This window comes from Lactuca serriola, chromosome 2 (genome assembly GCF_051521515.1).
Source record: "Lactuca serriola cultivar US96UC23 chromosome 2, Lser_US96UC23_V15, whole genome shotgun sequence".
NCBI lineage: Eukaryota > Viridiplantae > Streptophyta > Magnoliopsida > Asterales > Asteraceae > Lactuca > Lactuca serriola.
The window spans coordinates 41092578-41164666 of record NC_136409.1 but is presented as its reverse complement, the minus strand read 5'-3'; the positions used below and the strand labels follow the sequence as shown (position 1 = coordinate 41164666).

General features: G+C 34.8%; 1 protein-coding gene across 1 annotated transcript; it reads right to left on the bottom strand.

Moving 5' to 3' along the window:
- Positions 1 to 50402: 50402 nt before the first annotated feature.
- On the bottom strand, positions 50403 to 57402 carry LOC145086182 (GDSL esterase/lipase At5g33370-like). Its single transcript, XM_079023929.1, has 5 exons — positions 57054 to 57402; positions 56703 to 56830; positions 55873 to 56115; positions 54869 to 55121; positions 50403 to 50784 (listed from the first exon to the last, which is right to left on the bottom strand). Exons 1-5 carry the CDS (start codon positions 57283 to 57285, stop codon positions 50552 to 50554), a joined length of 1089 nt encoding a protein of 362 aa, XP_078880055.1. The 5' UTR covers positions 57286 to 57402; the 3' UTR covers positions 50403 to 50551.
- Between the last annotated feature and the right edge of the window lie 14687 nt (positions 57403 to 72089).

The window sequence follows — 72089 nt, the reverse complement described above, 5'->3', positions numbered from 1 at the left end:
GTTAAAATTCAACCCTTATACTTACATTATTATGATTTAATAATTATATATATATATATATATATATATATATATATATATATATATATGTATATATATGTATAAGAACAAAGTCGTCTTACCGCTAGTACGCCTCATTCACGAAGCCGGTCTATAAGGTGGGTATAAAGTTGTTGCCTATAAAATGGCAACTTAATGGGTGTCCACTCTCACCCACCGCTTGCTTGACCGGTGGAGGGTCTTTAGCCAAACGGGTAAGACAATGACTTATAAATTCTCATTAAAAGTATGATGAATATTATAAAGTAACTAAATATTTTTATTAAATTCCCAATCTTAGTTACTTTAGGAAAAATGTGAATAAGGTGCTAATCCATGAAATTACACTTTACACTTTGTTTAAGTCGTTGGTGGAGCGTGTGTGGTTAACCGGCACACTAACTTGGACTTAACAAGGTAGGTAAAGGGTGACTTAAGGTTTATTATAGTATCGGTGGAGCGTGTGTGGTTTACTGGCACATCGATTGAGTGATAAACTTTAAGGGTACCAAGTGATTTGCATGGTTACTTTACACCTCGTTTTGTGATCCTCGGTATCCCTGTCACAAAACTTGGAGGGCACACTCGAGATTGAAACATGCCTTTGAAAAGTTCATTGAATCTCAAAGAATCTAGGAATTTATAAGAACCAATCAAAAACCTAATATTTAATATTTCGGTTTTCGTGGTGGAAATTGGTGAATCGTCATTCACCTACCTTTCAAATATGTTATAGCTTGGATTACGGCATACCTCTTCTAAGTTATAATATATTGTGATTGGATCCTAGCCTTAATATTACATTTGGGTGTTTTATTAAGGACTCTTTTAATATCTAAACTAATCTTGTCCTCTTCTTTCAGATGTCTTCAAACAATGCTGCTTCTGGCTCTAACCCTAATGGCTCCTTTACACTTATGAACTTGTGTGGTAAAGTCACCTTTGATGGATCCAACTTCAATGAGTGGATCAGAAACATCAGGATGATTACCCGCTACGAGGACAAAGAATATGTCCTTGACAAGGAGCTTAAGGAGATTGATGAGACCACTGCAAGTCCTCAGGAGATCGCTGACTTTCAGGCACATGAAAGGGATGCTACAAAAGTGGCATGCATCATGATGGCCACGATGACAGTGGAACTCCAAAAGTCTTATGAGGATTTCTACCCTTACGAAATGCACCAAGATATGATGGAAAGATACCATCAAAGTGCACGACAAGAGAGGTATGAAATCATCTGCTCCATGATAACAACCATGATGAAGGACGGGGAATCCGTCACGAGCCACATGCAGAAAATGCAAAGGCATGTGGATCGTTTGCTGAAGCTCAATGTGAACTTCCCTGAGGAGCTTGCAATAGATATCATTTTGCACTCCTTACCGTCGTGCTATGATCAATTCCGCATGACATATCACATGAATAAGGAAGAGGTCACACTCAGCAAACTTCAGGGACTTCTCAAGACCGCAGAAACAAGTCTTAAGGGGAAGTCGGTTGTTAACACTCCTACTCCAAATTCTACTCCGGTTTTGGCAATCGGGAAAAGTCGAGGGAAGAAGAGAAAGAGTTCTTCTAAGGGTATCAAGGCTCGGACCCTTGATGGCTCTTCTTCAAGTGGAACCAAGAAAGGTTTCGTCACTCCTTCTTCTCACCCAAAAGAGGCTGAATGCTTCTATTGCCATGAAAAATCACATTGGAAGCGGAATTGCCCAAAATACCAGCAAGATGTGAAGGATGGGAAAGTTAAACCCAACCATGCAGGTATTTACACTATCATTTCTAATAACTCACCCCATTCTAAATCTTGGGTCCTTGATACCGGTTGTGGTATTCATATTTGTTGTGACTTGCAGGGACTAAGAAGAAGTGAGAATGTGGAGCAAGGAAGAATAAACTTAATCATGGGGAATAGGAAAGCTTTACCTGTCACCAAGATTGGAGTTTATACTTTATCGCTAAGTAATGGGTTTAGTTTAGATTTGAATAAGTGTTGTTATTCGCCAGAAATGGCAAGAAATATTATTTCCTTTCATGCATTGTATAAACAAGGTTTCACCTTTTCGTTTGATAATGAAGTTGGTTCGATTAATGCTTTCTTTAATAATGTTCTTTATTTTAAAGCATTACCTTGTGATGGCGTGTATGAAACAGTATCTGTGGTTGATAACTTAGGAAATAATGTATTGTGTATTGATTCTGTTAATAATAACTTGGATAAAGCATCATTATGGCATTGTCGTCTTGGACATGTAAGCAAGAAACGCATAGGCCAACTCCAAAAGGATGGAGTCTTGGAGTCATTTGACCTAAAGTCAGATGATAGTTGCGAATCATGCTTACTTGGAAAGATGACAAAGTCACCCTTCACAGGTTCTTGTGAGAGGGGTGAAGGTTTGTTGGACCTTGTACACACGGATGTGTGTGGACCATTCAAACATGCCACAAGGGATGCTAATCGTTATTATTTGACTTTTACTAATGATTACAGTAGATATGGATATGTCTACGTGATCAAGCATAAGTCAGAGACTTTCGAAAGGTTTAAGGAATTTAAACAGGAAGTCAAGAATTAATTGGGCAGGAACATTAAGATGCTTCGATCCGATCGTGGTGGTGAGTATCTTAGTTCAAAGTTCCTTGACTATCTAAGGGAATGTGGGATAGTCTCACAATTGACACCTCCCATGACACCACAGTTGAATGGTGTGGCTGAGAGTCGTAATCGAACCTTGTTGGATATGGTTCGTTCCATGATGGGTCGAGCTTTGCTACCAATCTCATTCTGGGGGTATGCCTTAGAGACTGCCGCCCATATCCTTAATCTAGTCCATATAAAGAAAGTTGCCAAAACTCCTCACGAGATGTGGACTGGTAAAGTACCCAAACTAGACCACATCAAGATTTGGGGTTGCGAGGCTTTCGTGAGACGCAAGTCTCATGATAAGCTCGAACCCCGAAGCGAGAGGTGTATTTTCATCGGCTACCCACAACAATCCTTTGGTTACCTCTTCTACAGACCTAGTGAAAATCTGGTCTTTGTAGCTAGGAGGGCTTTCTTTAGAGAGATAGAGAGTTCATAAGCCAAGGAAACAGTGGGAGGCAAGTTGATCTTGAAGAAATTCAAGAATCAAGCAGTGAAGGTACTTCAAACCCTAGCACTCAACTTGAGGAGGAAACTCCTGTTGAGCCAATTGACAAGTCTGTACCTCTGAGGCGTTCCATAAGAGTTAGGAATGCTCCTGAGCATTACTATGGGTTCCATATTACTGCAGAAGGAGATACACTTATCAGTGATGAGACACTGATAGGTCTGGATGAACCTAACAGTTACGCGGAAGCCATGGCAGGCCCTGAGTTAGCCAGGTGGAAAGAGGCAATGGACAGCGAAATACAGTCCATGTATGACAATCAAGTTTGGAACTTGGTTGAGAATGTACCAGGTCGTAAGACAGTAGGGTGCAAATGGGTCTTCAAGAAGAAGACCGACATGGATGGTAAAGTACACACTTATAAGGCTAGACTGGTTGCAAAGGGCTTCTCTCAAATTCCTGGAGTGGACTATGATGAGACCTTTTCTCCAGTAGCCAAGATTAAGTCTATTCGGGTTCTGTTGGCCATAGCTGCATTTCATGACTATGAAATATGGAAAATGGATGTCAAAACCGCTTTCCTTAATGGAAAGTTGGCTAAAGATGTTTACATGAGTCAGCCAGAGGGTTTTGTCAGCAACGAGTACCCGAATAGAGTGTGTAAGCTTGAGAAATCCATTTATGGATTGAAGCAAGCACCTCGCAGATGGAATCTTTGCTTTGAGAAATCCATTTCTAGGAGTGAAGATGAGTCTTGCATGTATGTCAAGGCTAGTGGGAGTATAGTTAGCTTTTTGGTATTGTATGTGGATAACATACTACTCATAGGAAATGACATCCCAACCCTGCAGGAAGTTAAGTCCTGGCTTGGGAAGTGTTTCTCTCTGAAGGACCTAGGAGAAGCTACCTATATTCTAGGGATAAGGATCTTGAGAGATCGGAGTAAAAGACTAATTGGACTTAGTCAAAGTACCTACTCGGATAAGGTGCTGAAGCGATTCAGCATGCAGGACTCCAACAAAGGAGAGTTACCCATCTAGAGTAACGCTAGATTGAGTAAGACACAAAGCCCTAGCACTGAGGCTGAGATAGCAGAAATGAGTCGAATACCTTATGCTTTGGTTGTAGGATCGATCATGTATGCTATGACGTGTACTCGACCTGATATAGCCTTTGCCCTGAGCATGGTTAGCAGGTATCAGGCGAATCCTGGCAAGGCACACTGGATTGCGGTAAAGAATATCCTCAAGTACCTACAGAGGACTAAGGACTGGGTCCTTACCCTTGGTGGGAGTGATGACTTGAGAGTTGTAGGGTATAGTGATGCTAGTTTCCAGACTGATAGGGATAATTTCCGCTCTCAGTCGGGCTGGGTTTTTACCCTAAATGGAGGAGCAATTTCTTGGAAGAGTTCCAAGCAAGAGACAGTGGCTGATTCAACTTGTGAATCAGAGTATATTGCAGCTAGCGAGGCAGCAAAGGAGGCGATGTGGCTGAAGAACTTCATTGGAGACCTTGGAGTTGTACCAGCTATTAAAGAACCAATGGAAATTTTCTGTGATAGTGAAAGTGCTGATGCCTTAGCCAAGGAACCAAGGGATCATGGGAGATCCAGACACATCGACAGAAAATACCATTTTATCAGACATCGAATAGAAGGACTCCTCGTGGCAAAGAGGGTATCATCGGATGAGAACCTAGCAGATCCCCTCACAAAGGGACTGACTCGGGTTAAGCATCTCCAGCATGCTCGGAGCATAGGTTTGAAGGATGATATTAGATTTAGTAGTTAGATAACCTTGAAATTTGTAAAGTGTAATTGACATTAGATGATGAATAAAAGGTGTTTTATTTATGAGTAAAGTGTTGCTATCTCTTGTCGATCGTTTACTATATTTCTTTTGCATGTTTTGACTTCCAGAATAATTTTGTTTGGTATAACATATTATTCAAACCTCCACAGTCGGTCATATGTCGGAAGTAGGTATGAATCAAGACTGTCATGATTGGTTGCAGAGGTCTAAGGTGTTGGACAAGGCTACAAAAATCATGAGTGCTCATAAGTTCTGAGCATTGGACTCAACCCACGCTCACTGGAATCACTTCATGGAATTCTATCTCGAGTGATCATGAGACGGTAATATCATATAAGTCTTCAAACCTAGAGATATGATTTGTTACTTACAAGTTGGTTGTGCATTGATTGTGCGAAAACGCATTTGTAACTCGATGTTATAAAACGTGCTTTTGTGTATAATTCAATGAGTGGTAGAACAAACATATGAGTCGAAGTTTATCTGTTCCTTCTTGGATTAGAAGCTGATATCTGGGCCCCTCGATGATTTTGTTTTGACCTATGTACCGGGCCCAGTCAGAACTAAGTTGATGTGTTAAATTAAGTTCTTTGTCAAACATATCGGAAATCGGGAAACAAATTGTTGGACAATAAGTTTGACATTGTTCCATGTATTTGTCTGGCTGATATCTAGAACATAGGATTATATGATCACTTATCTTAAATGGCGTATCAACATCTTCTCAGTTCCGAGAGACCTTGAAAGAGCTACGATTGCCGCTCGGTTCCTGAAGTACTAGAGTAATAGTTATTAGACTTATCCAAGTAGGAGACTGTTGGATAAGGTGTCTAAGTCCATAACTATTTCTGTTTAGTACTTGACCCGACCCGGCATGGTCCATTTGGGTTGCATGGCACCATGCAATTGGATAGACTAAATGAGAGGAATAACACTTGGAGATTATTAATATATTATAAGTTCTAATATATTAATAATATTATTTGATTAGTTTGATCAAAGAATTAATTTGGAATTAATTAAGTGATCAAAAGATAACTAATTAAATATATGGGTTGATTATGTAAATCATTCATATCTTGTATAGTGGGCTAAGAGGCTCCATGGATTATCAAGTTGGGTTTTACCCATAGGATGCTCCATGGATGCTCCATGGGAGTTACAAACCCATGGGTCATGGAAATGAAGAGTCATGACACATTAGGGTTTACATGGTGTAACCCTAGATGTGTCAACACTATATAAGGATCCCATTCTCCACCAAAGTCGGCTACACATAAGAAACAAGAGGGCTAGGCCGATTTCAAGAAGTGTGTATTCTCTCAAAAGTCTTTCCAAGAGCATTTGGTGTTGTGTGAAGCATTTGAGGCATCACACTTGGGGTGCTAGGCTCACAAGGTTTCTAGGAACATAAGCAACAACAAGGTAAGTTATTCTATCTTTCATTCAAGTTAAAATTGTTCCCCATGTATGCTAGATAGGAATATATAGCCTTGGAATTCAACTTTGCATGATAATTAGACAAACATAGAACCAAGGTTATTAGGGTTGCATGTACACTTAGGAAGTGTTAGAATGCTCAAAACCCATCAAAGTTCACATGGCCAAGGAATACTTGCTAAAACCAAGACAGTTCACGAGTTTCGCTAGTCTTGCACATTTGTGATATAGTCAATAAACTGATTTTATAGAGATAGTTAGACTATAGTCTTACCATTATTACGAGATTTCCATCTTTGTGGTGGATCAAAAGGAATAAACCTAGAATCAATATATTGTCAACTTTTCTGCAACTTGGGCCAAACTAATTATCTTTGTTCCAAGCTAGGTACATAATAAACATCTTGAAATAGTATTTGTTCATCATTGGTTCATTGAAAGAGAATCCAATCTTTCCTCCGATGCAAACTTCTAACCTATCATCAAATCAAAAAATCCCTTGGACTGATTGGTTAAGATTTCAAAACTTGTCATTTTCGCATGTCATGTGATTACTCGCTTCATTATCTAGATACCAAAATATTCATCAAGCTTGACTCATTTCCAATTAATATTAGTTTAGGTAATACTTTGTTTTTTTAAAAACAAAAATCTTGTGACATCCGCCAAATTTTAGTTAACAAAAGTCAAGAAGGGTAAATAAAATTCGATTGTGCATATGTATGGTCAAAACGGCGAAATGTGATTTCCGTAACATCCCTAATGTATTATCGAATATTATAATGCTATGCACGCTATTTTCAAATCCATTATCGAATAAACCCTTTTTATTGTGATCAACAAACTACGGTAATGTAGTAATTCGATAAAACACACAATTATTACTAGGCATTCAGTAATGTCCATAACACGAGGTTTACGTGTTCACAGATCCATAAACACATTTTAAACATCATATAATCTAGTATTTAAGTAAATACTCCGGTTAAATACCGGAAAAAATATCAAAGATCCAGAAAATGGAAGTTATCATGTTTAACGCTCATATTTTATATAATGAACTGAAAAATAGTCAAATTACAAGGTTTTAATATTATTATTAATAATATTAAATAACAATATTTTTATTAGTTATTAAACTTTACCAATTTCTCAAACCTCACCATACTTTTATAAAAATGACAAATTTCTATAAAAAGGGCTAGTTTTTTTTTCAAAAAAAAACTATTTGAGACAAATTATGTCTCTTCTCTCCTAACATATCTCTCCATATCCAACATAATCATATCATCTTTATGTTAAAGAAATCAAAGAGGCTTGCCTTGATTATTTTAATCCAAGAAACCTACCTTCATTAACATAATCGCATAAACCATACCTTATTATTTTAATGGGAAGGGCTTACCTCTTCCTTTCCCCATGCAAACCACCGCCACTCTTCTCTCTCCCTCTCCTTCTATAAATTCGGCCAAGAGGCCTCCCTCCCCGCCATTTCATCTTCAATCTCACTTCTATACTCTCTAAACTCTCCAATAATACTTTAGTTGATTCAAGGCTTTGGGCAAGTGTTTTGCATGTAATTTTGGTAAGTTTTCTTCATATTTTCGAGATCCTTCTACATTATACCATGATCTTTGGGTTGTCTCATTTTCACTCTTGATACAAAAACCCTAGGCAAGATCATGGAGTTTCAAGAAGCTGTCACTCGATTCTTACCACATCTTCCCACCCTTTCTTGCCATCTTCTAGGGAAAGCACAAAAGGTGAGTTCATACCTCTCATTTTCATCTTTATCCTAATTTTAGGGGGAGAATACAAGTAAACTTGTATAATTGTACAAGTTGTTATACATGCTTTACTTTCATGTTGTGTAAAAATGTTATCTACATGAAATAATTTTATTACCTAGTTTTATAAACATTTATGTGTGCTATGTTGTTTACAGTACAAATTTAAGAAAAATGAGAATAAACATGCTATATGTTCTTAGGAAAAAGTCATATAAAAAAACCAAAACTATAAAAAAAAAAAAAAAAACCTATGGTTTTTATGAACATAATATGATTTTTCTAGCAAAAATGGTTATAACCAGGTTATTACACCATTTTTGTGGGATATAAATCAAACTATGTTATTTTGGACATATGTTACGAAACCAGTTATAACTACCAAGGATTTGGTTTTACAAAAAGAAAACTTAAGAATCTATCATCTTATGTGAAAATTAGGGTTTTCTAACAAAAATGGTCATAACCAGGTTATGATACCATTTTGTGAGATTTGACCTAAAATATGTTGTTTTAAAAATATAAGGTTAACTTGACCTAAATGTCACAAAAAGGTAACAACAAATTTTACAAAGTTTATAATTCAATATTTACCGTTTGGTGACATAAAAAGTCAAAAACTAGAAAGCTGAGTTTATCATACTAAAAGTTTTTATACATGCGTTAGATGTATAATATATGTTATTTATGAACATCTAAACATGTTAACCTATATATGTGTATATATAGGAACACCGACAGAATTATAATAAACTATAATAGGTATAGTTTATAGGTCATTAACAATATTATAATATTATGGGACAAGATGAATAATTATATAAAAATATATAATTATTATACACTATATTAATATTATGGAAAAGTGATATTTACACATGCAAGGGTTTTCATTACATTTCATTACACCAAAACGTAAAATTTTTGAAACAATTATGTGAGAAAAAGTCTTCATAGTACCTACCAGAGTAGACACTAAAGTCCTGAATTATAACCAGAATCTCGGTAAGAGAGCATCATACTTGTGTATAGATCTATACGGGACTAACAGTCCCGCACCTAAGCTGCTAGGTACAACTAGACCGTCAGGTCTGGGGTGAAAAATGTCTAACATTTTGATGCATGAAGAACGTCGCAGCAGGCCAACTTCGGTTTTAGCATGATTGTAATAACTCACATTGGAAATCAATGATAGATTTAGTTTATGGGGAACAAACATGATCATTTTACAAGGAAAGAGTTACATTTTTTACAAAAAAAACTTTTATGAACTCACAAACTTAATTGTTGACACTCTTCAAAACTACTTGTATTCTCAAGAAAATGTTAAACAGGTAGTCACAAGGCTTTTGAGGATGGGACGCTACAGCGTCGTACTATTCCTTTTGTCATCATAATGTAATTAGTTTTGAAACATACAACACTTGGAAACAATGTAACATTTTTAATTATATTTATGATGGTTGTGTTTGCTTTGATTAGTATTATACATTATGTTGTGATACTGTTCGTGAAGTCATCCACCCCAAGACATTTCTGCCATCCTGGTTTAGGGGTGTGACAGATTGCTATCAAAGCAATTGTTTATGGCGAACCAAGTATATTCTTCCATGTAATAAATTCAACTATAGATATGGGGACTTATACCTCTGACTAGAAATTCTAACTTACAATTATACTTTAGAAGATAATAATAATTATTATATAAAAGTATACTCATACAAACAAAGGTATTATCGCAATAAAACAAAATGAGAACATCAATTTTTAGGTTGAACACTATGGCTAGACCTAGTATAACATGTTGTCAAATCATGGGGAAGTGTAGCCTGATCAACTACAATTGACCAAGGTTTTACCAACATGTAACCGGGCCTGGGCATAGGGGACAACCGAGTAAATTTAAGTAATCGACATATCAATACTTCACAACCTCGTCAAATATCTACACTAACAACTCAGTTGCACTAATTAGTTGCTACGAGTCACATAGATTGTGCCCTTATACACCCTCTCTTCTCAGTCATGGTAGGATTTCACCATGGAGACCCCTACTACCCTACCATGGCAGCCAACGAATGGATCGAGGAGGAACTAGAAGAGGTTCATGAGGAGGAATCGGAAGAGGACCCGTAGAGGACCAAGACGTGGATTACGAGGAGGAGGATTCTAAGGAGGGATCAATCGAGGACGAAGGCACTAGAAAGATCATTAATGAACCTTACCCTATCAGGAGCAGGCATGAGCCCCTTCCACCTCCCTCCTTCCAGGTATATAGACACACCAATGGGGTCCTCTTTGGATGAACACTACTTGTAAGAGAGTATTACCCATTCAAAGGCAAACTTCGTTGCTGACATCTGCCTCTGTACAGGATGTGCCCCTAAAATGGCAACTCAGCTGCATGCATGGGCTAGAGAGGACGGCTAACGGTCCACATTCTACATTTACCCACTACACCATGTTTTAGGCCCCAGCACCCCTGCAGATCGAGCACTACCTCTGACTCTACCACGAGTGGCCTGCTTGGACACTTTGGTTCATGCTCTCCATCACGAGGTAATAAAGATCGGTGGTGAAGCCCTAAAGGCAACTAAGAGAATTCGACGCATCCACGAGGAACAAGAACACTATACGGATGCTATGTTGAACCTACAAGTGGAGCAGGAGAATATTATGGACTACCTACACTACTTAGTGGAGGATATGGCCGCCATGAGACAACAAATACTTGCAGCTGAAGCTAGGGTAGTCACAGCGGAACAGAGAGCGGAGGAGGTCACTTGCGAGATGAACGAGATCGTGGGACACCTTGTGCTTCATTTTGGCATATGATAGACTACAATAGCCTAGTGATTTAGTGATTACACCACTCACATCTTGTGTTAGGCTTATTGTACTTCCTTGCGTCTAGTAGTAGTGAAACAAAATATATGTATGCTTTCCAAGAATATTGAAATTCAAGTCAATGGAATATTCCTATCTTATTGCTTTTGTGACGATTGTGCATTGTGTATAAGATACTTACTACTACTACTAATACTACTTACTAACCTAAGTACACCTCTGACAATCTTGGTCAAGACATTGGGCATCATACAACAACAATAACATGACATACTTTAGGCATATGACTAGTAACCAGTTTAGTTACTTACAAACTGTTTCAAAGCTTAATACTTGGAACAAAGTCATGCTACCCAGGCGAAGCGCAAGACTCTGTTCAGGACGAACCCCAACACTAACACCACCACCAACATGAACTCAAATACCAACATCAATGGACACGGCTGCAATAGAAGACATGATCGCACAAAGGGTGGCGACAGTCGTAACAAACTTTAATACCGAAAGGCATGAAGGATCAGGGAACAATAGCCCCAGCTCTTATAGTGACAGTTGAGGAAACTCCCGGATTTGCTCATACAAGGACTTTTCAAACTATAAACCCAAAATTTTCTATGGTGATGAAGGTGTAATTGAACTAAGAAAATACTGAATTTGTATTCGAAATAAGCTAATACGCAAATGACTATAAGGTAAAGTTTGCTGCTAGCACCTTTATGGATTCCGCCCTATCGTGGTGGAAGGGACATGTGAAGACCAACGGCCTTACTACTACAAATTCCATGAGCTGGGAGGAATTAATGGTCATGATGATGGAGGAATAATGCCCGAGAAGTGAGATGCAAGGCCTGGAACAAGAATTTTGGACTCTTACCATGAAAGGTTCTGCAATAGCAGCCTACACTAATCGCTTCAATGACCTGTCAGTTTTGTGCCCAGGAATGGTTACTCCATAGTATAAGAAGATAGATAACTACATCTGGGGCCTAGTCCCATAGATTCAAGGGATGGTTATTTCTTCTCGACCAACCACCTTTGACAGTGTGAAGCGCATTTCTCATCAACTTACCGAACATGCCATCTGACAGGGGATCACGGTTTTGAAGGCCGACCCTCCAAAGGAGAGGAGAGGCAAGAGGAAATTATGGTATAAGAAGAAAGAAAAACCCTAACAAGGCCCATGGAGGAAGCAAGGAACGGGGGGAGTCCTCGCCACTACCACCCCTGCAGCCACCAACCAACCAAAGCAATACGCTGAAAATCTTCCAAAATGCTACAAGTGCCCTTATCATCATGTTGGCGCACGTACGGAGATGTACTTCTTTAACTGTAAACAAATGGGGTACACTACCAAATCCTGTAACGCCCTGACCCAAGGTAACAATGAGGCAACCAACTCCGAGATGACTTGTGCTTGTTATGGATGTGGAGAAATGGGACATCACAAGAGGGATTGTCTAAAGGAAAAAATTTCAAGTGGAGATGGACAAGGTAGAGCATTAGCCTTGGGAACAAGGGAAACAATGCATGAGCCTACTAATTTATCAGGTATGTTCTCTGTCAATAACTCTTATGCCTGCATACTTTTTGACAGTGATGCCAAAATAATCTTCATTAGTCATAAATTCAAAAAAAATACTAAAACAAAACCCTCAACCACTTAAAGAAATCTAGGCAGTGCAAATGGCTAATGGAAAAACCGAAAATACCAAATAAATTTACCTAAACTGCACTCTAACACTAAACGATCACATCTTCCAAATGAACCTCATGCCTATGACTATTGGAAGTTTCGATGTAATAGTTGGTATGGATTGGTTAGAATTCCGTCACGCTGACATCATGTGTTATGAGAAATCCATCCAACTTAACTTGCCAAACAACAAAACGCTCGTCGTGTATGGTGACAAACCAGGTAAGGGCTTTCGAATCGTCTCATGTATGAAAGCACAGAATTATTTGCACAAGAAGTATTGTGCATTACTAGCCCACGTTATAGACAAGAAGAAAAAAGTGAAGGAAATAACAGATATACCAGAAGTCTATGACTTTCCTGATGTAGTCCCAGAAGACCACCCGGGGTTACCACCAGTTCAACAAGTTAAATTCAGAATCGATATAACCCCAGGAGCATCCCCTATAGCAAAGTCTCCATACAAACTTGCCCCAACAGATATGCAAGAATTTTCTAGTCAACTACACGAGTTATTAGACAAAGGGTTTATTAGATCAAGATTCTCACCTTGGGGAGCACCGGTACTTTTTGTAAAGAAGAAATATCGATCCTTTAAAATTTCTATTGACTACCGGGAACTAAACAAGCTAACCATAAAAAACCGGTACCCACTTCCCATAACTGATGACCTATTTGACCAATTACAGGGATCCAGCTACTTCTCAAAGATCGATTTGAGATCGGGGTACCACCAACTTAGAGTTGAGGAAGATGATATTCCGAGGACATCATTCAGGACTCGATATGGGTATTACGAGTTTGTAGTAATGCCTTTCAGACTAAACAACGCTCCAGCAGTGTTCATGGACCTTATGAATCGCATATGTAGACCATATCTGGGCAAGTTCATGATTGTATTCATCGATGATATATTGATATACTCATAAAATCAAGAGGAGCATGGACAACACTTAAGATCGATACTGGAGTTATTACGAAAATAGGAATTTTATGCAAAGTTTTCTAAGTGCTTGTTCTGGTTGTGGAAGGAAGATTTTCTAAGGCATGTGGTCAGTTTGGACGGAATACATGTTGACCCATCCAAATAAAAGCAGTACAAAAGTAGGAAACACCATGGATGCCAACAGAGGTACGCCGGTTCTTGGGTCTTGTTGGCTACTATCGGAGATTCATCTGTAACTTCTCCAAAATAGCTAAACCCTTTCAACATTAACCCAAAAAGGGTGAGTTTTGACTGGGGAGATAAACAAGAGAATGCCTTTCAGATGTTGAAGCAATCATTGTGCAGTGCACCGATCATATCCCTTCCGAAAAGCACAAAGGACTTCGTTGTGTATTGTGACGCTTCGAACCAAGGGTTGGGATGCGTACTCATGCAAAGAGGAAAGATCTTCGCCTATGCTTCTAGGCAACTCAAAGCGTACGAAATCAACTACACCACCCATGATCTTGAACTTGGGGTCGTAGTGTTCGCACTGAAGATTTGGAGACATTATTTGTATGGTACCAAGTGTATAGTATTTACTAATCACAAGAGCCTGAAGCACATCCTTAGCCAGAAAGAGCTTAACATGAGGAAATGAAGATGGGTGGACTTGTTAACAAATTATGAATGCGATATTCGTTAACATCCAGGTAAGGAAAACGTTGTGGCATAGGCCTTGAGCCGGAAAGGGTACTCAGTACGAAGATTAAAATAGTTAAAAATGATCATACACTCACATCTACCCGTGCTAATCAAGAATGCTCAAATCGAGGCTCTGAAAATGGAAAACGCCCCGAATGAAGTGCTTCGAGGAATGGATAAGAACTTTTAACTCAGAGAAGACGGAATCCTGTACTTCCGGAACCGAATTTGAACGCCAAAGTTCGGTGGCCTTAGGGAATTGAATATGAATGAGGCACATAAGAACAAATATTCCATTCATCCTAGCTCGGACAAGATGTACCAAGACCTGAAATGGTTATATTGCTGGCCAAACATGAATGTTGAGATTGCCACTTACATGGGAAAGTGCCTAACATGTGCTATGTTTAAAGTTGAAAACATGAAACCCTCAGGACTGTTACAACAACTAGAAATACCCAAATGGAAGTGGGAGCGGATTACCATAGATTTCATAACAAAATTACCCAAGACATCGGGTGGGCACGATACCATTTGGGTGATTGTAAATAGACTAACCAAGTCCGCCCACTTCCTACCAATCAAAGAGACTGACAAAATGGAAAAGCTAATAAGGACGTATCTCAAGGAGTTCGTGAGACTGCATGGTGTGCCACTGTCCATTATCTCAGATAGGGATAGTCAATTCACCATCCGTTTTTGGCAATCATTACAAAAGTCTTTAGGAACCTGACTCGATATGAGTACAGCTTACCATCCCCAAACAGACGGTCAGAGTGAGTAAACCATCGAAACACTAAAAGACATGCTTCGTGCTTGCATAATAGACTTCGGCAAAGCATGGGATGCTCACCTACCCTTAATAAAATTCTCCTACAACAATAGCTACCACTCAAACATCAAAGTTGCTCCGTTAGAATCTCTAAACGGATGCAAGTATATATCACCATTATGTTGGGCTGATCTTAGTGATACTCAGTTAGCAAGGAGTCAAGTAATAAATAGCACCCTCATTGGCCCAAAGATCATACAGGAAACAATAGAGAATATTTTTCAGATACAAGAACGATTGCAGGCATCTCTGGATCGGCAAAAGAGTTATGCTGACAAGAGACGCAAACCCTTGGAGTTTTAGGTCGGCAACCGAGTACTGTTGAAAGTATCGCCATGAAAAGGGATGGTATGTTTTGGAAAACAAGGTAAACTAAATCCATGTTATATAGGACCTTTCAATATCCTTGCAAGGATAGGCCTTGTAGCCTATAAGCTTTGATTACCTCAAGAACTCAGCAATGTACATCCCACCTTTCACGTATCAAACCTCAAAAATGTCTATCCAATGAAACCCTAGTCATCCTATTGGACAAGATCGAGGTTAATGAAAGCTTAAATTTCATCGAAGAATCAGTTGAAATCATGGATAGGGAGGTCAAACAAACAAAAAACAAGTCGCACACTACTAGAAAAACAGTCTTTTACGACGCGCAATCAATGACACACGCTGATAGAGGACACGCATTTGTGCGTGCCCTAAAAATTGATGTCAGTTTTCAAAAGTATGAAGAATAGAAGACACGCATTTTTGCGTGCCCTAAAATTAGTGTCTAATAAAATAAAATAAAAACACGGAGGGCACCTTAAATAAAATGCATGTCGTCTAACTATGTCGTTTTATAAATTTTAATGAAACGCGCGTTTCATCTAAGAGGGAAATGAAATCCCAAAAATTAAGAAGCCTGCTTTGTTTACGCCGGGTGAAAACCCTAGCTCATCCACGTCGAAACCCCCTTTCTTTCTTCTCTCTCGATTCTCAAACCTCCACCGCTTCACTTCTGCACATCTTCTCTCCAACTTTGCGTCTCCAGCGCGATCCTCCGACAACTTCGCATCTTCGTCGCTTGTTCCCATAACTTCTCTACATCTGGTTTGCAACTTCTGGTCAACTTTATCTGTACGTCCGGTTCTTGTTCGACGACCAGAGATAGAGAGACTGTTGGTGGACCAAGCAAGTCCATCCACCACTAGGTAGACCCTTACACCACCCACCTCTAACGACAACTCCTTCTTCCATTCTTCCTGCCCTCTATGATGAACCTCTCCTAACCTGCAATATGTGAGAAATGGTGGGTAGTAAATCGTCATGGACGCGATCGAGAAGCAAACTCAGAACCGCGTTGCTGGTGGCTACCAGATCGACCATGGTCAATCAGCCAGTCTCTGTCTCAGGTTCGTATTCTTTTTTTAGGTTGTGTTTGGTAGAGGGAAATCAATGGGGAGAAATGGAACACTTAAATCGTTGTTAGTGTAGATGAAGCACACAAACTGTTTGTTAAAATGCTCGATAGAAACCATGTTTCATAGAACACTTAAATCGGTGCTTTGATTTGTGGTGGGTCAAAATAATGCTTTTCAGTTTAGATAGTTGCGACATTTGAACAGTTGCAGCTCCAGATGTGAGATCACAAGATCACTGGTTATGTTCTTCATTCATCTTACACAACTAGATGTGTTAAATCATTGCTTCAAGTTCTTTTTTATGAATGCAAAATTAAAATAGTTGATTTTGTTTATTAATGGTTTAATGGTCTATAATGAACGTGTTTAGCTTTGATGACACTAAAGTGTGTGGTTTATACCTTTTATATTTAGTTGTTTCAGATACTTTATCCATTAGTATATAATAAAAATATAACTTAAATTAGTTAATTATCAATTTAACATTTTCTTTGAACGTTAACCTAAACTGTAATTTTGTTTGTTTTTGAACAAGTAATTCATTTGTTAATGGGGATGAAGAACACCCTGCTCATAAACTTTTACTTAATCATGCCTCTTACCCTTTAATCGAAAGTAATCTAACCTTTGTTGGCTTAGCAGGACTTCGGGTAAGCAGTTAATTCGCTGGCTTAGCGGGACTTGTGATGGTGTGAATGATGCACCTGCTTTGAAATTGGTTGATATTGGGATTGCAATGGGGCTGGAACTGAGGTATGTGTATTCTAATAGAGATGATGAATGTAATCCATTTGTAGGCATAAATTTAATGCAAATCTTTTTGGGGTTTTTTTTTCTCCAGGTTACAAAGGAGGTTTTTGACACGGTTCTGGCTGATGATAATTTTAGCACGATTGTGGCTACAGTTAGAGGAGGCAGATCCATTTACAACAATATGAAAGCCTTTATCCGGGTACTTAACCAAACACTAACATAGTTGAACGTAGTGTGAAACTAATTGCATTTTGTCCATTTGTGTCTGACAGGTATATGATTTCTTCCAATATTGGTTACTAGTGTCTTTTTAACTGCTGCCATTGGGATTCCAAAAGGCCTGATTCTAGTTTAGCTTCTATGGGTGAATCTGGTTACGGATGGCCCAGCTACAATAACGTTGAGTTTTAAACCACCAGACAAATACATCATGAAAAAAGCCCCTCATAGGAGTGACGATTCCTTAATTAGTCCATGGATTTTATTCCAATATCTCATAAGTTTTTAAAAACCTAAGCTTGCATTTGGTTTGTAGCATGATTTTGAAAAATAATGGAATTGTGATAAAATTATCATCATTGAGACATAATATGAATCTGTATTAATACAACTCCAGATCAACGTTTTTTTTTACTTTTCAGTTTATCTTTAATCCTTAACTCACTAGCTTATATTACAGATCATATTATGTCTCATTCAGGGACAGAACTGAGCTATGTAGACTTGTTTTTTTAATAACTGGAATTAGTTGTTTTATGAGGTTATTATGCATCAAGGTGATTGAATTTAGTAATGAATTTTTTGCAGTACATTGGAGAGGTTATTATGCATTAAGGTGATTGAATTTAGTAACTAATCATCTTTTTGTGTGACACGGTTTATGTTGTATATATTATTTTAAGACTACAAATTTTACAAATTTGTCCCCATTCATGTTTCCTTCCCTTTCCCACCTATGCCCTCACTTTCTCAAATATTTTTCAAACATCATGTATCCATATCCAAACAAAACATAACTACAAAAAAAAAAAAAAAAAAAAAAAAAAAAAAAAAAAACAAGGACTGAATATATTTTTTTGTTAGATTGTACCCCTTCGCATTAGGCAGCATTGAGGGACAAAATAGGAATTAATGGTGAAAGATACTATTGGATTTACACATGCACAAATTGCAACAGATAGAGGCCATCACCATGTTTCTTTGATCCTTGTATGTTTCCTTTTTCTTTCTCATACTTCTTTTACCATTTATGAAAATTTATAATAATTATCTTTTTGTTTTTATGAAAATTATGCAGTCTAATGCACATCGTGCATAAAACAGTTGTTGGAAAGGCAAATCTTGGATTAAAAAAATCGGGGATATAGGCTACGCCCCTATTTTGTTCTGTTTAGTATTTGTCAGCACTTTAATCTTCATCAAATCCATTCTTTGTGGTAGGTATCAATAATTTATATTATTATTTAATCATGTTAAAAGGATTTATTTGACTATATTAAATTACGAGTCAAGATCTTCCCTCTTTCATCTATTTTAGCTTCTAATCTTGTTAAGGTCACTGCTGTTGTTGGGCTTTGGGGATGGACAACTGTTACGCTTTCAATCGCGTCTTTATTGATGGTCATCCGTTGTAGCAGGTATATTTTTTATTTTTTATTTTTTGAAATATTTCAAGAAATACAACAAATTTAATAGTGTTGGTTAATGTTGACTATTGTTTTGTTCATAACTTTTCCAGTAAAGATCCTGGTTATGTGAATATGTCGGGAGGGATAAAGAATAATATTGATGCCGAGGTACGCTTTATTTCTGATTAATTAGTAAATGACCATTTTATCCTTACTCAAGAATTAGTGCTAAATAAATAAACAAACTGTTTTATAATTCTTTTTTATGACAACAAGTTGTTAAAACTAGGTTTATCCTCAATAATAATGATAGTTCAATATTAATTAAAAATTTATAATATGGGTTTATTTTCTAATTCTCTAACTTGATTACTTTTTTGTAGCTTATGGGAAACATACTTTACTACTATTGGAGAGCCTATACAATGGTGGTGACTGAAGATGGCATCTGTTGACTCTTTTCTGGAAAATTTCAATTCCTCTGTTGTTTTCCATGAGAGTTTTGTGTCTTTTGACTCTTTACTGGAAATTTTCAATTCTTTTGTTGTAACTACAGGCTTTTGGAATGAATTATCCTTCTTATTTATTGTATTTTATTTTGTACAGGTATGGGCTATCTTGAAGCTTGGATTCTTAGAAAAATGTATGTTACTACTAATGTGTTGATGATGAAAACAAATATCATGTGGAAACAGAAGCATAACATTAAGAAGTAGAAACAAGAAGGTGTTCCTTAATAGCAATGTAGTATTAGGTTATATAGTTAGGGAAAACCTCTTAATAACAATGTACAATCGGATCCCCATAATACCAATGTATTACAATTTTTTGAGATGATGTTATGGATGAAATTGATTTTTTTGGTATATATTTGTTTCCATATTTTTGTATTATGTGTAAATGAGTATCGTAAAGACGCGTCGTAAATGTATATCGTAAATGGTTGCTGAAGTTTATGACACGCAAATGTGTGTCATCTTCATTTATGACAAGGGCTTTAATGATACGCAATGCGTGTCCTAAACGTGCGTCGTAAGGTTACGACATGCAAATGTGTGTCGTCTTCATTTATGACAGGGGCTTCCCTGCTACGCATTGCGTGTCATAAATGCGCGTCGTAAATGCGTATCCTAAATGCATGTCGTAAATGCGCGTCGTCTACAGACGACGCGCAAAAGCGTGTCGTCTCTCTTTATGACATGGCCTTCCTTGACACGCATTTGCGCGTCGTCTAAGCGTTTTACGATGTCACGCCCCGAAACCGATGGCGGAAACGTTCCGGGGCGGAGGACGTCATGAGGTATCGCAACCAATGTACATAGTAAGCATAGTAAACACAAAACATTACATTACATAGATTCATTACATTTGTTGAAAGTGGAAAAGCAAAGAAATACAAGTTATAGATACATAAGATTAAAAGAAAAGTAAAGACGAGAATTCCATCTGTTCCGTCTTCTACAAAAGGACGCGGGATACCTGTCTAAGGAGAACCTGAGAATACAAGCAGTTTAAAAATCAGCATAAAGCTGGTGAGTTCATAATTTGTTTGTTTATGTAAAAGGATCATATTTCCTTTCATTTTCTGAAAATTTGTTATCCAAGAAAATCCCATATTTTCTTATAAAGACAGTTTAGTTAAAGTTCTAAATTTCCATTCGATACAACAGTAGATAATTTAACACATAAAACTATATATTGAAAAATCCACGGGAATACCATCCAGTAAAATTATAGATTAATAGAAGATATAGATTTAAAACCACTAGGAATACCATCCAGTAAAACTATAGATTAGAGAAGATATAGATTTAAAACCACTGGGAATACCATCCAGTAAAACTATAGATTAGAGAAGATATAGATTCAAAACCATGGGAATACCATCCCGTACTAGATATAATTTCTATAGATCAAATATAGATATGAAAATCCATGAATAAACTTTTATTATTATATTAATACATATTATGAGTCGGGTAACCATGCTAATATGACCACGAGACCTCTTTGACGTTCTTCAGGCGTCGGACGATATCCAGAATTTGTCACCCCAGGTGTGCCCGCCTAACTGTAGCTAACAATTAAGGTGTGGGATTGTCAGTCCCGAATAGATCTATTCAGAAATTCCACGCTCTCCTTCTAGGAGACTCTGGTTACACTTTCGGGGAGGATTTACTGATGACCCGAAGGGTTCAATGAAGATAAATATCACAATCTAGTATTTAATTATTCACGGTATACTCGGGCGTTATCAAACATACTAATCATTTTAAAACATAATACAGTAAACGCAATTTAATACAACGAAATTATCTGGTATGATACTTTAAATTAAACAGAGATAAACTGAATCAAACATAGTTTATCTATTAAGATTACATAAAATATGTGTCAGTAAAACAAGAACTAAAGATCCCAAATTATTCCCATAATAATTTAATTGGTTTGATTGTTTCCTTTAATGTAATTGAAATCCACATGACTATATTCGATAAAACATCCCTTATGCTTCGCATAATACATAAGGGGTAAAGATATCTAAAAGTTAAGCCAGATATTTATAGAATTACATCAGTTTTAAGTTTTCAAAACATTTATAATTTGATTTTATTCCCCCCCCCCCTGAAAACATTGAAAAACACGGAAAAAAAAGGCGTAGGGGTATGAACTCACCAGTCGAGAAGTGTGCCGGTTTCATGCTAATTGTCCGTTCGGGGATTGAAAACATGTGAGGTTCCTATGTAATATGAATAGATTTATAATTGTATCTAATTAGACTTCGAACCACTAATTAGATAAGAGTAAACACTTCTAGACGCAAAAACACTTCAATTCATGTGTTTGGAGTGACCCGGGTAGCATCTACGGACGTACAGGACATAGATATGGAGTTTCTATTCAAGAGTAAACTCCTTTAGGATTTTAAGGTCCAATTGACCAACTCCCCATGAGTTTACTGTTGTAAACTCATGGTGGGGGTGTTCTTGGTTGCAAAATGGCCTTATAACACTTGAAGGGCGATGCTAGATTTGGTTTCAAGGCTTTGAAAGGTGACTTGAACATTCTAAGGACCATTTGAGGAGTTTACTACCTTAAACACATGAGTTTACAACCGTAAACTCATGTTTGTCCATGATTCATGGGTTTTAGTGGTTGAAAGTTAAGCATACTAAGTTCTAGACCCATTTCTAAGCCATCCAAGGTGTTAAGGGCACTTTAACACCCATTAGATGAGTTTAAGGTCTAAGATGAAGTGTTTACGGTCCAAGAATGTTCTTGGGCCGTAAACTCAAGTTTGTCCCATTTGTGTATGATTTTGTGCATTTCTTGAAGGATTATAAGGTTTTATGTGTTGGGTTTTGAGCATTCTAACACTCCTAAGTGTACATGCAACCCTAAATACCTTGGATCTATGTTTTCTCTATTATACATACAAATAAGAACTTCCAAGGTATTATCCTAATCTAGCATACAAACACAATGACTATAGCAAGATAGAATACATACCTCTTTGGAGAAGAAAGTCTTCATGAAGCTAGAGTGCCTAGTGCCCCAAGTGTGACACCTCAAATGGAATCACAATCATCAAAACACTTGGAATGACTTGAGAGAATTCTACACTCATCAAAATCGGCTAGCCCTCTCTAGAATCATCTAGTCGCCAATTTTGCCAAGAATAATATCTTTATATAGTGTTACAATTAGGGCAAACCCTAATTGTCATGACTTTCCATTTCCTTGGATCCATGGGTACAAATACACCATGGAGCATCCATGGACCATCCTATGGGTTTTAGCCCAACTTGATTATCCATGGAGCATTAGCCCACTATACAAGTATGGATGATTTACACAATCAACCCATATATTTAATTAGTCTTCTTTTGATCACTTAATTAATCCTAGATTAATTCTTGATCAATACTAATTAAATAATCTTATTATTCTTATTATTAATATACTAGAACTTATAATATATTAATAACCATAAGTGTCTTATTTCTCTCATCCAAGTGCATGATGGTATGCAACCCAAATGGACCATGCCGGGTCGGGTCAAGTCTTACCAAATATAGTTATGGACTTAGACATTAATCCAACAGTCTCCCACTTGGATAAGTCTAAAACTATTATTGCGTATGACTTCAGGAACCAACCGGCAATCGTAGCTCTCAAAAAGCTTCTGTCGAACTCTGACCTTGTAGATGAACTCTGACCTTTGTCAGTGACTTGTCCATTAGATAAGGGATCATATATTCCTCCATTCTAGATATCATATGGACTGAGACATGGATTATAATCATTCTCTCTGTCCATCTGTTGTTTCCCGATTTCCGATTTATGACAACTGACTAATTGAACAAATCAAATCAGTCCTGGCCCGGCCGAGCACTTCCATTTGTCATCATCAAATCATCGAGGGGCCCACAGATATCGCTTTTATCCCGAAGGTAAAAAGAATGGATAAACTTCGACTCATATGGCTTGTTCTACTACTTGTTGAATCATACACAAAGGCACGTTTTATAGCACAGAGTTACCAAATGCGGTTTCGTGCAATCAATGTACTATCAACTCATAGTAACAACTCATATCTCTAGGTTTGAAGAATATAAGATATTATCGTCTCATGATCACTCGTGATAAAACCCATGAAGTGATTCCAATGAGCGCGGGTTGAATCCAATACTCAGAACTTATGAGCACTCATGATTGTTGTAGCCTTGTCCAACACCTTAGACCTCTACAACCCATCATGACAGTCTTAATTCATATCTACTTCCAACATATGACCGACTGTGGATGGTTTGAATAACTTAGTCATTCCAGAAGAATAACCCAGTTTATTCGGGAAGTCAAAACATGCAAAGTGAAACACAATAATAATAGAATCCAATATGGTATCAACCCTTTGAACATAAATAAAACACCTTTTATTTATCACCATATGATTACACATTATTCATTGTATACTGTTTCAACTATCAACTTTATTCTTGAATTTAAAACAATAGTTGTCCCATGCTCCAAGCATGTACACTATGTTTTCTAAACACTAGTCATGCCACACACCAAGTATGCATACTATGTTTGTCTATGATCTTTACTTTGTGAACTAGATCTATTGAATATAACTTCAATGATTCTCTTTGCACACTCCCAAATCCTTACTGCAAATGCAAGAATTCCAAATTCATGCCATTTACTGAAATCTGTTAGATTCTAAACTTATATGCATTGATCCTCTTGTAACGATTATGCACAAACTCCAAAAGACTTGGCAACAATCATTACAGAGTATTACAAAGGAGATCAACTCCTTGGAAACATCCTTCTTGCATTAAGTTTCCTTAATCTTACATAGATTGAAAATTCTAACTTTGAAAGATTTCCAGATTCCATTTTGACCATCACTTCTGAACAAGAGTTGCCTCCTTACAGACTATGTCAATATGGTCCTTCCAGAATTATCACTATACTTCCAACTGTCCTTGAGCAACCAATCTTTGGTAAACCTTAGATTGTCCTCGACAATTGTTTAATCCTTTTAGTCATATCCAGTTCTAAACCTTTTCCCTTCTTAATGCCTCAGGCATTTGGAAAATTTTAGAACGAATGAATATAGCACATGTAATCGATCCTATATACGAAGCATATGGGAATCGATTCATGATGTCTCACATAAAGACTAAACCAGTCCTTTGCTATAACATTTCCATTTCAATTTGCCAAGTTCTCATAATTCAGATTATGAAAAGGGATGCCGTAATCATAATCGAATTTTAGAACGCAAATAATGGACCCATATACAGAATTTCCTTATGTTGAGCCATTCCAACATGAAATTCATATATATCCTTGACTAAATGATTAAAACCTCACGATCTAAGCTTATAGATTTGAGATGAAGCATAATTTCCTCTCCCTTAATTATAGCAAAACAACTTTTTCCCAATTGAAACTGTTGTTTTCTATAATTAACATTGCTAGCTTGCAATACTTAACATAATTATCAAGCTCCCACTAACATGATGATTATTAGCATAACACTTATGCTCCCACTAGCTTTGACATGTACTCAGAAATCAGCTGACTTTCTTACCAAAGTTCAGATTTCTGATACTAGATTGTTTTGATAAGACTTTATCAAAATCATACACCTTCCCTTAGATAGCACACTTGTGTATCTAAACAATTATGAAGATGGATGCCGTAATCATAATGTTTAGACCTTTTTGCCACTTCTCACAAGTCCATGTTAGTGTGCCGGTTAACCACACGCGCTCCACTAACGACTTTGAGAATGCAAATATCACAATTGCTATCTAGCTAAAATCTACTTAGTGAAAGTGTTTCCTCACCATCATTTTCATGAATCGGAGAGAAACCTTATGACACTTAGATTTAATGGTGTATGTGTTCTTATCCATGTGAATTGTCAAAACCATAGCCACAAGACAAGGATAATGACAACTCCAAAACCATATGGATTGAACTCAATCTTAACTTCTTGCCACTTGGCAGCTCAAGGGCCTGCCATTGCTTCCAAGTTGTTATGCAACAAATTGAGAACTCTAAGAACTCATATGCAAAACCAACTTTAACTGGAATGGGCATAGAATATGTCAACACGATAGGTTATAAACCTCAAGTCGTGTGCTGGTAAGGAACTTCAGGTTTTATTCTTGATTAGTTCTTGAGACTTTCAAGACCTTTAAGACTCCCACTGTCCTCTTGACCTATAAGACTCCCTTGTCAAATATCCAAGAGATAGTGTGGATTCTAATCAAGACAAACACTTCACACAATTGGCCTAAGTTGATCTTTGTTTTATCCAAAACATCACAACTTACCAATTTCAAATGTACAAGAGTAGAAAACTTTTACTCTTACATTTGACAAGTGTTTTAAACATTCTTTAAGACAGGTCACTCAAGTTACAATCTTGGAGTATGACTCTAAGACTTGTATTGGAACGAAGTATGACTCATCTTCTTGATTTAACCACTTCAACAATTCAAGTTCCTCTTCTTAGTCATAAGAATGCACTAAGATTTTCTTAGAGAACTAATTGTGCTATGGTTTCTTAATCATTAAGATGATCACAAAAGCTGATACTAAAGTACTCTCCCATCTTTTCAGATATGAGAAACTTTTATCCTTCTGCCTAATTTGATTCTTCTTATTCGCCCTGCCATACATTGGAACCTTTTTCCAATGTCTCAGAGTTACACTTAAGCTTGTAAGTATAATCATATTTACTGAGCTTTAGTAAATTATGACGAATATTCTTATCAATCTTTTGTGGTGGACTTAATCAGTGCACAAGAATGTGTACTCGATCCCTTAGTCCTTTACTTGACTCACACATCCATGTGGCCGAGTAATTAGTCTTAATTTTCCAAAACTTGAAAGTTCTCATTCATCATGCTATACAACTTGCATGATTCCAAGTTCCGATCCAATTGAAACTTGGGTGATGAGAATCTTTCCTTATTTGGTAAATCTAGACATTACCACAAATGAAAGAATCAATTTCATATTTCCACTCTTGCTTTTAATGGAATCATATAAGCAACAATTTATTCCTCAAATGCCATTGTAAGGATATTTTAAAATAAATAAAATCAAAAAAAAATTCTTTTATTTTAAAACTTTGCGGAAAAACTTATCCTTACAATCCATATGAAAACTTGTTGTTATCTATTCCTAAGCAATATCTCATAACTCCTAAAAAGTTGCTCAAGAATCCGATCTTCAAACTATGTGATAGAAATCCATCTACGCCATCAGATTCAGCATATTCTTTCTTTAAGTTTCTTCACTTTTCTTTGATTCTTAAAACATCACCATGTGACCCAGTCACATCATGTATCAAGAATCTCATAATAGAAACTTAACAGAGTTAGATAGTGGAATTTACCTGAAGTAGAGTCAAACTTATTGACTTTAACATCCTTAGGTAAATTTGGCAGCTTCGCAACCAATGCCCCTTTCTTTGGCAATATAAACATATGGACCCTTTGATAAAGGTACACGAGACTATCACAGACTTAGCTTTTCTCTTTACCATTTGGTCAACCGAGTTGACTATGGTCGATCCCTTTCCATTGGGAAGAGAGAGCTTTACTAGATATCTAATGTCATCATTGTCAATGTCCATAAAGTTTTAGGAAGTTGATCTTAACAAATAGATAAGATCATTAAGGGTCTTGTCATAGTCGGTTTCATAGGTGTTCCAAAAGAACTCACTATGTGACTTAGAAAGTGATTGAACCACCAACTTTCTCAAGACTTTGACACCTACTCTCCCGGCTTGTCAATATGTGACTACATCTCCAAGATGTGATCACACCTAGACCTTGCCTTGCCAATAGGGCTTGAGTGACCTTAAACTTTTCAAGAACTTGTGGGTTAGGGAGAATAATTGGAGGAGGTGAAGAAGTATGATATCCATGGGACATCATCTTCATTAGGAAAGCTTGTTTCAAGAGATTTGGGAAGATCATAAATGTCTAAACCAGACATCTTTTGGGAGATATTCAAGATAGTTGATCTTAAGTCCTTAATATGACACCCAATATGAAATATTAAGGCTAGGACCCAACAAACTATTTTATAACTTAGAAGAGGTATGCCGTAATCCAAGGTATAAAATATTTGAAGGTAGGTGAATGACGATTCACCAATTTCCACCAAGATAAACGAAATGTATTATTAGGTTTTAATTGGTTTTGAAACTCCTAGATCTTTGAGATTCATTGAACTGTTCAATGGCATGTTTCAATCTCGAGTGTGCCCTTCAGGTTTTGTGACTGGGATGCCGAGGATCACAAAACAAGGTGTGAAGTAACCATGCAAATCACGGTTAACATACAGGTTTTGTAGCTTATGGGAAACATACTTTACTACTATTGGAGAGCCTATACAATGGTGGTGACTGAAGATGGCATCTGTTGACTCTTTTCTGGAAAATTTCAATTCCTCTGTTGTTTTCCATGAGAGTTTTGTGTCTTTTGACTCTTTACTGGAAATTTTCAATTCTTTTGTTGTAACTACAGGCTTTTGGAATGAATTATCCTTCTTATTTATTGTATTTTATTTTGTACAGGTATGGGCTATCTTGAAGCTTGGATTCTTAGAAAAATGTATGTTACTACTAATGTGTTGATGATGAAAACAAATATCATGTGGAAACAGAAGCATAACATTAAGAAGTAGAAACAAGAAGGTGTTCCTTAATAGCAATGTAGTATTAGGTTATATAGTTAGGGAAAACCTCTTAATAACAATGTACAATCGGATCCCCATAATACCAATGTATTACAATTTTTTGAGATGATGTTATGGATGAAATTGATTTTTTTGGTATATATTTGTTTCCATATTTTTGTATTATGTGTAAATGAGTATCGTAAAGACGCGTCGTAAATGTATATCGTAAATGGTTGCTGAAGTTTATGACACGCAAATGTGTGTCATCTTCATTTATGACAAGGGCTTTAATGATACGCAATGCGTGTCCTAAACGTGCGTCGTAAGGTTACGACATGCAAATGTGTGTCGTCTTCATTTATGACAGGGGCTTCCCTGCTACGCATTGCGTGTCATAAATGCGCGTCGTAAATGCGTATCCTAAATGCATGTCGTAAATGCGCGTCGTCTACAGACGACGCGCAAAAGCGTGTCGTCTCTCTTTATGACATGGCCTTCCTTGACACGCATTTGCGCGTCGTCTAAGCGTTTTACGATGTCACGCCCCGAAACCGATGGCGGAAACGTTCCGGGGCGGAGGACGTCATGAGGTATCGCAACCAATGTACATAGTAAGCATAGTAAACACAAAACATTACATTACATAGATTCATTACATTTGTTGAAAGTGGAAAAGCAAAGAAATACAAGTTATAGATACATAAGATTAAAAGAAAAGTAAAGACGAGAATTCCATCTGTTCCGTCTTCTACAAAAGGACGCGGGATACCTGTCTAAGGAGAACCTGAGAATACAAGCAGTTTAAAAATCAGCATAAAGCTGGTGAGTTCATAATTTGTTTGTTTATGTAAAAGGATCATATTTCCTTTCATTTTCTGAAAATTTGTTATCCAAGAAAATCCCATATTTTCTTATAAAGACAGTTTAGTTAAAGTTCTAAATTTCCATTCGATACAACAGTAGATAATTTAACACATAAAACTATATATTGAAAAATCCACGGGAATACCATCCAGTAAAATTATAGATTAATAGAAGATATAGATTTAAAACCACTAGGAATACCATCCAGTAAAACTATAGATTAGAGAAGATATAGATTTAAAACCACTGGGAATACCATCCAGTAAAACTATAGATTAGAGAAGATATAGATTCAAAACCATGGGAATACCATCCCGTACTAGATATAATTTCTATAGATCAAATATAGATATGAAAATCCATGAATAAACTTTTATTATTATATTAATACATATTATGAGTCGGGTAACCATGCTAATATGACCACGAGACCTCTTTGACGTTCTTCAGGCGTCGGACGATATCCAGAATTTGTCACCCCAGGTGTGCCCGCCTAACTGTAGCTAACAATTAAGGTGTGGGATTGTCAGTCCCGAATAGATCTATTCAGAAATTCCACGCTCTCCTTCTAGGAGACTCTGGTTACACTTTCGGGGAGGATTTACTGATGACCCGAAGGGTTCAATGAAGATAAATATCACAATCTAGTATTTAATTATTCACGGTATACTCGGGCGTTATCAAACATACTAATCATTTTAAAACATAATACAGTAAACGCAATTTAATACAACGAAATTATCTGGTATGATACTTTAAATTAAACAGAGATAAACTGAATCAGACATAGTTTATCTATTAAGATTACATAAAATATGTGTCAGTAAAACAAGAACTAAAGATCCCAAATTATTCCCATAATAATTTAATTGGTTTGATTGTTTCCTTTAATGTAATTGAAATCCACATGACTATATTCGATAAAACATCCCTTATGCTTCGCATAATACATAAGGGGTAAAGATATCTAAAAGTTAAGCCAGATATTTATAGAATTACATCAGTTTTAAGTTTTCAAAACATTTATAATTTGATTTTATTCCCCCCCCCTGAAAACATTGAAAAACACGGAAAAAAAAAGGCGTAGGGGTATGAACTCACCAGTCGAGAAGTGTGCCGGTTTCATGCTAATTGTCCGTTCGGGGATTGAAAACATGTGAGGTTCCTATGTAATATGAATAGATTTATAATTGTATCTAATTAGACTTCGAACCACTAATTAGATAAGAGTAAACACTTCTAGACGCAAAAACACTTCAATTCATGTGTTTGGAGTGACCCGGGTAGCATCTACGGACGTACAGGACATAGATATGGAGTTTCTATTCAAGAGTAAACTCCTTTAGGATTTTAAGGTCCAATTGACCAACTCCCCATGAGTTTACTGTTGTAAACTCATGGTGGGGGTGTTCTTGGTTGCAAAATGGCCTTATAACACTTGAAGGGCGATGCTAGATTTGGTTTCAAGGCTTTGAAAGGTGACTTGAACATTCTAAGGACCATTTGAGGAGTTTACTACCTTAAACACATGAGTTTACAACCGTAAACTCATGTTTGTCCATGATTCATGGGTTTTAGTGGTTGAAAGTTAAGCATACTAAGTTCTAGACCCATTTCTAAGCCATCCAAGGTGTTAAGGGCACTTTAACACCCATTAGATGAGTTTAAGGTCTAAGATGAAGTGTTTACGGTCCAAGAATGTTCTTGGGCCGTAAACTCAAGTTTGTCCCATTTGTGTATGATTTTGTGCATTTCTTGAAGGATTATAAGGTTTTATGTGTTGGGTTTTGAGCATTCTAACACTCCTAAGTGTACATGCAACCCTAAATACCTTGGATCTATGTTTTCTCTATTATACATACAAATAAGAACTTCCAAGGTATTATCCTAATCTAGCATACAAACACAATGACTATAGCAAGATAGAATACATACCTCTTTGGAGAAGAAAGTCTTCATGAAGCTAGAGTGCCTAGTGCCCCAAGTGTGACACCTCAAATGGAATCACAATCATCAAAACACTTGGAATGACTTGAGAGAATTCTACACTCATCAAAATCGGCTAGCCCTCTCTAGAATCATCTAGTCGCCAATTTTGCCAAGAATAATATCTTTATATAGTGTTACAATTAGGGCAAACCCTAATTGTCATGACTTTCCATTTCCTTGGATCCATGGGTACAAATACACCATGGAGCATCCATGGACCATCCTATGGGTTTTAGCCCAACTTGATTATCCATGGAGCATTAGCCCACTATACAAGTATGGATGATTTACACAATCAACCCATATATTTAATTAGTCTTCTTTTGATCACTTAATTAATCCTAGATTAATTCTTGATCAATACTAATTAAATAATCTTATTATTCTTATTATTAATATACTAGAACTTATAATATATTAATAACCATAAGTGTCTTATTTCTCTCATCCAAGTGCATGATGGTATGCAACCCAAATGGACCATGCCGGGTCGGGTCAAGTCTTACCAAATATAGTTATGGACTTAGACATTAATCCAACATTATGCACTCATGGAAGCTCATGGAAGCTTATGGAGGTGTTTAAGGGCAATATAACACCTTAAAAAGGTGTTTATGGTCCATGAATGAGGGTTTACGGTCCAAGCATGTTCTTGGACCATAAACTCAAGTTCACCCCCTAAATGGTAAGATTTTGGTGCTCTAAGTCCATTCCTGCAAGTCCAAAGGTCATAACCAAGCACTAGAAGTGGTTTGGAAGGGTTTTGGGGCTTCAAAACCCCATTTAAAGGAGTTCACGGTTTTAGGAGGGTTCCTACACCGTAAACACAAGTTCTTGGTCCTATTTCATGATTTAAACACGAATTTGAAAGCCAAACATGTTATACTATGAGCTTGGATGGATTTCGTACCAAATTGGAGCTTGAAATGGATGATTTTGGATCAAAGTTGAGTTTTAGAGAGAGAGAGAAAAAGCTTCAAAATGATGCCACTCAATCCCTTATATAGGAGTTGAGTTTATGGCCCGGTGGAAGTTTACCCAATACTGCCCTTAAACGGTGCTTTTGGTCGTACCCGATTAATTTGTCGTAATTACGACTTAGATAAAACTAAAAATTTTCCAAATAAATAACGAGAGTATTTTCATGCGTTTCTAATGGGTTTGGATACTCACGTGTTCAAAATAAAAGTCCCACTTTAATTAATTTAAATCGAAAGTTAACGGAAAATTAGAATACGAACGGTTTTACCGACGGAATGGGTTACAGCGACGGAACAATTTATGTGTTGTCACATTATCCCCCTGTTAGAGGGAATTTCATCCCGAAATTTAGAATTAAGATACAATCATGGGTTTGGAATGAGACGTGGTTATTTATGTTCATTCGAGTCTTTGTGCTCCCAAGTGAACTCGGGTTCTCGCACGGTATTCCAGCTAACCTTCACTATCGGGGTACGGCTTTGTTTCGTACATCTAGTCTTTCGATCTATGATTTTAAATGGTTCTTCCATGAAGTTCATACTTTGATTGATCTCGATCTCATAAAGAAGGGTTACTAGGTTTTCATCGGTCAGGTGCTTCCTAAGATTGAAGACGTAGAATACAGGATGGATGCGGCTAAGTCCTGAAGGTAGTCGGGGTTTATGGGCTACTGGACCGATCCTGGCTAGGATCTCGAAAGGTTCTATGTATTTCGGGTTAAGTTTTTCCGCGCTTCCAAAGCGTACCATGTCTTCCCAGGGCGAGACCTACAACAGGACACAGTTTCCAATCTGGAATTCTAAGCGTTTTCGTAATTTATCGGTGTACACTTCTGTCTGTCTCGTGAAGCTTCTCAGTCGATCTCGGATCTGGATGATTTTCTTGGCGGTTTCGCGGATAATTTTAAGTACCAAAGGAGGCACTGTCAGGGAATTGTCTCTTGGCTAGCTGCGTGTCATCTACCTCGGTCCAACACAGCGGGGATCTCGCACTTGCGACCGTAGAGGGCTTCCAACGAGGTAGTCTTAATGCAGGTTTATGATGATTCAGTCAAGGGTAAATGGGTGTCCTATGAATTTCCTAAATCGACGAGTCGTGCTTTCAGCATGTCTTCCAGGCTCTGGATAGTTTCTTACTCTGTCCATCTGTCTGAGGATGATAAGCTGTGAAGGGATTGCCAAAATCTTAAAGTAAACCTGCTATCTCGATTGGAGATAATAGGCACAGGTTCACCGTGCAGTCGGACTATTTCTTGGATGATTCTATAATCGGAAGGAAGTGAGCAGATTTATCAAACGATTGACCATTACTCGAATGGTATCGTACCCACTCAAAGACCTGGGTAACTTGGTGATGAAATCCATGGTATTCATTTCCCATTTCCACTCAGGTATCTTGGGCTGCTGGAGTAGACTTGAGGGTTCCTGATATTCGACTTTTACCTTGGCGCAAGTTAGACACTTGCCCACGAAGGTTGTGATCTCGGCTTTCATGGTTGATGAGGATCATGCACTCAGTTCCGTAGAGATAATGTCTCCACACCTTCGGTGTGAAGACCACAGCTCCTAACCTTAGGTCGTAAATCATGTAGTTAACTTTGCATGTCTCCAGCTGTTTCGAGGCATAAGTGATAACTTTTCTTCTCTGTTCACATACACAGTCTAGACTCTGATTAGACGTATCGCTGATGACAACGAAATCCTCTATTCCTTCGGGCTGAGACAGGATAGGCGTGATGTGCAAGGCTTGCTTCAATGTTTGGAATACTTTATCTTTCTTTTCACTCCAACAAAAGGGTACACCTTTCTGTGTCAGAGGGGTCATGGCTTGGCCAACTCTAGATATTTCTGGATGAACCTGCAATAATAGCCGGCGAAACCCAAGAATTGACGGATTTTTGTGGGTGTCTTCCATGCCGACTAATTCTCTATCGCCTTGCTTTAGGAAGGCTCCGTGTATATGCCTCTCTTGCTTACTGTGTGCCCAAGGAAAGTGATTAGACAGAAGGGCATCACTACGAACTTGTAGTGATCATATCGAGTCCTGAACGTCGTCTTGGAAACATTATTTTCGTGAACTTGAAGCTGATGATACTCTTTGTTGAGCAGTTCATTAGGCTGATTGGATAACTTCTGCCTTTCTGCTGGAGCTAAGCGATACGAAGACTTGGCTACATGATTAGTTCTAGAAATTAAGTCGATGCAAAACTCAACTTGACGTTCGGGAGGAATTCCCGGAAGCTCTTCAAGAAAAGACACCAGGAAAGTTGCAGACTTCGGGGATGCAACTTCCTGTTTCTCGATGGTCACATAGGCTAGGAATTTATGGCACTCCCTTAGGGGAAGCCTTTTGAGCTTTGATGCAAGAAATGAGACGAAGATTTGAACTAAGACTATTGTCATAGATCATAAGAGTCTGACTAGAGGGAAGAATAAAAAGAGATGGCTTTTTCGTAACAAAGGATATTTGCAGATTGGAACTCAACCAATCCATGTCAGCGATAATCTTCAGAGCTCTCTATGGAAACTGACATTAAGTCGATGGGAAAGGAATGATCGTTCAGGATAAGGGTACAGCCTATGAATCTATTGTTGACGTATTCTTTCTCACCGTTAGCTATCTCGACCGTAAATGATGCGGTTACTAGATGAAGACTTTGTTTAAGAAGACGCTTGAATAAATGATTAATAAAATTTCTTTGGCACTAGATTCGAAAAGGACGCGAGTATAAGAACTTTCGTGAACAAACGTACCCGCGACGTCGGTGGGATCGGCGGCTGCCTCCTCCTATTTTATAGCCAGAGCTATCTCAGCGTTGCTAGCTGTTGCTGCTTTGGGGTAGTTCCTCTTGAAATGCCTGACTTCTCCACAACCATAGCAGACCTGTTCGGCACTCGATCCGGAAGCTTGATTGTTTGGTTGAGTCAGTGCTTTGCAGTTTCGCGCAAGGTGTCCCTTCTTGCCACAATTGATGTAGATTCTCTCGAGGCACGGGCCAGGGGTATAATGGTGATAATTGCACTTGTTGCACCAAGGGAGGGTACCAGCATACCTAGTGGTAGGTGCTTGAACTGTAGACACAGCAACAAGAGTAGTGGCAGCTTGAACTGTCATGCCTCTTGAAGGGTCCTTGTGAACTCTGACCCTTTCACTTTTTCAAGATAACCTTTATACTTTCCTCACGCTCATTTTCTCGCTCCTGATTATCTTCATGGTTTTGGGGGTAGGTGTTACTTCCTTGTCCACTGAACCTGCTAGAGTATAATAACGTCATTGTAGCCGTCACTACAGCAGTGACAGCTATCTGAAACATCATAGGGTCAAATTGAGGAGGAGGTGGTGGTGGTGGAGTGTTGTTGTTCCTAGATCTGGTTCCTTTCTTTGGAGGCATGATGATCTAAAATGATTAGGAAAAAGAGGATGGTAAGTCCTCTGAATTGAATCAAGAGATATGAAACAGGGAATATCTCTTTATGACAAATATAAGGTTCCATAAGCGATAAGCGGGAAGAGTTATCAAAGCATATAAATTATCGGTAAAGGAGGAACGAGTAGCAATACTCAGAATGAATTTCTACAACATACTCGGCTTTGGCTAAAATACTCCCATAGAATTTTTATGTTTCGCTGCGACGACGGCTCGTTGTTTGGGTATTGGGTAAGTTTTAGGCATGTTGTATACTACAGTCACTCCCAAGCACATATTGGTCGTGTCACGAATGAATATATTTGATCAGGCTATATTGACCCTAGACACGACTACATAACTACCCAGGTTTAACCGCAGCACACAACACCTATTTACTTATGTTTTGTTCTACTCGTAGTTACGGATTCTGGCGGTTAGGTATACTTGTATACTTTTGAAAATACTTATATTTTAAAGTATACTTTTAGTTCAGAGCACTTAGGCCCCTTAGTGTTTATAGTCTTATACCATGTAAGGTTTGGTATACTAGTTTACTATAAACAAGGGCTCTGATACCAATCTGTCACACCTCGAAACCTATGGCGGAAACATTCCAGGGCGGAGGACTTCATGAAGTATCGCAACCAATGTACATAGTAAGCATAGTAAACACAAAACATTACATTACATAGATTCATTACATTTGTTTGAAGGTGGAAAAGCAAAGTAATAAAAGTTTTAGATACATAAGACTAAACAAAAGTAAAGACGAGAATTCCATTTGTTCCGTCTTCTGCAAAAGGACACGGGATACCTGCCTAAGGAGAACCTAAGAATACAAGCAGTTTAAAAATCAGTATAAATTTGGTGAGTTCATAATTTGTTTGTTTATGTAAAATGATCATATTTCCTTTGATTTTCTGAAAAGTTGTTATCCAAGAAAATCCAATATTTTCTTATAAAGACAGTTTAGTTAAAGTTCTAAATTTCCATTCGATACAACAGTAGATAGTTTAATACGTAAAACTATATATTGAAAAATCCACTGGGAATACCATCTAGTAAAACTATAGATTAATAGAAGATATAGATTTAAAACCACTGGGAATACCATCCAGTAAAACTATAGATTAGAGAAGATATAGATTTAAAACCACTGGGAATACCATCCAGTAAAACTATAGATTAGAGAAGATATAGATTCAAAACCATGAGAATACCATCTCGTACTAGATATAATTTCTATAGATCAAAGATAGATATGAAAATCCGTGAATAAACTTATATTATTATATTAATACATATTGTGAGTCGGGCAACCATGCTAATATGACCACGAGACCTCCTTGACGTTCTTCAGGCGTCGGACGATATCCAGAATTTGTCACCCCAGGCGTGCCCACCTAACTGTAGCTAACAGTTAAGGTGTGGGATTGTCAGTCCCGGATAGATCTATTCACAAATTCCACGCTCTCCCTCCAGGAGACTCTGGTTACACTTCCGGGGACGATTTATTGATGACTCGAAGGGTTCAATGAACATAAATCTCACAAGCTAGTATTAAATTATTCACGGTATAATCGGGCGTTATCAGACATACTAATCGTTTTAAAACATAATATAGTAAACACAATTTAATACAACGAAATTATCTGGTATGATACTTTAAATTAAACAGAGATAAACTGAATCAGACATAGTTTATCTATTAAGATTACATAAAATTTGTGTCAGTAAAACAAGAACTAAAGATCCCAAATTATTCCCATAATAATTTAATTGGTTTGATTTTTTCCTTTACTGTAATTGAAATCCACGTGACTATATTCGATAAAACATCCCTTATGCTTCGCATAATACATAAGGGGTAAAGATATCTAAAAGTTAGGCAGATATTTATAGAATTACATCAGTTTTATGTTTTGAAAACATTTATAATTTGCTTGTATTCCCCCCCCCCCTGAAAACATGGAAAAAAAGGCGTAGGGGTAGGAACTCACCAGTCGAGAAGTGTGTCGGTTTGATGCTAATTGTCCGTTCGGGGATTAAAAACACGCAAGGTTCCTATGTAATATGAATAGATATATAATTGTATCTAATTAGACTTCGAACCACTAATTAGATAAGAGTAAACACTTCTAGACGCAAAAACACTTCAATTCAACTGTTTGGAGTGACCCGGGTAGCATCTACGGACGTATAGAACATAGATATGGAGTTTTCTCTTCAAGAGTAAACTCCTTTAGGAGTTTACGGTCCAATTGAACAACTCCCCATGAGTTTATGGCCGTAAACTCATGGTGGGGGTGTTCTTGGTTGCAAAATGGCCTTATAACACTAGAAGGGTGCTGCTAGATTTGGTTTCAAGGCTTTGAAAGGTGATTTGAACATTATAAGGACCATTTGAGGAGTTTACTACCTTAAACACATGAGTTTACAACCGTAAACTCATGTTTGTCCATGATTCATGGGTTTTAGTGGTTGAAAGATAAGCATACTAAGTTCTAGACCCATTTCTAAGCCATCCAAGGTGTTAAGGGAACTTTAACACCCATTGGATGAGTTTAAGGTCTAAGATGCAGTGTTTACGGTCCAAGAATGTTCTTGGGCCGTAAACTCAAGTTTGTCCCATTTGTGTATGATTTGGTGCATTTCTTGAAGGATTATAAGGTTATATGCACTCATGGAAGCTCATGGAAGCTTATGGAGGTGTTTAAGGGCAATATAACACCTTAAAAAGGTGTTTATGGTCCATGAATGAGGGTTTATGGTCCAAGTATATTCTTGGACCGTAAACTCAAGTTTACCCCTAAATGGTAAGATTTTGGTGCTCTAAGTCCATTCCTGCAAGTCCAAAGGTCATAACTAAGCACTAGAAGTGGTTTGGAAGGGTTTTGGGGCTTCAAAACCCCATTTAAAGGAGTTCACGGTTTTGGTAGGGTTCCTAGACCGTAAACACAAGTTCTTGGTCCTATTTCATGATTTAAACACGAATTCGAAAGCCAAACATGTTATACTATGAGCTAGGATGGATTTCTTACCAAATTGGAGCTTGAAATGGATGATTTTGGATCAAAGTCGAGTTTTAGAGAGAGAGTAGAGAGAGAAAGTGTTTTAAGAGAGAGAGAAAAAGCTTCAAAATGATGCCACTCAATCCCTTATATAGGGGTTGAGTTTATGGCCCGGTGGAAGTTTACCCGATACTGCCGTTAAACGGTGCTTTTGGTCGTACCCGATTAATTTGTCGTAATTACGTCTTAGATAAAACTAAAAATTTTCCAAATAAATAACGAGAGTATTTTCATGCGTTTCTAATGGTTTTGGATACTCACGAGGTTAAAATAAAAGTCCCACTTTAATTAATTTAAATCGAAAGTTAACGGAAAAATTGGAATACGAACGGTTTTACCGACGGAATGGGTTACAGCGACGGAACAATTTACGGATTGTCACATACGACACGCATTGCGCGTCGTAAAAGGCTGTTTTTCTAGTAGTGGCATTTCAATAGTGAAGGTCCGCTGGAATGCTAAGCGGGGACCTGAGTACACTTGGGAAGGTGAGGATTAAATGAAACAGATCCCCAACTTTTCCTAAATCCCTAGGAACCCAATATATACTAATTTCTGGATGAAATTCCTTTCAACGGGGGATGATGTGACATCTGTAAAATTTTGGTGAACAAAAATCAACAAGGTTCAACAAAAGTTGATTGTGCATATATTAGGTCAAAAAGGAAAAATGTGATTTTCGTAACATCCCTAATGTATTATCAAACATTATAATGCTATGCACGCTACTTTGAAATCCATTATCGAATAAACGCTTTTACTGCGATCAATAAACTATGGTAATGTAGTAATTTGATAAAACACACAATTATTACCAGGAATTGGGTAATGTTCACAACACAAGGTTTATGTAACAACCCATCATTCTCAATTCAATAAGTGTCAAAAATTTCATTTCGATCATTATGTGTATATATATCCTCTATTACCTTACGGGCATATTTATAAGCTAATAATTAAATTATAGCTTGAGTATTAAGTGAACTATGATATTATAACTTAATATAGGTAAATAGTTTAAGGTTTAAAGCAATAGAGTAGACTCCAAAGGAGTTCACGATCCAAGACTTAACTCTATATGGAGTTCACGGTCTAGAATTAACTCCAAAGGGAGTTTACGGCCATGAATTCAATGGAAAAGAGTGTTCATGGTCTAAAATCATATCAATAAGGGAGTTCACGGCCAAGATGAATTGAAAGCAAGGGGTTCACGTCCAAGCATGATCGTGAACACCCCTTAATGGGCTGAAAACCCCATTCTAAGTCCATTTGTGGACCGTAAACACCAAGGCCCAATGCCACTTGAACCGTAAACACCCTATATATATATATATATATATATATATATATATATATATATATATATATATATATATATGCTTTCACCTGTGAATCAATATTTTTAGGGGGATACAAGCGATCATTCAAGTTAACGCACATTTGAGGTGAGTTCATACCCCAACATTTTCAATGTTTTTAATAGTTTAGGGGGGATACAAGCGCTTATTCAATCATTTTTTAAACAGTTTTAAAACATTTGCATTTGTTTCCAAACGAGCATTCACTACATTTCCTAAAAATATTTTATATATTTATAACCCTTTTGTAATATGTCAAGCATAAGGGTATATTGCTTTAATACAATTTAAATTGCAAATGTTTTTCATTACACTACAGGACATTATAGCTAGACTATAATCGGTATGATTTGAGATTCACTACACTACTTTGCTAAGTACAATACATGAAACAAGAACATACAAACAAACTATAATAGGTGTAGTTTGGGAAAAACTACTCTAAAACATTGATACAAGTATACAGTACTAAAATAATTATCTAAGTATAATTATTTTGCTCAATAAGGTACACTAATACATGACAGTACATACAGGTTCTAATATAAGAGAACACTACAATAGTATGACACTACACGTAAACTACTTATTACATGGTTGTGGGGCACTACTTCACTAGTATCCATCAGGGTATGGGACTAAATCCTATACAGTATAACCAGAGTCTCCTGGAGGGAGAGCGTGAGATTTGTGTATAGATCTATATGGGACTGACAATCTCATACGTGACCTGCTAGCTACAATTAGGTAGGCAGGCATGAGGTGACAAATGCCATAAACTTCAGACGCCTGAAGAACGTCTTAGAGGTCACTAGGTCATATCAAGCATGGTTATATGAAACTCATAACAGTATAACTAACACATATGTTTACGGGATTAATACTACTTCATTGGTTTTGTTTAATTTAATAAAACCACAGTACTATATGATACACTGCTTTACACTACTTTCACTACAATTAGTGGTATTCAGGTATACATACAGACGTTTTCAAACAAATATAGATACAATACACTATTTCCTAGTACAAAGTACACTAATACAGTATACATTTAGAAGGAACATACATGACAACATTACATCCACTATAGTAAATATAGGATTTTATGGAGAAACATACTAGCATTTTCAAAGTACAAAGACAAGTTTTCCTTCACTAAAACATACTTATGAACTCAACAACTTAAATGTTGATACACTTTCAAAATCACTTGTATTCTCAGGGAATCAGTAGACAGGTACACCCACAGGATTTTGAGAAGATGGAGCTTTATAGAGTCTCGCCTTTTATACTTTTGATATATCTTTTGATGTCATACAAACTATGTTATGAACAGATGTACATACTATATTCTATCAATGTAATGGTTGTTTTTGCTTTGATTGCTATTTTACAATTTTTGTGATATTGTACATGACGTCCCCCGCCCCCGAACGTTTCCGCCGTTCCGGTTTGGGGGTGTGAAAGTTTACGTGTTCACAAATCCATAAACACGTTTTAAACATCATATAATCTAGTATTTAACTTGACACTCAGGTTAAATACCAGAAAAAGATAATACATCTAGAAATTGGAAGTTATCGCGTTTAACGCTCAGATTTTATATAACTAATTGACAAATAATAAAATTATAAGGTTTTAATATTATTATTAATAATATTAAATAACAATATTTTTATTAGTTATTAAACCTTACAAATTTCTCAAATCTCACCACACTTTTATAAAAATGACAAGCTATTAAAACAAAGGCTAGTTTTTTTTTTAAAAATAAAATAAAATAAAACAAAAACTATATGAGACATATTATGTCTCTTCTCTCCCAACATATCTCTCTATATCCAAGATCATCATATCATCTTTATATTAAAGAAATCAAAGAGGCTTACCTAGATTATTTTAATCCAAGAACCCTACCTTCATGAAAATAATCACAACACCATAAATGGGAAGGGCTTACCTCTTCCCTTCCCCATGCAAACCACCATCACTCTTATCTCTCCCTCTCCTTTTATAAATTCAGCCAAGAGGCCTCCGTCCCCACCATTTCATCTTCAATCTCACTTATATACTCTCTAAACTCTCCAAGAATTCTCTAGTTGATTCAAGGCATTTGGCAAGTGTTTTGCAAGTTTTTTTGGTAAGTTTTCTTCAAATTTTCGAGATCCTACTACATTCTACCATCATCTTTTGGTTCTCTCATTTTCACTCTTGAAACAAAAACCCTAGGCAAGATCTTGGAGTTTCAAGAAGTTGTCACTCGATTCTTACCTCATCTTCCCACCACTTCTTTCTATCTTCTAGGGAAATCACAAAAGGTGAGTTCATACCCCTCATTTTCAGCTTTATCCAAGTTTTAGGGGGAGAATACAAGTAAACTTGTATTATTGTACATGTTGTTATACATGCTTTACTTTCATGTTGTGTAAAAATGTTATCTACATGAAATAATCTTATTACCTAGTATTATGAACATTTATGTGTGGTGTGTTGTTTAAAATACAAATTTATGAAAACTGAGTATAAACATGCTATATGTTCTTAAGAAAAAGTCGTATAAAGAAAACAAAACTATAAAAAAAAAAAAAAAAAAAAAAAAAAAAAAAAAAAACTATGGTTTTTATGAACACGATATGACTTTTCTAGCAAAAATGGTTATAACCAAATTATTACACCATTTTTGTGGGATATAAATCAAAATATGTTATTTTGGACATATGTTATGAAACTAGTTATAAATACCAAGGACTTGGTTTTACAAAAAGAAAACATAAGAATCTATCATCTTATGTGAAAATAAGGGTTTTCTAACAAAAAAATGTCATAACCAAGTTATGATACCATTTTTGTGAGATTTGACCTAAAATATGTTGTTTTAAACATATAAGGTTAACTTGACCTAAACGTCACAAAAAGGTAACAACAAATTTTACAAAATTTATAGTGCAATATTTATCGCCTTGTGACGTAAAAAGTTAAAAACTACAAAACTGACTTTATCATACTAAAAGCTCATATACTTGTGTTAGATGTATAATATATGTTATTTATGAACATCTAAACATGTTAACATATATATATATATATATATATATATATATATATATATATATATATATATATATAGGTACAACAAAAGAATTATAATAAACTATAATAGGTGTAGTTTATGAGTCATTAACACTATTATAACATTCTGGGACAAGACAAATAATTATATAAAAGTATATAATTATTATACACTATTAATATTATGGAAAACTGATATTTACACATACAATGGTTTTCATTACACCAAAACGTAAACTTGCTGAAAAAATTATGTGAGACAAAGTCTTCACAGTACCTACCAGAGTACACACTAAAGTCCCGAATTATAACCAGAGACTCGGTAAGAGAGCATGATACTTGTGTATAGATCTATACGGGAATGACAATCCCTCACGTAAGTTTCTAGCTACAAGCTAGACCGGCAGGTCTGGAGTGACAAATGTCGAACATTCTGACACTTGAAGAACGTCGCAGTAGGCCAACTTCGGTTTTAACATGGTTGTAATAACTCACATGGGAAATCAACGATACATTTAGTTTATGGGGTAACATGTGTTCAAATGGTTTTATATTAGAACTAGGCGAATCCCCGCGCGTTGCGCGAGAATAAAATTATATAGTTAAAATAATATTTTTTACCAAATTATTGTTTAATATTTCTACTTTGAAACAAAATGTTAGTAGTAAAGCAAACATATAGTTAACATATTAGTTTTATTAAACACTATACTTTAATTTTTAAGTCATTTTGATATATACAATTATTTGATAATTTTATAAATCATTTAGTATTGTGTAAATTAAATATGAAATGAATGATAATATAACGGGTAACAAAACGTATGAACAAAAATATGAACTGCAACTTTTAGTAACATAAAAATAGAAAAATATTTATTATAACATTTGTATTCAAAAAGATATATATACAACGAATAATAAAAAAATGAAAAATAAAAATTAAAACTTTTAATAACATAAAAACACTAAAACATCTATTATAACATTTATATTAACTCTTCATATTTAAATCACAAATCTCTTCAAATACATTAATGTTTTTAATGAGCAAAACTTTATAACCTTATAAAAGAAAGGAAAATAAAAAGTTATTAGTGATTACTAATTAATAATCATAAGTTAAAAAATCTTGAGTTGTAAGTAATAAATATACATAAATTAGAAAACTCTTGAATTGTAGTGTGAGCTTCAAATGAATGCGATACTTGGAAATTAATATTTATTATTATTATTATTATTATTATTATTATTATTATTATTATTATTATTATTATTATTATTATTATTATTATTATTATTATTATATTCGTGTAAATAATTGGTTTTGATGCATCATTTTAATCTCTTCAATTATTAAACATAAAGATATTTAAGTATAAATTTATAATATACATAGGTGCATATACATGTTAAACAAATCACATATAATATATATATTTTCGTAAATGTCATATGTAATTTGTCGTAGTAATATGGATAAATTACTTTCATATGAAGAACATATCATGATAAGTTTATCATAATTACATATTAAATGTTCAAAATTATGTTATCTTTAAATATTGTCTTTTAAATATGTTTTGTAGGATAACCTAACAGAAATATAATAGAAAATAAACATAATCAAAATAGAAAAACTACAATTAAATAAATAAGAGCATTGGGTAGTTGAATATATAAATAAAGATGTTACGTAAACATACATTTAAATCAAAAGAAAAAACTAACATTCATCAACTTTGCTCAAACAAAAAAACCTATATCAATTTTATGAATCTTCTTTCTTCATTTAACACCATTCAACCATAGAAACTTGATGACAATTTTTCACTAACCTGCAATCAAAATATTTTTCATGAAAAAGAAGAATCAGAAAGATATTGCAAGGAAAACATTGATGTTTGGAGAGTCACATTCAAGATTGAGTAATACACACAAATCACATATAAAGATTAAATGATAAACCGAATATAAAGAAAGAATAGAAAAGCTTCATTTGTTTTTGTTGAAAGAAAAAATCATATTACAATTACCATCGATGCGACATAACTCATTTCTTCAAATCATCATATTTGGATCGACATAACCCATTTCTTCAAATCATCATATTTGGATATGAATGCTTCAACTACATGAAAACTTTTGAATCACAATATTTTCAAATCCTTCTTACATGTAAGATTTTATATAACACAAAAGACACAAAAGATTTGTCTTTTTATACTAAACTTTTCACTAAATGCTAATTAAACATAATATAAGTTATAAAACTTTTGAGTGTTAAATCATAATTAAGAAAACTTTTGAGTTGCATTAGTTAAAAAGGGGTTTCAAATGAATGTGGTTTGAGGAAGTTAAAAAAGGGAGTTTCAAATGCATGAGATTCAAGAAAAAATGCTAGCTTTATATAAAACTATGTAATGTTATTTTAAGTAAAGAAATACTTAGACATTTTTGGTCTTAGGCTTTTTAAGACTACAACACATTTTTTAGGAAATATTGGATTTTCTAGGAACAAACACTATCATTTTACAAGGAAAGAGTTATATTTTTTTTACATAAAAAACTATTTTGAACTCATCAACTTAATTGTTGACACTTTTCAAAACTACTTCTATTCTCAAGAAATTGTTACATAGGTAGCCACAAGGATTTTGAGGATCGGACGCTACGGTATTGTACTATTCATTTTTTCATCATAATGTAATTAGTTTTGAAACATACAATACTTGGAAACAATGTAACATTTTCAATTATATTTATGACGGTTGTGTTTGCTTTGATCATTATTGTACATTATGTTGTGATACTATTCATGAAGTCATCCACCCCCAGACGTTTTCGCCATCCTGGTTTGGGGATGTGACACTTTTTTTATGTCATACTACATATATTAAATAACAACATAAGTTTGTGGTCATCCTTGTCTTGCACCAGGTGTGCCTTGTATCTGTTGTTGCTACTTCTTTCTATTTTTGGATTCTTGTACTTAGCTACATAATGATCATAATTTAGACAATTATAACATTGATTGGTATATTTATCTTGGTTGGAGGCTCCTCGGTATTCACTGTGGACTGATTTTAACCACCATCACAGTATCCGCCTTTTTTATTATTATTTCAACTTCTTCCCTGCCCTCTTCCATGACCCCATGAGTTAATTTTATTACCACGATAGGTCTTGTTTGATACTTTAGAGTTTTCATCTTTTTCATCATATTTTCTACTCACCCCTAATGGGTTAGTATCAACAACTGATTACTTCTTCGACCATCATTCTTTCAAGGGTCGCAAAATGTTCGATGGTAGATACAATTTTTATGGACCTAGTTGGGGATGGCTCTTAAGAATTTCTACACCATATATTGTTCGTCTGTCAATTCCTTCAAAAAAAAGAATGTTCAAGATAACTTGTTTATCTTGAGCGCGAAGACATTGATTGATTATGTCACCTTCATGGATAAAACGTTGAAATTCTGCCTTTAGGGTTTGTATTTCCATATCCTTCACCCTATGTGCTCCAAGATACATGATTCTAGTTGTTTCCCATAAATCTTTTGCTATTTTCTTCTCTGTGATTGAAAACAAATATTTCTCCAGGATTTTTGATAAATGGTGACCAACACCATCTCGTCCTTTTACTTTAGTTCGACAACCGCCAGTTACTGCCTTTCAGCTTTGACAATTCCTATCACATGAACTCAAATGATACCATCAAAAAATCAAAGACAAAACTTAAGCTGCATGCAAGACTCCACCCATGTAAAACACATCGTCTCCGTTTATGAATCATCACATGCGGAATCACCAAAAAAACGCCACCTCTCAAGGTCCTACCCTTTCCCCTTCTTTTATCTCTCTCCAACCAAAGTAGAGAACATTTTCAACCATCAAAAAAAATTTACTCTACCAGATATGCAACTGCCCATGTGGAACCCAAAAGCAATGTACTCCACCGTGTCTATATGGAACCCACCAGAAATGAGGCCAGTAATCCTTGATTTCGTCAGTATTTACAAGAAGGTAGGTAGCAGTTGCTATTAGAGTTATGAGACAAAAAGAATAAATAGCATATTGGTGGATTTTCTGAGTGTTGATCGGTGGTTGTTATGGTTAGATTTGTCGGCGATCAAAAAAGAGAGCACAAGAAAGAGGAGGGCCCGGTTGGTCCAACCAAAGAAAAAAGGAGGAACGTTGTCGGGTTGTTGTTGGGAAAGTGTGAGAAAGAGGGAGACAAAGAAGGAAACTAAGGAAAGGGAAGGGGGAGGGGTGGGGATTCTTATTTTCTTTTTATTTAATCAAAAAAAAGTAATAACCAAATAATAGAAAACTAAAAAAGAAGTTATTATGGGAAAATAGTCATTTTATGTTCTCAGATGATCAAAGTGATAAAAACTAATACCAGGATGGTTCGAATTAATTTTTAAAAATACATACTAAACGTGTTAATTGGTACATATACGAGGGACAATTCATATAATTTACTATATATATATATATATATATATATATATATATATATATATATATATATATATCAACCAACAATTAAAGTTTTTTTTCAAAACATATTTAAAAAATACTTAAAACCAGCCACTAAGGCACTAAAACTCTTTTTTTTAAATAAATATCAAACAAAAATTTCTTGAGTTTTCGCGCATCTTTCATTTCTCAAATTTCTCAAATGATGTTAAGTCTTTCTCTTTCTCTTTATATATATATATATATATATATATATATATATATATATATATATATATATAGAGAGAGAGAGAGAGAGAGAGAGAGAGAGAGAGAGGTTATAATGTGGATGAACAATTATTTTTCAGACGTGTGGACAATGTTATTATAGGAAAATTACTAAGATAATAACTTCTTTAGTAATGTGAATACGTTCAACCTTACAAAAATATCGTCATTTTCATTCATTCTCACTAATGCTTATTCATTTTTGTTCTCACACATTGTTTTTCAAACATTTTCATTCTGACAGAATACGACTTAATAAATATGCTGACAACATTCTGACAGAATGAAAATAATAATAATAAGTCTATAATAACCTTATACATGATTTAATTAGTGATAATGTGTGATAGTGACAATAGTTATGTAAGATTGAACGTACTTATATTATCAAACAACATATTTTCTTTGTCATGTCACAGAATAACATTTTCCACACGTCCACACAATAAATGTCAATCCACATTTGATCTTAGCTATATATATATATATATATATATATATATATATATATACTAACTCATGTCTTTGGTCCTTTGACAAATGATCCTTTAGCTTTTTAGTTTATATATATATATATATATATATATATATATATATATATATATATATATATATATATATATATATACTAACTCACACAGATGATCCTTTAGCTTTTTAGTTTTCAAAATATAATAACTTTTCTAGTAGTAAACTAGTATAATTCTTTTATTTCACATAAAAAACATTTTATTCGACATCTCTTTAGCAAATGGTCAATGATTAAGTCAACGCTAGTAAATAAAAAGTTTGCTATTTAGTGAAACTAGTGACTTAATATTAGTCTCTAAGTTATTTATTATTCAATATTTATTTTGTTTTTAAGGTATATATATATATATATATATATATATATATATATATATATATATATATATATATATATAAACTATTAGAAATCAACTTATAATTAATTTATAAATTTATTTCTGAGCTAGTTTTTTATTTTTATTTATTTATAAAATTTTAATTTTTGTTAAAAATGGAAATACTCTCAATCCCAAATTGAGGATGTCACATTAGCCCGCTAGCTGTTGTCACTATACTAGACAACTTTCGGACAAAGAGATAATAGTAGTAATGTTTTGACTTCATTCTCATAACCAATATCAACCAAAATCAACCTTTAGATTAATGAATTTAATTTATTAAGACGCTTAGTACCGGGCTATCATCCTTCATATTCATATTTACAAATGGTTGAATCATATAAACCTTATTTGTAGCTAAAGGTTTTTGGTACATGATAGAGTTTTCTTTGATTAACCCATAAGTAGTATTCAAATTGACAATTTTGTAAGTTACAATCTTTTCCAAAGATAATACACCAAGTGCCTTCACATCTAATAAGTCTCACTCATCTTGCTCCATCACCTCTAGTTTTCTTTCAACAGAGGTTAGGTGTAAGTTTTTCTGGTATAAATGGTCTTTGTTTTTTATTCTCCAGATATGAGATTGCAACATTTGACCTTTTTGATCTTAACTTTCCGATATTCATCCATAACATTCAATTTGTTGAGAAATAAATAAAATAAGTTAGACAACTTCAGAAAAAAAGTAAAGATTTCGGTAAAACACGTGGAATGAACATCTAAAAATACAATAATCGAAAAAACTATAAAACTGAACATAAAATTTAACATGGTTCAATCGATATGACCTATGAACATAGTGAACTAGAGAATGAGGATTTTATTAAACTTCCATGAACAACTACAATCACTAACATAAAGGTCGCACATTACTTGAGCTCTCAAATAAAGTAAATTTGTCTTGTTGACAAACTACTCCAAAGGATACACTTTCAACCTCACAACAATTTCTCTTGAAATTTATACGCAAATACATATCTTGCATAGTGATTTTTTATGGAGATGTGAGCCTATTTATAGTCAAGCATAGGGATACCCTAAATCTGATGGTCCAGACACATCCATAATTAGGCCCAAAATGAAATCGGCTAATCAAAAAACTCTATATAGTTGCTTCTAGAATCTTCAATCCTTAAGGGATGTACATGGCTACCTGTCATTCACCTGGAGCGCATTTTCCATGCATCGTGCACATTCATAATACATGGAGCAAATTATGGACCATTTCAGCGCATCCTTGAAGGTCATGGGCACATTTAACAAAATATAACACATTTATAAGGCTACTAACACATTTACCAAGAGTTTGAGCACATTTAGGAAGCTTCAACGCATTGTCTCCAACAATTCATTCTTCCCAAAATCACATTCTACACATAGAACATTCATCATAAGTGCATTCTTAGTGAGTCGGAGTGTGTTCTCCGAAGGCTCCATTGCATTTATTACTTAGCATCACATTCACCAGGGTGCATCCTCTCACCAGGAGGGCATTTTACCAGCAGGAGAATTCTCTCACCAGGAATGCATCGTGATCAAGTACTCAAAAACCAACACAATATTACAAATATTTTTGCTAAATCAATTAATCAATTTCTCATATTAACCATTTATGAGGTCACCAAATTTTGTGCTTTATTATCTGTCGACTGTGCTAATTATACTAATACAAATACACACACACACACACACACACATATATATATATATATATATATATATATATATATATATATATACGCATACATAAACACACAGGTCAAGCAACCAACTCATGCAGGAACTACTATGGAACGAAGATATATTCATCCAAACCTTAATTATGCCTTAAACAATAATTTATGCATGTTATTAACTACAAACATACATGCTTCTTGCTTCAACATAATATAGAAAATACAAACTAAGAATTACTTTCAATAAACAAAGCTAAATACAATGCATCATACATAAAATAAAAGATCAAGCCTTGGAATCCATGGCCAAGATGGTGCTAAGATTCATCGGATTCATGTAGTTAGAAGTGCCACCAATCATTTGTTGCACAATAATTCTATTGGCCCTTTCTGAAGGATGGAAAGGATCCCAAAATGCATAGATGTCTCTGTTTGGACACAAGTTTGACATTGGTGTGCATAATCCAAGTCCATTGTATGGTCCTTGTCCACAACATGCTACTTTTGATGTTATAAATCCTGCACAACAAATAAATTAAGTGGTCATCAAATTTACAGAGGTTTTTTTATATGTATAGTTTAATAATATTTAGTAAATGTTTTATCTTCTATGTAAAGTTTAATAATATCAGATGCTTACAATCATATCATTATACTATTATCTTCTTTCAAGTAAGGTGAGCCACTGAATTAGTTCACAATCATTAAACTTTCAGTTTATTGTGTAATTAACTTATTCAATCTTCCTACACAACTTTATTTTCAAAATTTCAGTTATCATTTTAATATTTTTCTCATTAGAAGCCCGTATTAGTTGCATAATTTGGGGTCTAAGTGATCAACTCCACACAGTTGTGTCTATTTTTGGTTAACCAATATATTGTTGGTTCCAGATGTCCATTTTAGTATTACATAAGGTGAGCAATGGACATCATGTTTCTCTGATTGTTTGAAACTTTTCTTTATTCTCGAAGACTGGTGGGTATGGGCACAGTCGTTGAGGGATCTTGTGTTGCCATATCATCCTCTTCTTGAAGAAAACGATGTTTGAGAAGGAGGAAGAAATAGAGAAACTCGTTGAGGTGAAAAAAAAAACAAAGGAAGAAAAGTAGAGGAATCATAGCCTAAACAGAGGAAGAAACTATGTTGTGGGACGTTCTGGTGGTAACGGGAAACGAAGAAAAGCATAAGGGGCGGTGTAGCCACCGTGGTAATGTCATTACCGACCTGCCAAATCGACAAAAACGACCAAATTGTTGCCCGCACCAAACAATCTAATGATGAAAGAATACTGCAAAATGAGTTATTTCACGCAGAACATTACCCATGGAAGTTAATATCACGTTAGAAATACCAACAAATATAAGTGTCATTAGTTTGTTGGAGGCCTAAAAGCAAGATGCATGATTTTTAAAAAAATTTATAACAATAATTTATCACTTATTCACTTATGTTTATGTAAACAAGTTTATTATTATTATTATTATTATTATTATTATTATTATTATTATTATTATTATTATGTAAACTTACTATCTTTAATTTATTGTTAATTAATTTATTTTTTTATAGTACATATGCATGATTTTCATAAGATAAAATCTGTTTTCGTGTTTTCGCAAGATATTTATGTTTTCGCATGAACCTACCTATATATATATATATATATATATATATATATATATATATATATATATATATATATATATATATATATATATATATATATATATATATATATATATATAATAAAAGCTTTAAAAGTTAAGAACTGAAATAGGTTTTTCCAAATAATAATTGAAATAAACAAATAAACATATTATGGTACTAAGGATTATTTTTAAGCGAATTGCAAGGAAAAATATAAAAAAATAGGACTTGTTTTTCTATTTATATGTTTACATACATGTGTATCTGCGCATATAAACATGTATAGATGTTGTACATACAAAAAAATTAATAAATAAAATATTGTTCTTATTTTCAAAAAAAAAATAAGTATATTTCTCTTAGCGGTATACAAACAAAAAAAAGTAGTATTTATTATTTTACTGGTTGTGATACAAACAAAAAAAGTAATATTTATTATTTAAATGGTCGTGATGCTCATTTATCAAATGAGTTAATTTTAAAAAATAATGTTAAATTAAAATTCAAAATGTTTGAGAACATTAAATTTATAGGAAAATAATAATAATAATTTATTATAATTGACATGTTATTTATCATTTAAATTTAAACAATTAATTTAAATAATGAAAAAAAACTAATGAACTTTAATATCATAAAACTAATGAACTTTAATATCATATGCTTATTTACTTATAACAATAGTTTGTTATTATTCACTTATGTTTATCTAACATTAGTTTTTCATTTATTTGCTAATGTTTATGTAACTAGTTTATTATTATTATTATTATTATTATTATTATTATTATGAGTTGTATAAGAAATATAATATCCATGATAAATATAATGATTTTAAATAATATAACAACGTAAAATCATATCTTTTATATATATATATATATATATATATATATATATATATATATATATATATATATATATATATATATATATATATTACTGTTGTAAAACTGGACTAACTCGGGTGAGTATTCGAATTCAGCTATTTAGTGAGAAGAGTGAAAGCCAACTCGGTCCAAATCGGACCAACTTGTCAAACTCGATAAAACTAGGTCAAATGGTTAAAATTGACTTAAAAAGAGAAAAAAATCAATTTTTGAGATGAATATGTATATTTGTATTTTAACTAACATATTAACCCTAAAACTAAAAGATATCAAATAAATGAATTGTGTATTTATTCTCTCTCTCTCTCTCTCTCTCTCTCATCAACTTAAAAATAGAAAAAATCAAAATTTTATGATTAGTATGTATATTTATATTTTATCTAACATATTAACCCTAAAACTAAAAAAGATACCAAATAAACCAATTGTGCATGTTTTCCTCTCTCTCTCTCTCATGATTTTAATATTTACTTCATTGAAATATTTTAACATTCCAACATATATCTCTTTTATTGATATGTCACATACTTTCTTAGGAATTTTAATAAACATGTGATTTTTGATATATGTAATTTCCCCAAAACTAATTTCTTTATAAACTACCATATTCGACTATTTCCTCCCCGCTACTCCCCGGTTGATTGAACGAGTAACGAATAGTGAATTCCGCAACATTGATATATATATATATATATATATATATATATATATATATATATATATATATATATATATATGCGAAAGGTTATTTGGAAAACAAAAAAACCCTAAAAATCATAAAAATGCATATATATATATATATATATATATATATATATATATATATATATATATATATATATATATGCGAAAGGTTATTTGGAAAACAAAAAAACCCTAAAAATCATAAAAATGCATAAAAAATACTTAGAGATTACAAAACTTTTTTTTTGAAAAAATCACAGCTTTTTTTACAAAATCAATGAAAATTTTTTTTTAGCGAATTTTAACAAAAACCTGCGATTTTTTATAAAAAAATTCAAAAAAAAATATTTGTGATCTCTAAGTATTTTTTTTGATGCATTTTTATGATTTTTAGGGTTTTTTTTGTTTTCCATAGAATCTAAACCTACATATATATATATATATATATATATATATATATATATATATATATATATATATATATATATAAAAGCTTTAAAACTCAAGAACATAAATAGTTTTTTTTTCCAAATAATAATTGAAAAAGAACAAATAAACACATTATTGTACTAAGGATTATTTTTAAGCGAATTGCAAGGAAAAAATATAAAAAAATAGGACTTGTTTTTCTATTTATATGTTTACATGTTTGTGGATTTGCGCGTGTATTATACACGCATGTGTAGATGTTGTACATACAAAAAAAAATTAATAAATAAAATATTGTTTTTTTTTTTCAGAAAAAAATAAGTATATTTTCTTTTAGCGGCATACACAAAAAAGTATTTATTATTTTTTTAGTTGTGAGACTCATTTATCATCTAAGATAATTTAAGGAAAAAAATATTAAATATAAAGGTTAAAATGTTTGACAAATTTGAATTTATAAGAAAATAAGAAAAATAATAATTTATTATAATTGAAATGTTTTTTATCTTTTAAATTGAAGCAAATAATTTAAATAATGAAAAAAACTAATGAATTTTAATTTTGGGAATTTTAAAATTAAAAGGTAAATTTATTAATTAAATTAATATCCATTTATTGCTACAATTATTGTAATTATTACATTAAAATATTATGTAAAATTTAATAAAATAAAAAAACTTATAAAATGACATGTAAAAAAAATTAATTGAAAATAACCACAAAAATGATATTTGACATATTAAATGAAAGTGTAAAAAGTGATAAAAAAAAAAAGCCTTCATTTATTTGAAAAGATCTTTGTTTCTAATAATTATGTAAATAAAAAACTCATCAATTTTTCTTATGGCTACATATAATTCATGTCAATGTTGAATGTTCGAAACCATTGTATAACGTTGATAGATTGCAAAAAACAAAGTTTGAATAATATGAATGAAGTGATTTCGTACCATAGGCTTGAGGATTAGATATGTAATCCATATGCATTTTCATTGTATTAGCGGCTACGAAAATATTACCACCCTTCTCATCATTGAGTCCTTTTAACATATCATTAAGTTGAGGGTTGAATAAATTGGCTGCCCGTTGTAACTCTACTGAACATTCTCCGGCTCTACTCCGTTGAGCCAACTCCGCCGGCACACATCCCATCGGTCCTGTGCCCATCACCAACACCTTTCTGGCTCCCACATCATACATTCTCTACATTTAAGAAAAAAAATTAATTGATTTTGCAAAAGCTTTAATGGATTGTTAGTTATAAATATAAAAAATTAGATTTCCAATATTCGATAGGAAGAAAGGATTATCTAAACAACAAATACCCGTTTTTGCAACTTTAGGATAAGTAACATATTAATGTTACTAAATCAATCATTATTGTTGTTTGTGCAAAACCATTAATATGCACATGAGGTCATGAAGAAATGCAACCAAATATAGATATTCCCACCAACCACAATACACCTTCAAATCCATCATACCACATTAAAACCTATGGCCCATTCATAGCATTTAATATTAAAAATTATATATTCAATACGGTCTATAAATATTAAATGATTTATTTGTATAAAAATTTAACTAAATATTTCCTGATTTATTAGAAATCATATGGGTAAAATAGATGAAAGTAATGTAGGTGATATGATTGTAGAATATGAACTATATATTCTTCATGTATAGAGTTACTATGACCGAAAATATTATTACATATATGAATGCTGTACTTTTTGCTCAAATATACACTTAAATATAAAAAGATATAATGTCTTGATCTATTTTAACATTGATGTTTGCAAAGTACTTCCTCTTCATACAATTAAAATGTTGAATTGTTTCCCCATAAATGCTTAGCCTTAACATGTTTTTAATTTGGTAAAGAAAAATGATTGTTACCATATATAGCAAGAAATTTACGAAAAGAAAGTTTCATTGTACCAAAGAAATTTACCGAAAGAATGTTTCTATATTCAGAAACTACATAGCGAACATAATCTGGTAGAGAGAATTGGCGAGATCTAGCAGATAGTGGAACAAGGTAGTAGTTGTTCACGAAGTCGTTTCCACCAAGGGATATGAGTGAGATCCCATTGCTGATAATCTCACGAGTTCGGTCTGCTCCAACAATATCTGTCAGTCGAACATGGAATTGTTGGAAATACTCTAATTGTTTCCACATCCGAACTATATTTAACTGTGGGACATAAACATATTTATTAGTACAATATTAAACCATGGTAATCTTTTATATTGTTGGAAACTTGGAAATACACTAATTATTTCCTCATGAGTTGGATATGCTACAATGTACATGAGGTCCATTATCATTATTAATTGTCTAATCATAGTAATATTTTTCAACATCTTAAATGACCAAATCTAAAAAAGATTTCTTCTAATGACATGTGCATCATGCAATACAATTATCAAAGTCACTAATGAGTCAAGTTGTAGAAGTTTTATGTTGCAAGTTCAAATCTTTTAAAAAGGCGAATTACAATAAAAATTAAAATATTACTTTCAAAATCGAAAAGCTTATGGTATAAGGATATAATCACCAATAAGCCAAACTCTTCACAAAATAGTTTTATAAAATAAAACCCAACTGAAAAGGTTATGGTATTAGCATACTTATAACAAAATTGTGTTGTAAAATTATAAATTTACTGAAAATATGTTCACTTTATGTATGGTTTATAAATATTAAAAACAGAAACGTATAAATCTGTTTTTTTAATAATTAAAAATTTATAATGTGTAAACGCATATGTGGGGACATACAAATTGAACTCCAGTGTCATTGAGGATTCCAATTCCAGCAGAAGCAAAGTTGGCACCAGCTAGGAGCTTGTCTCCCCTTAGCGACGGATGCAAGTATGGCAATGGGGACTCCATTCCCATATGCTCACCTTTACATATAAAAAAAACATATACAAGTTATTCATCTCATTAAATAAATATAACAACTTCTTAATGTTAACTAATATCTACCAACTTATAGGCAATGTCACAAAAATACACGGATTAATTGCCAACATTTTTACTCTTTGTACGTTTTTTAAACACAATATGAATATTGTAACTTTTTAAAAATAGTCATATTGTAATAGTTACTAGCAATAAAAACGCAACTGATTAGATCTGGGATGTTAAGGCCATTAGAGAACCGGCCAGTGGGACGATGAGTGGGATAGTCAATGCCATAAGGTGGTGAATCGGCTCTAGCAGTAGTGAATAGGAAGTCATTATTGCCATTATCAACTAGTGAATCCCCAAAGACAAAAAAAGCTCGAGCCTCAGCTCCAAAAGGGACACTGAAAAACACCATTATCGCTAAACAACACAAAGAAAACAAATGCTCCATTGAACAACAAAATCTAAGAACTTTTCTCAAAATTGTTTTAAAAATGTATTGATTGATCAAACCACAATGAGATGCCACTTTTTATAGTGATTAACGGTGGCGAACGATGGTACAAAAATTAATGGGCAATTGCTACCACCACCGGAATGATGCCGGCATCGAAACTAGTGAAGTTAAATATGGATGTCTATAATGCATGCTTTTGGGAATTGGGGAACTTGCTTTCACTTTTTAGGCATGGTGTAATGCCATGCAATGTTGGTCCAAATTTGTGAATAGGCCAAAGTTACTCGTGAGGAATTGGTACAATTGATAAGATAGAAATAGTGTCATTGTCGGAATCGGAATCAAAATCGTCTGTACACCACCACCATGTGGTGGCGCAGGACCAATTATATAAGATTTATAGCGGATCTAATATGTATATATTAATGGAGAATGTGCTTCTAATTATACATAATCTCTTTAAGTTTTCAATATTGGTTTGTCTCTCACTAAAAAACCGTTGTATGTTCAAGACTTGCATGTCTCTAAACCGGAATGATTTATAATATTATATCTATAAGTTAAATTGCAATTAATAATATTAGCAATTGCAAGCATGCATTGTTGTGTTTCAGGACTTTTGTGTCTAAATTACGTCAAGATATATTTAAAAACATCAATGTATCCATTTTACTTTAACATTTATGTAATTATATTTATCATGTTTTTGTTTAAATTTAAAAATTTAATTGAATTTGGTTGTATCCATTCCGTGGGATTGAACATGAGTTTTGCTTTCACTGAGTTGCTGTGTTACATGACACGTTGAATGAGGATGGTGATTGATGAGCTACCATTGCAGTTAGTAGGACTTTAAATATTTGGGACATACAAGCCGGAAATTGTATGTGACGGCAGGTCTTCCCGCTGTCTAAGGATGTTTCCGGTGCTGAATCAGATAATAAAACCTGATTGCCAAGTAGATGGGCGCTAACCATGTGTACAGACTGTAGCCAAACACATACATACATACAGCGCATACACATAAAAACAAATATATATATATATATATATATATATATATATATATATATATATATATATATATATATATATATATATATATATATATATATATATATATATATATATATAGACAATATATATTACAGCCCATCTAAGCTTAAGTACTAAATCTCTAAAATATATGCTTATAACATAGTAAATATACCATCTTCGATTTTCATTTGTTAAATATACTCTCTCCATCGCATTTATTTCCTCCATTCTCGGTTAACCATTCATGTTTCCTTTTCTCCATTATCGTTTATTACTTCACCCTATTGAATTTATTATTTCACAGTAGTAAACATTATTGTTTTCCATCATCACGGAGGTCAAAGATAATCAATATTTTTGATTTACTATCAAAGTTATTGGTTCAAACCTGAAGCTACACTTCAAGCGGTAAACGTGAATTACCTGATCGTAATATATATATATATATATATATATATATATATATATATATATATATATATATATATATAAGGTTGGAGAAGAATTAGAGTGGAAAATGGTCCTCGTGCACTTCTTCAACCTGCCTTCACCACACCAGTAGTTTGTTGTTTACTATGGCGGTGAAATGCCCTACTCACCCTATTGTATAGTGTGATGGGGTACTGATGGGTTTTGAGCAATACATTATTCCTATGGTGTACATGCAAACCCTAATAACATTTGGATCTAGTTTGTCTAATGAACATGTAATTGAATATCGAAAGCTATAAACCCTAGATCTAGCATAAAATTAATCATATTAACATAAAATAGGCTTTAGATCTGACCTTTGATTGTTATATAGCAATAACAATCAATTCCTTGCTTTGATTGGCTTTAGAAAGCTTAGTGCCTCAAGTGTTGCACCTCTAATGGAGTCATAAACACCACTAAGCAAGAAGATGAAGAAGAGAAGAGAGGGGAGGCACCAAAATCTGCTGGAAACCCTAATCCAAGTGTTCACCACGTTTTTGGTGCCTAAGGGCTCCTTATATAGGTAGGCAATTAGGGTTATTTAACAAGGAAACCCTAATTTGACTGCTTAAGCCCTAAGCAGCCCATGGACCCCTTCTTTAGAAGCCTTGGACAACTTCTAATGGGTTTCCACATAGAATTCGTCCACTCCATCTTCTATGGAGTCCATAAGCCCATTTATGTAATTATCTTATAATTACACAATCAGTCCCTTAAGTTTAATTAATATCTTTTAGTCACAAAATTAATAATTAATTAATTCTTGACTAATATTAATTAAACAATATGATTTCTCCTTTAATATATTATTCTTATAATATATTAATAAATCATAATTAATCATTTCTCTCCTTAATTCATCCTACATATTGCTATGATGAAGGCAACCCAAAAGGACCATGCTCATTATCGGATCAAGTACATACCAAAATAGTTATGGACTTAGACACTAATCCAACAGTCTCCCACTTGGATAAGTCTAATAACTATTTTTCATATGACCTCAGAACCAGATCAACAATCGTAGCTTTCAAAAGCCGTTGTCAGCTCTGATAATATCAGATACGCGTGTCCTTTAGATAAGGGATCATATATTCCTCCATTCTCAAGATATCGTATAGACATAAGACATGAATTTCAATTATTCTCTGTATACTATTTCCCGACTTCCGATTTATGACGACTGAAAACAGACTACAATTGAACACATCAACTTAGTCCCGGCTTGGCCAAGCGTTTAGGTGTCATCATTAAATCATCGAGAGGCACACAAATATCGCTTTTATCCCACTTTGGGTAAAAGGAAAGGATAAACTTTGACTCATATGCTTGCTTGCATTCACTAATCGAATCACACACAACAATAAGTTTTATAACACCAAGTTACTGGTGCATTTACTTATTATCAATGTGCAACCGACCAACAAATAACAACTCACACGTCTTGGTTTCAAGAATATACAATATTATCATCTCACAATCACTTGTGATAAAATCCATGAAGTGATTCTCGTGAGCGTAGGTTTAATCCAATACTCTAATCTTATTAAAGCACTCATGAACTCTGCAGCAAACTTGTGCTATGTCTAAACTCTTCAGAAAATCTACAGACTCTTCATGACAGTCTTCCTTCATACTTACATCCAACGTATGACCGACTGTGGAGGTTCGAATAACCCAGTTATTCTAGAAGTCAAAACATGCAAACTGAAACACAACAATAATCGTTAAGCCTATATGGCCCCAAACTTGTGGGATTAAATAAAACACTTTTGTTTAAACACCATATTGATTACTCATTATTCATTGTTTACTGTTTCAGAAAATCAACTTATTACTCAAATTACAACAATAGTTATCCCATGCACAAGGCATGCACAATATGTTTCCTATGGTCCTTTCTTTGTGAAATAGATTAATTGAAAACTTTTCCAATGATGCTCATTTCATAATTCTCAATCCTTATCATTAGTGTTAGAACACAACGTTCTTGCCACTACTAGAATATGCTAGATTCTAACATTTTATGCAACGATCCTTTTGCAAAGTCATAGCACAAAAGTCACCAAGACTTGGCCAATGAAATTACAAAGTACTCCATCAGAAATTGTTACAAGACAATTCCATAGACGTGAAGTCTCACATTCAAAGTACATTCCTTTGAACATCCGTCTTGCATAAAAGTTTCTAATCTAGACATAGACTCTCAATATCCAACCCCCAATATGTAAACATTTCTATATTTGTCACATGACAACTCATTCTTAGTAAAATCTTATATATTCATAATAATGTCGATATGGTCCATTCAATACCATACTTCCAACTACTCACAAGCGACCAATCCTCAGCGAACTTTGGATCGTCCTTTGATAGTTGTTTAATTATTTTAGTAAAAAATGATTCTAGTCCATTTTCCCTCTTAATGCGCTATACATTTCGAAAATTTTAGAATGGTCAAATATTATAGCATTTTCAATTGATCCTATACTTGAAGCGTATGGGACACGATGCATAATGTATTACATACAGATATGATACTTTATCAATCTTCTGCCATAATATTTTATGTGTCACGTTCTCACAATTCGAACTATGAAGAGGGATGCGGTAATCATAATCGAAATTTGAGAACACACTATGTATCGTTTGACTATATTTATTAAAATTTCTCAATATAAGCTTTAGATTTTGAACAAAGTATAATATTCTCTCCCTTAATTATAGCAAAACAACTTTTCAACTCATGCAACTTTGCAAATTGAATCTTTGTTTTTCTATACATAATATTGCTAACTTGCAATACTTGCCATAATAATCATACAAGCATAACACTTATGCTCCTACTATCATGATGATTATTATCATATAAGCATAATACTTATGCTCCCACTAGCCTTGACATGTATTCAGAAAACAGCTGAACTTCTAGAAAACAATGCCTATTGAATTTCTGAATTTCATATTTCTAATACCAGATGCTTCGATAAGCCTTTATCTAAGCTTCTTAAACTTATACACCTTTGTCTTAGATAGCTCATATGTGTGTCTAAACAATTCAGAACTTATATCAATAAGTCCTAAATGTTAGACTAATTGCCAAATCACACAATTCGAACTATGGAAAGGGATGTCGTAACCATAATCGAATTTGAGAATACAATTTTCACAATTGCTATCTTCTTATAATCTCTCTTAGTGAAAGCATTTCCTCACAGTCATTTTCATGAAGGATGGAATCTTATGACACTTAGACTTTTTATGGCGTATGATTTCCTATCCATGTGAATTTGCCAAATCCAAGTTTGTGACAAATCCAAACTCATATGGATTGAACTTTCTTGATTTCTAGCCTGATGGTAACACGAGTGCCCACCATGTCTTCCAAGTAGTTTAAAAACTTATCCTTACATATCAATGTACTTTCCATCGATCAAGGCGCTTTGTCTTTATTCATTCAAATGAGAACTCATAGAACTCACCTACATAATTAACTCAATTGGAATGGCACATAAACAAAATAATGTCAACGCGATAGGTTGTAAACCTCAAGTTGTGTGCTAGTGATGATTGATAAGGTTTATTCTTGATTTGTTTTGAAACCTTTTTCAAGATCATTAAGACTCCCACTGACCTCTTGACATATATGATTCTCTTATTAGGAAACTTTCCTAGACAAAACAAATATTCAAGAGTTAGTGCAGTTCTTATCAAGACAAAACACTTCACATAATAGGTCCTAGTTGGTGTTTGTCTTATCCAAGACAGCACAACTTACCAATTTCAAATGTGCAAGAATAAGAAAACTTTTCCAAATTCCACATTTGTTGAGTGTTATAAACCTTCTTAAGACTTGTCACTCAATTCACAATCTTGGAGTATAACTCTAAGAATTGATACTGGAATTAAGTATGATTGACTTCTTAATTTAACCATTTCCACAATTCTCGATTCCTCTTCTTAGATATACAAATTCACTAAGACTCACTTAGAGGATCAATTGAGATATGGTTCTTAATCATTAAGACTTATCATAAAACACAATAAAAGGTACTCTCCCTTCTTCTTAGAATAGAGAAACTTTTATCTTTCTGCCTACTAGATTCTTCTTATTCGTTCTGCTATTCATTGAAACCTTTTCAATCAACTCAGAATTACACTTAATCTTATAAGTATAATCATATTTACTAAACTTTAGTAAATCATGAAGAATATCTTTGTCACTCTTGTGGTGGACTTGATCAACACACAACCTAGTGTACTCGATCTCCTAGTCCTTCACTTGACACTTTGTCAAAGAATTAGTCTAATTTCCAAATATGAAGTCTCTCATTCATCATGCAACCAAGTTGTATGACTCCAAGTTTCTATCCACTTGAAACTTGGGCGATGAGAAACTCTCCCTATTTGGTAAACTCTTGACACTTCCACAAATGACCTAATTAAGAATCAAATCCATTATTGCTAATAATAGAAACCTTCAAACATCAATATTTCATACATGCAATTGAAAGGATAAATAAATAAGATGAAATCAAAATTCATTTTATTGCGGAAAAATTTGTCCTTACAATGCAATTCAATTGAAAAACTATGTTATTACAAATTTCTTAGCAATCTATTCTAACTCCAAGTAGTAGCTCAAGAATCTAATCTTCAGGCAATCCGATCGAAATCCATTTCTTCACGATTAGATTCAGCTCACTTCTTCCCTTAAACTTCCTCTCTTTTCTTTGATCCTACAAAACATCAAAATGTAATCTTATCACATCATGTATTAAGAATCTAGAATAGGAAGTTAAAAGAGTTAGATAATGGATTTTACTTGAAGTGGAGCCATACGTCTTGACTCTCCCATGTTTTAGATCTCTCAGGTAAATAGGGCAGCTTTGTCTCCAATGCCTCTTCTCTTGGCAATTAAAGCAAATGGACTCTTTTGGAATGACACAAGGAACTATCTTAGAGTTTACCTTTTCTGGATTTCCAATGTCATCATTTTCAATGTCCATTAAAGTTTAGGAGTTTGAATCACCAAACAAATTTTCTTGACCAGCACGCCAAATCATTGTTGATTCAGCAACTACAAGCAAATAGGTAAGATCAATGAGGGTCACGTCGTGATCCATCATATAATACTCTCTAACAAACTCACTATATGATTCAGGCGGTGACTGAAGAACCCAGTCAACAACTAATATTTCTGAGATATCGACACCCAACATCCTTAACATATCAATGTGTGACTTCATCTCTAAGACGTGTGCACACACAGACTTTCCAACTTCATACTTAATTGCCAATAGGGCTTGAGTGAGCTTGAAATTTTCAAGCCTTCGAACTTGTGGGTGAGGGAGAACAATTGGAGGAGGTGGAGGAAGTGAAGCATGATCTCTTATTCCTCGATCATATCGTGGAACATCATCTTCATTTTGAAAGCTTGTTCCATGGGATTTGGGAAGACCATGATTGTCAGAACTAGACATCTACAAAACGGGAGAAAATTCAAGTTAAGTTGATTAGAATTCTTGATGTAACACCCAAATGAAACATCAAGGCTAGGATCCAACACAATACTCTACAACCTAGAAGAGGCATACCGTAATCTAGTCGCAGAATATTTGAAGGTAGGTAAATGACAATTTACTAATTTCCACCATGTAAAACGAAAAGGAAGTTTAAGTTTTAAATGAATTGAAACTCCTAGATCTTTTGAGATTCATTGAACTTTTCGACGGCATGTTTAATCTCGATTATGCCCTACTATTTGTGACTAGGATGCCGAGGATCACAAATAAGGTGCGAATAACCATATGAATCACGTGGTGCACCCAATGCTATTATCACCTAATCAATGTGCCGGTTAGCCATATACGCTCCATTGATCTATGATAAGCATCGAGGGACCCTTCGCCACCAATGTCATCCCCAAATTAGTGTGCCGGTTAACCACACACGCTCCACTAATGTTTGACAAGGGTACGAAGTGTCATTCCATGGATTAGCATACAATTTCACATTAAGTAACTATGATTTGGGAATTTGTAAAAGCATTTAGTTACTTTGTACATCATTATACTTATAATGGAAGGTTTCTGTCCTATCCTACCCGTTCGACTAACGACCCTCCACTAGTCAAGAGTGCGGTGGGTAAGAGTGGATACCCATTCAATCGCCATTTTATAGGCAATTTCCTTAAACACCCCTTATAGACCAGCTTCATGAATAAGGCCTACTAACGGTAAGACTGACTCTTTACTCATATATATATATATATATATATATATATATATATATATATATATATATATATATATATATATATATATATATATATATATATATATATAGTCCTCTTTGGAACTCGTCGAGTTCATGCAACTCGGTGAGTTCATCAGGCAGTGAGCAAAATTTTTTGATTTTAAGATCTTTGGCAGTCCAATTATGCATTTATTCAATAGAAAAACAACCTGGCTTTAATACAACTGAAAAACGAAATAGATTCATGTTGATGACGATTTACCAATTTCCACTATGAAAAACGAAAAGGAAGTTTAAGTTTTAAATGAATTGAAACTCCTATACTTCACCCAGATGGGATTTAGAAGGAAAAGAGGCCAAGATAACGACTTGATACCTTTAATAGATGCTAACTTAGGTAGATGTTTGATCCCCACTCGATCCTTGCTTCTAGTCAATTGTTCTCCAAGCTCTTCTCACCAAGAATCCTCTTCCAAAGCTTAAAACGCACAAATAGAGCACACACACTCGAATTAGGGTTTGTTGAGCTCTCAAGGGACTGCATGGAGGCCAAAGGAAGCAAATGATCCCTTAACTAGGGTGCAAAACCCTGGAAATTAGGGTTTCATCCTCCAGCTCCTACTCGTCATGTCCCTTCTTGGACTTGGCGAATAGGTCACTTAAACACGTGGACCAACCCACTGCTACTCGACGAGTCAAGGCAACCAACTCGTAGAGTAAACCTTGGAATCATGAAAATCTATTACCAAAAAATAAATACCTGAGAATCAGGGCGTTACAATTCTCCCCAACTTGAACTAGACTTCATCCTCGAAGTCTATCGCAGTGAACAACTCTGGATACTGCTCCCGCATCTCTGCCTCAACCTCCTACGTCCAATTGGACCCCCTCTAATGCTCCCATTGTACCTTTACCAAAGGTATCTCTTTGTTCCGCAAAATATTCACCTTTCTCTCCAGAATGGCCACGAGCCTCTCAACATAATTCAGGCGCTCATCGACCTGAATGTCATCCAACGATACTACCGACTCCTTATCCAAAATGCACTTTCGCAATTACAAAACGTGAAAGGTTCTATGGATCCGGCTGAGCTCAATCGCTCATCCGGTAACTCTAACTTGTATGCCACCTTGTCAACCCGAGCAATGATCTTGAACGGCCCAATGTATCGGGGACCCAATTTCCCCCTCTTCATGAAGCGGATCACACCCATCCAGGGCGAGACCTTCAGGAGTACCATGTCACCGACTTGGAACTCAAACTCAGATCGGCGCCTGTCAGTGTAACTCTTTTGCCGACTCTGAGCGGTCTACAGCCGCTGCCTGATCCACTGAATCTTTTCAGTAGTCTACAAGACTACCTCGATCTGCCTCATCACCCTATGTCTGACCTCACCACAACAAACCGGGGTGCGACATCTCCAACCATATAATAACTCGAAAGGCGGGGCACTAGTGCTGGAATGATAGTTGTTGTTTGTCACACCCCCAAACCAAACGACGGAAATGTTCGAGGGCTCGCGTGACTTAAATTGAAATATCATCATAATTTATATACATGAAACATAAGATAAACATCACCATGCATCAATATATTACAACTGACATTGCTCACATCAAGTACATTGTCTAAATATTACATTTCCACAACAAATTGTTTGAGAGTTTTTCAAAACATAACATCCTAATACACTTGATATTGTCCTTCAGTTTATCTGTTACCTGAGAATATAAGTTATTTTGAAAACGTCAACATATGGAATGTTGGTGGGTTCATAAGCAAGTTTGATATGAAAATGTTTTGTGTAGTTTATAAAAACCCAGAAAATCCGATATTTTCTGAAACGGAAATTGTTTATACAAAAAGTGTGAAGATCCATAGGTTTATGCATGAATGATTTCAAAACGTGTATAAATGAGAGGTTTTGCATTATAGTTATTGAGAGTACAAGCGACTAATGTTGATTTCCCCCGAAAAACCCGATGTTTTCCGATAAGTAGTATGATCGTTTTGTATTATTATATCATCAGAACGACTAAATATGATTTCCCTTGATTACTTAGATGATATTAGATTTTCATGTGAGTCGTTATAACCACGCATGATAATCACTAGTTCGTCTGTCTTGGCATTCTAGTGAACGCCGAAATTGATCTTAAGATTTTGTCACCCTAGACTGGCCGAGTCTAACTGTAGCGAACAACTGAGGTGTGGGGGAGTCACCCCCGTATAGATCTATACACAAACTCTCGCTCTCCCTCCATGAGACTTTGATTATAACTACAAACTACGACCGACACTTAAAGGTGTCGCCCGTTATTACTCACTTAATCCAAACGAATTTGATTACCCTTGATTAACGTCCCGATTTTTGTTTACATAAATAGAAGGTAAGCCTAACAGACAAGGAGAAGAGGACTGCGAGGTTCCACTAATCGCGTGTGTTATCCAAGGTTGTCGAGTATACGAAGGCCACGTTGGCCTAATTCGCAATATGATTTATTTGGACCTTACTAGCAATGCTAGTGGGCCACTAAGGCTCAACAGTATGTAGATGCCATTGAGGGTCCTTTAAGCAAGAAATTGGGTCACCGGAGGCCCAATAAACATATATTATTATTGTTAGGCCCAAAAGTCATGTTAACGGGTCACGAAGGCCCAATAAGCATGATTAGAATCTTTCAAGTCCAACAGTTTGAATATTTACTTGTTTTAAGTATGGTATAATTGTCGGAAGGTCTGATTGATCAATAGTTAAATCGCAAAGGCACGAAGTTTGTCGATTGTTGTATAACGATATTTAAATTTATGTAAAAATATATATTTTTTCCATTCTAAATTCATAAGTTATAATTTGGTATTTTTGACCCAATGTCTTAATCATAAAATAATCGACTCAAAAATTTTGGTTTGACCTATTCAACCCTTCTTTAATAAAAATGACAATTTTAGTACCTTTTTATAAAAAAAATGACCTTTTAGGTCCTTAAACTATTTTTCTTGACATTTTGGCCCAAGACTTATTTAAATAATGTTTTCACCCCAATGTTTACTTTTTGGTAGTTTCAGCCCCTTTAGTAAAAAGATTTTCATTTATAATCCAAACTTTTCTCAACTTTTACAAATTTGACCCAAAATCCAAAAACTTTGCATTTTTTATCCTTTTTGGCAAAAAGGGTCATTTTAACCCCTGAAATAGATTTATTTACCTTTTTAGCCACTGTTTTTATAAATTTACCATTTCAGCACCTTAAAACCCATATTTTTCGCAAATTTTGGGCCTATGGGCCGAAAAGCCCAAAGATTGGCCCAATATACTAAAATTTACATGTTTAGACCTTTGAAGAGCATAATATTCATAAAAACTTCCATTTTAACTATTTTGACCCTTTTGATCCTTATAAAAACCGTGAATGACAACCTTTATCCCAACTTTTGTTTATGTGACAAAAATAGCCCAGAAATGAGTTTTATGTTGTAACATGCTTATTATAACCTTAGATGATAATTTTTTTGGACTTTTTAAGTGTAATACATCCTAGATCACATATTTTTCCTCCTTGATCTATAGATCTCGAGATTTCTTTCATTTTTGGCACTTATTTACCACCTAAACAGATGAAATCACACATAACATACCAATTCACATAGATCTACACATTTTACTTGTATTCTCCCTCCCCCATAAAACTTGTGAGAACCGAAAATTGAGGGGTAGGAACTCACCTTGCTTTGATGTTTACGGTTTTGAAGAAGAAAGGATGAAAATGATGAGATCTTTCGGCCTAACAAGCTTCTTTAGAAGTCTTTGGGCTTAGATTGCTTCTAAGGAGTATGATCATGAATTTGAATGAATTAAAAGATGATTTTTTATGAGATATAGAAGTTAAACTTTGGATTTAAGTAAACAGTTACCAAAGATTTGTTTTATGAGTGAAAGATATTCTTGGCATGTAAGCAAGTCTCAAAATTTTGAAGGAAGAATGGAGATATTCTTGAGAGGATTTGATTGTATTGGAATGGATTTTGATATGTGTGTTTGTTACTACCTTAGGTCGAGAGATAAGAAGAGAGGGAGGGGAGAGAAGTGAGGTGACATTACATGAATGTCCACCATGCAATAAGGAGATGGTATCCTCACAAATTTTCCATAATTTCCCTTTTTGTTTTAATTCCTTTTTCCATTTTTATCTCTTTTTTTATTAAACATTGGCCGATTTGGGCTAAGGAGAGAGGGGAGGAATCATCTTGCGCCCATTTTAAGTCTTGTTCCAAATTATGAGGCTAAATAACTATTTTTTTGTCCCATTGGGCTTCTAGGGATATTCACAGCCCAAATTAGCATAAAGGAATGGATTTGAGTCCATTAAAGCTAATTGAATTTCTTATGGCCCAATATGGCTCATTAAAGATAAACTAGTCCATTTTAGGTTTATAAGGCCCAAAAAGGTTAAGTCTCATGAGAATGGGTCCAATGAGAGCCCATTTAAGATTTCTAAGCCAAAATAGTCAAATTGGAAGTTTATTGGCCCATTAGGCCCAATAAAGAAATCCTCGTCCATATTGGACTTAAGCAGGGATTTCTAGCACTTCCAACCTATTGTTGACTATTTGAGTGTTTGTATAGAGTGTTTGATGGAGTTTTGTGGTCATTGAATATGCACCATACATGATTTCAAGTTTTAGTTACAATTTTATCCTTGTTAAGTGTTTACAAAGCATCAGAATTCCTAGTTGTGACATTATCCCCCCGTTAGAGGGAATTTCGTCCCGAAATTCTTTTTAACGCTAGATTTGAGAATGCGAGAATAGGTGAGGGTACTTCTGCTTCATCTGGTCTTCGCGTTCCCATGTGAATTTTGGTCGACGTTTCGCGTTCCACCCAACTTTCACAATCGGAATGCAACTTTGCTTAGTACGTTTCACTTCCCTGTCCATGATTTCAACTGGTTCCTCGATGAACAGGAGATTCTCGTTGATTTCGATTTCTTCAAATGGAATGTCGAGAGTTTCATCGGATAAGCACTTCTTTAAATTGGAAACATGGAACACGGGGTGTACACTGCTGAGCTCAGCGTGTAGTTGCAGTCTATAAGCCACTGGACCGATTCGGGCAAGAATCTCGAAGGGTCCAACGTATCGTGGGTTTAGTTTTCCCCGTTTCCCAAAACGAATCACCCTTTTCCAGGGAGAGACCTTTAACAACACCTGATCCCCGAATTGAAATTCCAAGGGCTTTCACCTTTTATCAGCGTAACTCTTCTGTCTGTCTGGTGATGCTTGCAGTCGAGCTCTAAATTGAATTATCTTCTCGGTCGTTTTGCGTATGATTTCTGGTCCTGTTAATGCATTGTTTGGTGTCTGTCCTCTAGCAAGCTGAGTGTCACTTACCACAGCCCAACACAATGGTGATCTACATCTACGCCCATATAAGGCTTCAAAAGGGGCAACTTTGATGCTTGAGTGATAATTGTTGTTGTACGAAAATTCAATTAAAGGCAAGTGGGTATCCCACGATCTTCCAAAGTCTATTACACATGCGCGAAGCATATCTTTAAGCGTTTTAATGGTTCGCTCGCTTTGACCATCCGTTTGTGGGTGGTAGGCAGTGCTCATGTCAAGTTGTGTTCCTATAGCTTTCTGAAGCGTTTGCTAAAAGCGTGAAGTAAACCTACTATATCTATCTGAGATGATAAATATTTGTACTCCATGGAGTCTCATGATTTCCTTGATATATGTTCTTGTCAATCATTCCATCTTGTATGACTCTTTTATTGGCAGGAAATGAGCGGATTTTTCAACCTATCGACTATTACCCATATGGTATCCAAACCATCTGTTGTCTTGGGTAGTTTGGTCACAAAGTCCATAGAAATCCTTTCCCATTTCCACTTGTGTATTACTAGTTGTTGTAATAATCCCGAGGGCTTTTGATATTCTACTTTTACTTTAGCATAAGTGAGGCACTTGCTAACATAAGTGGCAATTTTTGCCTTCATGTTAGGCCACCAATAATGTTGCTTGATATCCAAGTACATTCTATTTGAACCCAGATGGATGGAGTATCGTGTCTTCTGGGCTTCATTCATGACTACCACTCTGAATCCTCCAAGTTTAGGGATCCAAAATCGGTTCATGAAATAATGTGCTCTGTCCTCCTTGACTTTGAAGTTCTTTTCCATTCCGCGTAACGCTTCGCTTGTTCTGTTTTCCATCTTCATAGCATCGAACTGGGCTGCTTTGATTTGCGAGGACAGATGGGATTGAATGGTTATTGAAAGAGTTTTTACACGACGATTTGAGTATTCTTTCCGACTCAAGGCATCATCTACTATGTTAGCCTTGCCTGGGTGGTACGTGATTTCACACTCATAATCGTTTAGCAGCTCAACCTATCTTCGCTGCCTCATGTTTAACTCCTTTTGATTTAAAATGTGTTGGAGACTCTTGTGGTCAGTGAAAATGGTTCACTTTGTACCATAAAGGTAATGCCTCCAAATCTTTAAGTCAAAAACCACAGCTCCTAATTCGAGATCATGGGTGGTATAATTCACCTCATGTGTCTTTATTTATTGTGATGCATAAGCTATCACCTTCCCAGGATGCATGAGTACACAGCCTAAACCCTGATTCGACGCATCGCAGTAAACTACGAACCTCTATTCCCTCTGGTAGTGATAGTACCGATGCACTGCAGAGAGCTCGCTTCAGAGTTCAGAATGCCACTTCTTGCTTATCTGTCCATTTAAATGGTACGCCCTTTTGTGTAAGCATGGTAAGTGGCTTGGCTGTTTTGGAGAAGTTCTGAATGAATCTCCTGTAATAGCCTGTGAGACCTAAAAATTGGCGAATTTCTGTGGGTGTCGTTGGGACCGCCCATCCTTCAATGGCTTTGACCTTATAAGGGTCCACATGAATCCCTTCTTGACTGACAACATGACCCAAAAAGTTCATACTACGGAGCTAGAACTCACACTCAGAGAGTTTTGCGTATAACTTTTCGGTTCGTAGGGTTTCCAAGATTTGCC

Coding starts and splice junctions, on each gene's coding strand:
- LOC145086182 (XM_079023929.1), bottom strand. CDS start 57,285: ATGGAGCATTTGTTTTCTTTGTGTTGTTTAGCGATAATGGTGTTTTTC. Junction 56,831..57,053: donor TAACATCCCAGATCTAATCA/GTTGCGTTTTTA, acceptor TTATATGTAAAG/GTGAGCATATGGGAATGGAG. Junction 56,116..56,702: donor ATGACACTGGAGTTCAATTT/GTATGTCCCCAC, acceptor TATGTCCCACAG/TTAAATATAGTTCGGATGTG.